The sequence below is a fragment of the Orcinus orca genome, chromosome 10 (assembly GCF_937001465.1).
Source record: "Orcinus orca chromosome 10, mOrcOrc1.1, whole genome shotgun sequence".
In the NCBI taxonomy this organism is placed as follows: Eukaryota; Metazoa; Chordata; class Mammalia; order Artiodactyla; family Delphinidae; genus Orcinus; species Orcinus orca.
The window spans coordinates 46,190,851-46,262,939 of record NC_064568.1 but is presented as its reverse complement, the minus strand read 5'-3'; the positions used below and the strand labels follow the sequence as shown (position 1 = coordinate 46,262,939).

The 72,089-nt window shown below is 41.4% G+C and overlaps 1 protein-coding gene and 1 pseudogene across 5 annotated transcripts; both read right to left on the bottom strand.

Annotated features, from left to right (window-relative positions):
* Positions 1-8,114: 8,114 nt before the first annotated feature.
* On the bottom strand, positions 8,115-8,227 carry LOC117195883 (uncharacterized; annotated as a pseudogene).
* An 18,594-nt stretch (positions 8,228-26,821) lies between these two features.
* ABHD5 (abhydrolase domain containing 5, lysophosphatidic acid acyltransferase) lies at positions 26,822-71,833 on the bottom strand. Of its 5 annotated transcripts, XM_033402072.2 has the most exons (8): positions 71,571-71,833; positions 65,578-65,628; positions 45,803-45,888; positions 42,387-42,759; positions 35,011-35,165; positions 32,172-32,283; positions 27,771-27,957; positions 26,822-27,181 (listed from the first exon to the last, which is right to left on the bottom strand). In XM_033402072.2, the coding sequence occupies exons 1-8, from the start codon at positions 71,816-71,818 to the stop codon at positions 27,092-27,094; spliced, it is 1,302 nt and encodes a 433-aa protein (XP_033257963.2). In that variant the 5' UTR covers positions 71,819-71,833; the 3' UTR covers positions 26,822-27,091. The 5 variants fall into 5 exon arrangements, with proteins under 5 accessions (XP_033257963.2, XP_033257964.2, XP_004277938.3 ...); XM_033402073.2 differs by lacking the exon at positions 27,771-27,957; XM_004277890.4 differs by lacking the exon at positions 65,578-65,628.
* Between the last annotated feature and the right edge of the window lie 256 nt (positions 71,834-72,089).

Here is a 72,089-nt window from a genome sequence, read left to right as displayed (position 1 = left end):
TCCACTCTACAAAAAGCCCATCAAAGACATTCTTTATTTCTGTTAGTATTTTTTAGTCTAGTGCTTCTTTTACGGTTCTTTCTTAGGATTTCTCTGCTTCCATTGCTCATCTGCTCTTGTGTGCTATTTTACCTGTTAGAGCCCTTACTATATTAATCCTAGTTGTTTTAAACTTTAACATCACTGCCATGTCTGATTCTGATGCTTATTCTTTCTTTTCAAACTGTTGTCTTTTGGTATGCCTTGTATTTTTACTTCATAACCAGACATGATGTACTGGGTAAAAGGAACTGCTATATTCCGTTAAAAAAAAAAAAAAGGAACTGCTATAAATAGGCCTTTAGCAATATAGTGGGGAGGGGCAGTGTTCTATAGTCCTGTGATTAGGTCTCAGTCTTTCAGTGAGCCTGTGCTCCTGGTCTGTGAACTTCACAAGAGTTTTTTTCTTTTCCTCTTCGGTGGGACAGGATGGCTTGAGTGGGCTGGAGTTGGGTATTTCTCTTTCCCTGGGTTACTCAGGCTCTGATAACTCCCCAGCAGGCAGGTTAGGCTCTGGTTAACTAGTTTCTCCTGGGGGCAGCCTTGTTAAGGCATATTGCAGAGTGGTATTTTCCCCTCCACCTGCCAGCCTCCTGAGTAGGTTTTTCTCAGATATTTATTGTGGGAATACTGGTAGAACTCCTAGAGGTAAATCTCACAGTGTCATGGAGTCTTTTACCCCTAGACTTTTGGGGTTCCCCTGGAGTTTTTTAACTCTGAGTTGTCCACAATGAGCTCTCAATTACCTTGAGATTTTCCTACCCAGGCACTGGTTCCCGCACTGGTTTCCACTCATGAGTCTCTGCTCAGCTAAGCCAGCACTCCCTGTATTCACCTGTCTGCCGCTGCCATCTTGGGGGGCAGTGGTTTGACGGTGTCCTCCTCTCTTATGGATCCAGGAGGAGTTATTAAGTCTGTTCAGCTTTTTATGTATTGTTAGAACAGAACGGTGACTTCCAAGCTCCTTACATGTGAAGCTGAATCACTAAAATCTCTGCATACATAGAGAGAGAATTTCTGAAAAACAAAGTATTCAGGGATTGACATAGAAAAATGATTTGGGCTGGTATTCACATCCCTATTGTTACGTGGTCCTTGTAGCTTTCTGAGGCTTCACTCATGGCTGCTTGAGCCCTGTTCCACCCCTTCCATTCTCACCAGAAGCTACCGTGCTGATGTGGATAAAGTGCCCTCTTTTTTCCCAGACGTCGGAGGCAGGAGCCAGAAGGAAGTTGTGATGAGTGGGGACAAATGGCTCCCCCTGCCCTTTGAATGGGTAAGGTCAGCTTCCCTCTCAGACTGTGAATCAGGTGATAATGTGGTGCCCCTGCCCAGCGCTGAATTCATTCTGTTGCCTGCAAGCAGCTGGGGGCAGGAAGATGAGATGTATAGCCAGGCAGAGGCATGAGTATGACTTGGCCAGGGCAGGAGGATGCTAGTTCCCCAGGAATCCACCGTCCAAGAGCTCTGCTTCTCCCTTATCAAGACACATGTGCAAGCACCCACTCCTCACCTTCAAAAGAAAGAACAAAAACCAAAACAAGCATTAAAGATGGGGAGGCCCCTGACTCATTTTTCTGTGCTGAAAACAAAAGCAGCCTGGAGTAAAATACTACCTAGAATGCAAAGCTGGGCTCCCTCAGCCCCTAGTTGCAGCATTTCTGTCTCCAAGGTCTGTCTTTGCCGTCCAAAGACTTGTTCTGGTCTGGCAAAGGGTTCTGCAGCAAGGATCGCCTGGCAGCATCCACATTTGACCCACATGGCCAGGCTTTTATGCCCCTGGCTGGCTCAGGTGCCGCATGTGCTGGCGTCCCACCTTGGGTGAGGCAGATGTGAAGATGCTCACGGCTTGCATCCTGCAGCTGGACAAGTTCTTCCCCAACGGGACTCTGGACCGCTCAGTTCCACGGGTGCTGCACAAACCTGTAACATGCTGACGCCATGTGCGGGTCTGCAGCTCTCAGCAGGGCTTTACCTTCCCAAACTGACAAGGGTTTGGTTATTCCCTTCACCACTTCCAGCTGTGCGGCCTGAGCACAATTACCCATGAGTGAATACATTGTTGGTATTATGTTGAGCAAATGTATCTTTTTGATCCATTTATAAGAAAACTAAAAGTTTTTTACTTTACCTTTACTTATTCCTTCTTTGATGCTCTTCCTTACTCTATGTTGACCTAAGTTTCTGACCTATATTATTTTCCTTCTTAGAGAAAAATGTCTTTTAGCATTTTCTTGCAAGGCAGATCTACTGGCAACAAATACCCTCCACTTTCGTTTGTCTGAGAAAGCCTTGATTTCTCTTTCACTTTTGAAAAATAGTTTCACAAAGCACAGAATTCTAGGTTGGTGGTTTCTTTCAACACTTTAAATACTTCACTCCACGCTCTTCTTGCTTGCATGGTTTCTGAGAAGTTGGATGTAATTCTTAACTTTGTTCTTTCCTAGGTAAAGTGCTTTATCCCTCACTCTAAGCCTCTGATTCCTTTTTCATAAAATGAAGTGTCCAGCTCCCCAGATCCCAGGATCAAGGCCTTTTAAGAGAAAAATCCATCAAGTCCCCTCCCTCGGCGATTCCCTGTTCCCCGACTTAGGCCTCAATGGTGTCCCGGAACCTCCAGGGGTGTTAGCTTCCTATTGCTGCTGTGCAGATGACTACAACGTTAGTGGCTTCAAACAACACACAAATTCACTGTCTTCTAGTTTTGGAGTTCAGAAGTCCAAAATGGATCTCTCTGGACCAAGATCAAGATGTCCATAAGGTTATGCTCCTTCCCAGAGGCTCAAGGGGAGGATTCATTTCCTCGCCTTTCCAGCTTCTGGAGGCTGCTGTTCTCCTTGGCTGGAAGCCCTGTCCTCTGCCTTCAAAGCCAGCGGTAGCTAGTTGAGTCTTCTTTACATCACTGTGATGCTGACTCACCTGCCTCCCTCTTCCACATTTAAAGACCTCAGTGATTACATAGGGCCCACGTGGGTCATGCAGGCCACTCTCCCTATTTTAAGGTCAGCTGATTAGCAACTTAATTCCATCTGCCACTCAATTCCCCCTGACCATGTAACAGTACATCCACAGGTTTCAGGGATTAAGACATGGCCTTTTTTTAATGATTTTTAAAAATTTATTTTATTGAAGTATAATTGATTTACAATGTTGTGTTAATTTCTGCTGTATAGCAAAGTGATTCAGTTATACATATACATACATTCTTTTTTTTAAACTTTTTATTTTATATTGGAGTATAGTTGATTAAAAATGTGTTAGTTTCAGGTGTACAGCAAAGTGATTCAGTTATACATATGTATGTGTCTATTCTTTTTCAAATTCTTTTCCCATTTAGGTTGTTACATAACATTGAGTAGAGTTTCCTGTTATACAGTAGGTCTTTGTTGGTTATCCATTTTAAATATAGTAGTGTGTACATGTCAATCCCAAACTCCCTATCCCTCCCCCCGACCCTTCCCCCAGTAAACCATAAGTTCGTTCTCTAAGTCCGGAAGTCTGTTTCTGTTTTGTAAATAAGTTCATTTGTGTCCGTTTTTTAGATTCTGCATATAAACGATACCATGTGATATTTGTCTTTCTCTAAGACATGACTATCTTTGGGGGAGCCCTTATTCTCCATCACACAGGGTAAGGTCAGAATACCCTCCCCAGGGTCATCTCCATACAATATAGCCAGAGGGGACTTAGTCAAAAATAAGTCAGTCAGTCATCCTCTGTTTACACATCTCCACTGATAGTAAGAAAAATATCTTTTAACCAAATCCCTAGGCCTGGACTGTCTGGCCCCAGCCTCCCCCTTTGACCTCATCTCAGGCCACTCTCTCCTCCTGACCTATCAGGCTTCAGACAGTTCATCACCCCCGCAGCCCCCGCCCCAGCCTCATCCTGCTGCCTGGCCTCCGCAGGGGCTGTTCCCTCTGCAAATGTTCAATATACCTCAGCCTCCCAGTCTTGGTGTAAGTGTCGCTTCCTTGGGGAGGGCTCTGACCTCCCTGCTGAGGCTCTCCACCTCTCCTCCCTCTGAATTTGCTATGACTTAACAACTAATCACAAGTGAAAACTGCCACGGGGACAGTGTGGTAGGTAGATTGATTCCCCCCACTTCAAGCTGTCCACATCTAAATTCCAGGACCTGTGAATATGTTACCTTAGTGGCAAAGGGGCTTTGCATGTGTGATCAAGTTAAGGCTCTTGAGATGGGGCGATTAGCCCGGATTATCGGTGGCGGGGTGGGGGGCAATGTAATCCCAAGGCTCCTCATAAAAGAGAGGCAGGAGAGTCCGAGATCAGAAAAAGGAGATGGGAAGACAGATCAGAGGTTGGAGTAACGGGTTACACTTTGAAGATGGAGGATGGGGCCACAAGCCAAGGAATGCGGGTGGCCTCTAGAAGATGGAAAAGGCTAATAACAGATTCTCCCCTGAGGCCTTGAGAAGGAACCAGCCCTGCCCACACCTTGATTTTAGACTTCCCACCTTCAGAATCATAAGGCAGTACGTTTGTGTTGTTTTAAACCACAAGTTTGCAGTAATTTATTACAGCAGGAAGAGGCAGCTCATCAAGACAGAAGCTGAATCTGTGTCTGCCCAAGCCTGGGACAGTGCTTCCTATAGAGCAGCGGCTCAATAAATCTTTGATGAGTGAACCCGGCAGCTGCTAGTGAATAAAGCACCCTGCGGACAGACGATAACAGCCCCCAGCTCTTCACTGCCCTCCACGTGTCCTCTTCCTCCACCATCACAGTTCCCAAAGGATGAAATGTGGGTAACACTTCTCAGAGTCAGCATAGGAAAGACAAAAAAGGAAGGCTAGAAAAACAGGCTGCGATGTGGGGAGGGACCCAGAGATGCTGCCTAGCTTCCTACTCTCGAGCCTGAAGGGATCACAAATCACAGCCCGGATGCCTCTGGTACCAAGGAAGAGGCTGTCTTACAGTGAAGACTTTCTCAGGTCACACAGCCCATGGGGCTGAGCAGGGAGAGTGTCCAGGGCCTCTGACTGGGAGGGGGGTGCCCTTTGAGGGACATGGTCACAGGCTCACAGCAGGGAGTCACCTGGCCAGGTTATGGTGGGGGAAACCTCTGCTGTACTGGATGCACAAATAAATGAAGTTCATGGCTACAATTTTGACAACTGCTTCTCTCATAGGATAGGAAAGCAGCAAATCAACAGCTGTGAGTGTGACAAGAGGTGGGTGGGATGGAGAGAATGAACTGGAGGGGGCAGGGTTTTCAGGAGGGAATTCAAATGTATCCACAACGTTTATTTCCTTAAAAATAAAAGAATCTGGGGACTTCCCTGGTGGCGCAGTGGTTAAGAATCCACCTGCCAATGCAGGGGACACGGGTGCGAGTCCTGGTCCAGGAAGATCCCACATGCCGCAGAGCAACTAAGCCCGTGAGCCACAACTACTGAGTCCGTGCTCTAGAGCCCACGAGCCACAATTGCTGAAGCCCGTGCGCCTAGAACCCGTGCTCTGCAACAAGAGAAGCCACCGGAACGAGAAGTCCGCGCACCGCAACTAAGAGTAGCCCCCGTTTGCCGCAACTAGAGAAAGCCTGTGCACAGCAATGAAGACCCAACGCAGCCATAAATAAATATATTAAAAATAAATTAATTAAAAAAAAATAAAAGAATCTGAACGTAGCAAAATGCTAACGTGTTGAATCTAGGAGTGGGTTATATTATTCTGTCCTTTCTGTGTTTAAAATATTTTTAAAGGGATAGAAAAATGGAGAAAGAACTGCTCTCCGATGTGATTTCATAAATGAATCACACAAACCCTCCATCACACACACACTGGTTTTGACAGAGGCTCATGGTCCATCCCCCTCTCCCTTTCCTCCTATCACTAAAATAATTTTCTCTGTTATGTACAATTTATATAATCACAGTAGTCAGGGCTTTTAGAAAATTCCATGAGTTTTCTTATCAATTTAATTATTTCAGCACATTGTTCCTTAATTAACTTTCATTGAGTTGATGTACTTTTATAGTCCAAAAAAGGTTTTTAAGCTCAACAAAAAAGATTTGTAGAAGTCTTGAACATAAAATTGCTTGTTTATATTGAAATTCTAGTTTTAAGAATATTTATCTCTATTTTCCAATCTCCCTGCCAGCTCTCAGCCAGACATAAACTCTTTTAATATTTTGTATGTTTCCTTTCGACTGCTTTAAGTGCAGGTGAAAATATGTGATTTATACAAATTTGTATTCTTCGTTCCCCTTTAGACAGCACCATAAGCATTTTATCCTATCATCAAGAACGTTTTCTAAGTGTAATTTTAGTGGATTCTCCACATTCATTTTAATAGATACCATGAATTGTTTACACACCCGCTCCTTGCCAGCATTTTGCATATTCTGGCATTTCCTTATCACTGTAGTGTGAGGCAAACATGTTTGGGTGTCAGCCTTTGACCCCAACTGTTTTTCTCATGGCAGTTTCCTAGAATTGGAGTTCCTAGGCAAAAGGGTACACAGTGTTTTAAGGTTCTTGACATCAGCTGCTAAACTGCCTTCCGGAAAGGATGCAACAGTGTGATATGGCCACCAGAGAGAGTCTTTGCTCCAGCCAGCTTGGAGAGAATTTAGGAAACCTATCTCAGGGGTTTAATTTGCTTTTCTTTCATCGTTAGTGAACTTGAACTTATTCCCACAACTGTTTTGAGCACTTTTATGTCTCCTCTTGCCTATCCATAGTCTTTGCTCACTTTCTCTCTGGGGTCTGCATGTTCTCCCCATCACGGGTATCAGCCCTTTATCTGCTAAAGACAGTATCCTTTTGTCTATTCTATCTTTGAAGACCATTTGCCCCAGTTCACCATTTGCTTCTGCCCCAGGTAAACAGATCTGGGCTGTGATTCTCTGGATTTGCCTGTCTCTCCAGGTTCTGAGTGGCTGTTTGCCCTGTGACCTCAGTTCTGTGATGGGTCCAAGAAAAGTCACCGACTTTCAGTTTTTTAAAGCTTTTTCTTCAGGATGGGAGTAATGACTTCCAGATTCTTTACATGTCAGAGCTGAAACCAGAAGAGATTTATTTTTTCAGGAAATTTTAAACTCTGAATTCAATTTCTCTAATGGTTAGAGGACCATTCAACCATTAAAGAAGTTGAATTTGTAACCACAAAGCTCCCCACAAAGATCTCCAGGCCTCTGCATTTCACTGGAGGAGTCTACCAAACATGAGGAGTCTGATAACTTTGATTTGCTTAAAAAAAATGCTGTCTGGATGATTTTCTAGATCTTAATCCTCTTTACATTAGCACAAATTTTCATTTTAACGTAAAATGTATTTCTAGTTTGTGTGTCTAGTTATGTATTTGCATCTTCAGTACTGACCACTAGAATATGGGCGCAGTTATTCTGACTTTGCGTCCTTAATCACCATATTCATTCTGTGTATTTTAGCGTATTTTCTTATTCTTCTGTTAGAAGCTTTAATTCCCTTTCCTTTCTCTTTTCTATATGCTTTATGACTTTGCTGATGGAATTTTAAACATGTGCAGATAGAAGTGAATGATCCCTTGTACCAACTGCCTTTGAGAGTGGCCTGACATGGCTCCTTTGGATTTTCACCAACATCAATGAAAATCAAAACAAAACAAACACCACCACCACCAAAACAGCAAGACGACTCTTCTTTTTAATTTTTTGACAGGAAAGTAGGATTTATTGGTAGGCACGAGTAATGAGGGGACAGCACCAAGGCTCTCGTGAGCGCAGGGCCCGTCATCTGTCCAGAGGGCCACGATTAGGGATGTATATGACCCCACAGCCATCCGGGATGAGCCGCTTTTCTGCCACCATGTTTTCAAATTCACCTGCATTAAACTTAGTAAATCCCCACTTCTTGGAGATGTGGATCTTCTGGCCGCCAGGTAACTTGACCTTGGCCCTGTGGAGGGCCTCAATCACATGCTCCTTGTTCTGCAGCTTGGTGAGGATGGACTTTATGACTTGGCCAATGTGGACTCTGGCCACTGTGCCCTGGGGCTTTCCAAAGGCACCTCGCATACCCGTCTGGAGCCTAGACTGGGGACAGCGTGCCAGTCATGACGTCCACTGGAAAGGGCTGTCTCCAAGGTCCCTTAGGGCAACAGGCTGAATACACTATTGAGGAGGCTGCTGTTTGCAGCCATTGCACACTGGGAAGACAACTCTTAATCACTTTCCTGCTTTGCCATAGTTACTCCATTCAAGGGCTGGATTCCCTAACTTTGTATCTGCCTGGGGAGGGGCATGTAGCTGGTGCCATGTTTAAACATTGCACTGGGGGCTTCTGGAGGCAGGTCCTAACCAAGCGCTCCTGGTTTCCCTCTTCTGGACTGTAGCACAGTCAGACACCCAGGACAGGAGCAGAGGGGCAGCGTGGGCAGCTTGGGGCAGTCATTGCAGCTCTGCTCTGGGGACAGTAATGATCTCTGGAGGTCCCCTATGCTTGGATTTCCAAACCAGCCTGTATGTTTAAAGCACCCAGGAAACTTGTCGGATCCAGATTTTTGGCCTCCCTGCCAAGAGAATCTGATTCCATAGTCTGGGCCTCAGAACTTTTAACAAGACCCTGAGGTCGTTCTGCTACATTACCAGTTTCAAAAACCCTCAATCCAGTGCATTCATTGATCTCCAGGAAGCAACCCACCTATACAGGTCTCAGAACCTGTTAGTGGTCTTCTTTCTCTGGAGATCTTTTTTAGAAAACTACTTCTGGTTACTCATCCTGGTGTTATTCAATCCATAAACTTTCCTGAGCAACTCATTCAACCCCTGAGTACACAGCCAGCTCCGGAGCAGGACACCCATGGGGACCTGAGTCAAAGCAAGAGCTGAGAAGTTTGAGCTGATTTTCTGGGTGAGCCATGTGAATGCTATTGTCGCACAATGGATCCCCAGCTCCACAGCCTAGATCAGGATTCTAAAAGCAGCTGGTGGAGATGCTGCTGTTTCCACCAGAGCCAGGCCTGTGTTTTTCCTTTGTTAGGTGATGCCCATGGTCCTGCCAAGCAGGCCAGACCCTGGCAAAGCAGTGGTCTTCCCCATCTCCCACCAGGACCTCCCTTGCTCTAACATCTCCTTTTCTGGCTCCAAGTCCATTTCTCCAGCCTTGCCTCATTTATCCCCCGACTCCTGAGCACGGCTCCCTTGTCCCAGCATTTGCTGGGCAAACTCCCCTGTCCAGAGAACTTCTCGTGATGGTCTTTGCCAACAGCCTGGACCTTGTCAGATGAATGAGTTTTGCATCTTTCTTACCCAGCCTTAGTCAAACCCGCTGAAAGCAGCAACCACTTTAATCTCTCTCCTGTACTTTGTCCTGCTCCTGACCTGCTGGAGCAGATGCTATCAGGAGTGGCCAAAGTTTACCTTGGCTTTACTGCACAACTGTGTGTCCAACTGGCCCAGGAGCCCAGGAACGGAGTTCCAGGGAAGTGAGAACGATGACCTTCTTAGTCCTTTCTGAGATGCATGATTCTGCCTCACGAGGGTTTTCCTTCTGTACTGCTGACCCTGCTTCCATGGTGGAACAGAGCTGGACAGGCCCTACAAAGCAGGGAGGCCAAATTCCATGAGACCAGGTCACCGGGTGGGTCTGCCTTCGTCATCCTCTGGGAAGTAATACATTGCATGATCCTGACAACTGCTGAGAACCTGATATTCTTGGAAGTGCATTACCTTTCAGCAAGTGAGTGGCCCCACCCCACCCCTACTTTCTTTTTCCAAGGCCCTTTCACAATCTGTCATTCCCACCCCACCAAGGAACAGGGTGCTGTCTAGGGCCTTAGCACTTAGCCATTCCTAGGGTAGGACAGTCTAGATTGGAAGGTTTGTTTTCTTTTAATCTTACCCTCAGGACTATCATGTACAGTTGTAGAGTCTGTGCACTGCACAACTCCGTGGGATGCCATTTACACAGCCTGAGGTGAATGAGGCAATGCCCTGCTAACCCTAATCCTTCACACTTCCTGTCTCACCCTGACCCCTCCTGATTCCCCTATGTCATATGACTCTAAATCAGGGGTTGGCAAACTATGGCCCACAGAGGACTTAGAAGTTCTACTGGGAGGATATTTTGGTGTTTTGTCCTGTTTATTTCCTTTTTTTTCTTGGCTGCGCCACGCGGCTTACAGGATCTTGGTTCCCCAACCAGGGACTGAATCCGGGGCCATGGCAGTTGAAAGCACCAAGTCCTAACCACTGGACCGCCAGGGAATTCCCCTTTTTTTTTTTTAATTAATTTTTCTTTTTTCCAGAAAGAGCTCGCAGGTGGTAAGCTTTCTAGGTCCAGGGGATTGTCATGGTCACATGAACCTGGGTAGTTGCCTGGGGCCCTGCATTCAGAAAGCCTCACACTTGGTTTAATGTTCTGATATTGTCATCTTAAAATTCTTAACATTTTTAAACAAGGGGACCCACATTTTCATTTTGCACTGTGTCCCACAAACAGTCCAGTCTGGCATTTTGCATGTTCAAGGACATTGTTATTTTGTTCTCACACTTAATGATAGTAAACTGGGCACAGAATTCTAGGCTCAGAATCATTTTCCTTCCGAATTTTGTAGATAGCTCCCACTTTGAGGACGGGCAATCAGATGCCAGTCTATTTGTTGAAACTTCACGTGTATGTCTCCCTCTAGAAACTTGTAGGATTTTCTCTTTATCCTTAGCCAAGGATCTTTGGCGTCTTTAAGAGGTTGAAACTTCTCTGGGTGATGTCTGTGTGTGACTTTTTCCCCCGTTATTGCTTCTCAGAACCTGGGGGCACCTCAAAGCAATTCACTTAAACAAAACAAAACAGACCAAACAAAAAACCCCACCATTTTCTATTCCTTATTAAAATAAAAAAATTTTAAAGTCTCTCTTTCTGGAATATTTATTAGATGGAAGATAGATCCGGGAACTCCAATATTCATACCTCTCATCAGCTTGTTTTTTTCCTATTTCTTATCTCTGTCAGATTCCCTTGACTTTGCCTTCCAGATTACATCTCCAGGCAAGGCTTCTTCTGTCAGCCACCAGTAGTCCTCAATAGTAAGGTCAGGGTGAACCAGCTGACAGCCATGCCAGTAGAAGCTGACTCACCAAAAGCCACATGGGCACTGGCATCGGTAGCATCTGCTCTAACAAGGTACATCTGTGAAATAACTGTACATTTCCCCAGAGTTAAATAAAACAGTGTTATCAGGCTTAAATAAAACAATGTTGCAAAGCTTCGAGCACACTATTAGTGTTCCATAAACGTTAGCTCTTATGAAAGATGAATAGTATTTAAACACTGGCTTCTTAACACCAGCTTCTTATGCCACCTCCCTTTTCCAGTTTTCTGATCCCCCCAGGCCAGATGCAATCCCTCTCCCTTTGCAACAATGCAATATGTTTATCTTACAGTAAGTTAACGAAAGTACACAGAAGAATGATAAGCAGAAATAGAAGGAGCTTATGACCCAGTAGGAGAGGGTGTACACCTTACTCATTGTCCTGAATGTGGCCTGTACTGTTATAACGTTTGTTTGGGCACCTTCTATCATAGAGAAGTGTGTAATCATTCTGAAAATAACCTACGTGCTTCTGCGTCACTCGGGTGCTGGCAGTTTTGTGAGATCTAGATCAAAACTCAGCTCATCAAATGACCTTTGTCCTGTCTTTAGTTTTCTGTAAAGATCTTGCCCACTCGAACACACGGCAGGGCAAACCTGCACATTATTTATCATATTTGGCAACATTATGCAGAAGGAAGTCCAAATGAAAAAACTCTAAAGGGAATGAGACTATTTTGGTTCCAATGTCCTGGCTGACCACTCTTTAGCTGTATGACTTTGGGCAAGTCATTTAACCTCTCTGAGCTTCATTTTCCTCCTTTTAAAAATGGAGATACCTTTCAAATGTACCCGGTTCCATCCTCCACCTTCCCCATATACTTCCACATCTATATATTGTCCTTAGAATGAAATCCAAAATCTTATGCGGTACCCAGAACAGATAGTTAGGATGAGGTAAGGTACTTGTGGCACCTTTATAAAAGTGCTGTGCTTTCCCCATTCTCATCCACAGGACCCCATATTCCTCCACTCCTCTGAGATGACCATCTTTCCATTCCTCAAAGTCACCAGGTTCCCAATTGTATATTCTCTGCCAAGCTCATCACGATGTCACCACCACTGAACATTCTTTTAACTCCTCATTTACAGGGAGGGGACCTACTGCTTTTCCAAGAGAGTGGATCTCTTGGGAGCTCCATCCAAGGCCATGATGGTTAGAGCTGCCATGAAAACATAAAAAGCTTGTATTTTAAAATGAACCAACTTATTCTTTGCTGTTCAGACCCTCTCCCAGAAAACAGGCTAGGAAACAAGAAATCCTTGCTTTTATGTGGATTAAAGCCACACATCAGATTAAAAAAGAGCCATTTGGAAGTGTGGTGAGAATGCCAGCTGCTTGAATGCTGAGGGAGGGTCTCTGCATCTTCGGACATCCAGGGCTTTATGTGCAAGTCTTGGTGGTGTCCATTTTGAGCCCTCAGGCCTGATTCCTCTTCCTTGGCTCTCAGCTGTGTCTCTGATAGTGGAGGCTGCTCAATAGGTATGTGTGTGACAGCTGCCTTAATGGCTGGCTGGCTCCTGTCCCCACAAGCCAAAGATGAATGAAGGACGAGCTGGATGTCAGAGCTCCAATTCACAGGTCACAGGACTGTGATTCACAGAACTCCATATTATATTAGTACATAAATTCCATTATTTTAGTAAACAAACCCCTTAGTAGAGCCAGCTTATTATTTCCAGATTCCTTCTTTACCAGGATCAAGAAGTGGAGATATGGAGGGAATGTGTCAGGAGCATTACTTCTTAGGGTTGTTACAGGTTAGTTTAGGGAATTATGAATCGTTTCCATCAGCAATGCATAAGTTTAAAAGCATTCATCCCTCAAGATTTTTGCTGACTTCCAGACTAAAAAGATTTCACTAATCTCATTCTACAGCTGATGCCATGGGGTTCTGGGCAATGCAGAATACTGGGGTACTTTACTATCTGAAGTTGTCGGAACCTTCCTGATTTATGAGAATTTGGCATTTCTTACGAATTTAAGCACTTTGGTTTTGTTGGCTTAGTAGAAATGTACAGCACTATGGCTATTAGATGACAGTGAACCAGCATGGCTCCAACCATACGTATGAGAAATATAATTCTAGAGAGGGCAAAGGACTCAGAAATAATGGGCCAACAAAACACTGCAAGCTCTGGAGCCACTGGTGGGCATGGTAAGCAAGGCCTATGAGGACAGCAAAAGCTAAAGATAGAAAGGTTTAAAACGAAGCTGCTTTAGGGAGATGAGGTAGAAATGGCAGTTTCCAGACGGGATACTGACTGCAAACTATATTTGGTTTTCATCTCAGCTAGTTTTGGGCCAAACTCTCTAAAAGCAGTACAAATACCACACCACATTTCCTGCTTTGGCTAATCCTTGTTGACATTTCTACAGTAAAGTGAACTCTCCACATATTGCTAAGTACAGAAATAAGATGCAATTTTGTCTTTCAGTGATACAAGCCTCTTCCTAGCCAGGTCTCAAGCCTGTACAAGAGAAACACTAGACAACGGTGATCTCAACGTCTGATCCAAGAGTTCCACTTCCAGAAGAGCTGGGGAAGATCCTACTGGGGACCAATAAACCCACCTATAACAACTATAAACTGGACAAGACCAAGAAATAATACTCTGAAAGCACTAGAGAATGATCAAAGGCAAGCAGAGTAAGGAAGGAACTTGATATTTGGAATAGAGAACGGCATTTTCACAGCTCTTAGCCTGAGGGAATGTCACAACCCACGACCCAGAACTCTGGGAGACAACCAGCAGTCTTTCTGGCTTCAAGAACCAGAGAGTTCAGGGCAAGCAAGGTCACTGCAAAATGACGGGGAGTCCTGGAAGGGGGAGAAACAGAGAAGGGAACCTCAAAGTCTGGATATAATCTCTGCCCAAATTTCCAGCTGACTGTAAGGGCCAGACTGTAGCTAAGGATACAGTGACTGAACTGAGATTTCAGCTGCCACCAAGAAACAGCGTTTGTAGCAGTTTGAGTCCAATCAAATTAACTGCCTGATAAACCAAACAAAAAACCAACACTCCTCTGTCAGATGTATTGGGGGTGGGGGTGAGGATGTCAAAGTGTAAATTCCCAGGCCACACCCACAGATCTGCGGCATCAGCATCCCCTGGGGGTAAGGCCTCAACTCTGCACTGTCAAAAGTGACAAAGTAAGAGAGTGGCACGGACATATATACACTACCAAACGTAAAATAGATATTTAGTGGAAAGCAGCCGCATAGCACAGGGAGATCAGCTCGGTGCTTTGTGACCACCTAGAGGGGTGGGATAGGGAGGGTGGGAGGGAGACGCAAGAGGGAAGAGATATGGGAACGTATGTACATGTATAACTGAGTCACTTTGTTATAAAGCAGAAACTAACACACCATTGTAAAGCAATTATACTCCAATAAAGATGTAAAAAACAAAACAAAACAAACAAAAAAAACCAGGAGCTTCAATGACTCGAGCAGAGTTGGAGCCTCGCTGCTCTGAGAGCTGATGTAGTCCACACCGCATGCTCAGATGTCAGCTGAAACAGGCTGCACTTGAAGAGACGGTGTCTGTCTGCCAAGGAAGATGTGTCAGCTGCCCACATCTTTGATGCTGGCCACGGGAAGCTGAGAAGTCACTTGGAGACACAGAGGAGATACTTCCCTTCTTAAGATCATCACTGAAAACTTTTAGGATATGTCCCGTCACACAGAGACAGGACACCGGTCCCTCGGTAGTCTCCTGCACGTCAGCACAAGGCCTCCCTCTGCCATCTTTTCCTCTCCATATCCCCCGAAGCCCGCCGCCCCACCCCATGGAAAGCAGCATTTTCAAGACTTGAATAGATGTAGGTTAAAGATCTGTTGGAGTTTTTGCAAAGCTGCAGAAATATGGCAAGCTGGTTGGCACAGGAAGGTGAAATACCAATCATTCGTGTCTGGCATCTTAGTCTCAACATTGTTTCCATTGCTGTAACTTCCAATTATAAAAACACTCACAGGTAAAAACTAGGAAATAGCTCATACTGAACACAACAAACATAGCAGTAATGTCTGTAATGCACTTAATCCCCCCACCCTGGTCACTGTGACCAATACGTCTAATTTTACCAAGGAGGACATGGGCCCAGTCATTTAGCTTTTCATACCTGTCTTCATAACAAGTGTCCCAAGTCATACAGTGTGACAAACCCGATTTATAACTCTCAGCCCTCACATCTGTTGGCTAAGTCACCCTTCTCCCAAAATGGATTCAATGTTTAATGAGGAAAAAGGCTTGGGTTATTCTAAATTTTCAAACAATTAATAATGGCCACTTCATGGAAACACTCTAAGCCTTAAGTGAGTATACAGAAATTTTTTTAAGGATTAAACTATATGGTTGAATAAAATTCCTTACCCATTTATTTAGTAAACTACTTGATAAGAGTGTTTTTCAATTTTAAATCTGGGAGCTAATCTAATTAAGTAATCCTAAAAGCCAGACTACAGAAAAAAAAGATATTCTAGTTCTAATTTAGTATAATGTTACAAAATTTTTTCTAAAGATTGGTTTTAGAGGAAATAGCAAGAGAAATACAGGAGTGCATATGAGATGGGGAGAGACAGAAATAGAGGTAGAGCTTCATAGATACGGAGATATTCTTTTTTTTTTTTAATCTCATATTGGTATCTTTTAATAAAAAAAAATTAAAAATCAAAGAAAAATATCTGGCCAGGGCTGGGATGAGACAAACAGGAACACTTCAGAATCCAAGGCAAAGGGAAGGTTGTTTGCCCCTGTAGAGAACTGTAGGGGTGTGAAAAGGGAGAGACAGCTCATGCACAAAAGTACTTATAAATTACACACCCAACTCCCACCCCCTCAATAAAAAAGAGAAGAAAAAGCCCCATCACTTAATACCAAATAGCAACATTATCAATAAACCCTTTCTCTGCTGCCCATCAGGACTTATTTGAAAGAGGAGGCCTGTGAGGAAAGGTGAAAAGAGTAAGGGTTAGAGGGAAGACCTGCACTTAAGTCTGGTTTCCAGCTGGGAGATAGATATTCTAATTCAGGTCACCCTTTCAACAAGTTTAAGCAAAAGAGAGCAAATGAAGAGGGCAGTTTCAAGTTGGGACTGTGTTTCTATCTTAGGTCAAACAAAGACCAGTTATAACTTTATAGCTCGATTTTCAACAATATAAATTACTGAGACTTACAGCCTTCCATACACTGAACACCTGTCCCTCTCCCCCCAGTCTGGGTCTACACATCCACACAGAACACTGAGCCAGTAAGCCCCTTCAGTTATTTTCTTACCTATTTCATATGTAAACAAGATTTTTTCTATATTTTATAGGGATTTTATTAAAATATAAAGAATGTGCAAGGATCCAAACTTTATAAAAGCATATACAACAGAACTCTCCTCTTCAAAGCTAATCACTATTAACAAACTCATGTACATGTTTACCCTCCTCAAAATGTCTATATATATGAGTACACGGTAAGTGTATTCTGTATACATATATTTATATGTCTGTGTATGTATACATATATATATATATATATATATATGAAATACTATTCTGAATTTTGGGGGGGTTTCCCCTTTGTTTTTTTCCATTAAAGATATTCTGGAAAATTTCCATATTGTCACTTATAGATAGACCTATCTCATACATTCCATTTATTGCAATCTTATTGACATATAACATGAGTAAGTTTAAAGTGTACAACATGATGATTTGATACATGTATATATTGAGATCCACCTCATTTTTAAGGCTGCATAATATTCCAGTGTGGAATTTAATCAGTCATATATCAGGTTCCAGATTTTTAATCTTACAGTGCTGCAGTGAACAGCTTGTAGCTGTCTTGGCACACTGGTGCTGGGGTATTTGTGGGACTGAATACTGGAAACGAAAGTGCCGTGTCAAGTAGTATGGGGCACATATAGCTTTACAACATATTGTAAATTATTTTTCAAAGTGGTGATTACCTATTTACAGTCCCACCAGCAGCGTGTGGGAGTTCCTAGTTGCCCTTAGCCTTGCTAATACATCACCGCAACCATTCTCTCCTGCACGATCATTTTCCCCCTCTCTGCCAAGTTAATCATAAGGTTCCCCCTCTAGCTATTACATACTTTTCTGCTCTTTCTTTACTCCTAAAAAAAAAAAAAGAAAGTTGTCTATACTGGCAACTTCCAATCTCCCCCATTCTCCCATTCTCTTTTATTCTTTAAATTTCTATCATGGAAATTGTCAAGCATGCATAAAAGTAAAGGAAATAGAATAATAAACTCCTGTGTATCTGTCACTCAGCTTCAACATAACATTCTGCTCATTTTCTCTATTTCCTGTCCCCTTTTTCTTCTTGGAATATTTTCAAGTAAATCCCAGTCATAATTTTAACCACAAATACTTAGTATGTAACTCTAACAAATAAGAGCTTTAAAAAAAAACAACACATAGTCACTATACCATTATTTCACCTAGTGAAATTAATAATTCCTTAATATCATCTGATACCCAATCCATCTTAAATTCTCCTCTAATTGTTCCCCAAAATGTCTTTTTAGGTTGGTTTTGTTCAAATCACGATCCAAACAAGTCCTTTAAGTTTCTCCAATCTTTATTTAAGTCCCACCACCACCATCTTTGTTTTACACATTCAATTTGTTGAATAAAGTGGATTATTTGTCCTGTGGACTTTCCCACATTCTGGATTAAGCCTGTTGTTTAACATGTTCCTCAGTATCCCGTGCTTTCACAAATTGATCGTTAGATGTATAAGGCTTGCTTAGATTCCGGTTCTATTTTGTTTGTTTTGGGCAATGATCCATCATGGCTGGTGTTGGGTTCCTGCTATTGCAAAACGTCAGAGGCATGTAACTTCTGGTTGTTCCTTTTTTAGTAATGCTAAGGTTGATCACTGGGTTCAGATGTTATCAACCTGAGCCATCCAATAAAACATTTCCCATACATTTTTTAAAAATTTATTTATTTTATTTATTTTTGGCTGCGTTGGGTCTTTGTTGCTGCGCACAGGCTTTCTCTAGTTTTCTCTAGTTGCGGCGAGTGGGGGCCACTCTTCGTTGCGGTGCATGAGCTTCTCACTGCGGTGGCTTCTCTTGCTGTGCAGCACGGGCTCTAGGTCGCAGGCTCAGCAGTTGTGGCACATGGGCTTAATTGCTCCGCAGCATGTGGGATCTTCCCGGACCAGGGCTCAATCCGGTGTCCCCTGCGTTGGCAGGCAGATTCCCAACCACTGTGCCACCAGAGAACCCCCTCCCATAAATTTTTTACCTAATACTTTCAGCAGCCTAGATCCATTATTTCACTACAGGTGACAAAAGGGTGATTTCCTCATCCTATCAATTCTCTGGCATTTAGTTATGATTCTTTTTTTTTAATTATTTAGTTTTTTGAATTTTATTTTACTTATTACACAGCAGGTTCTTATTAGTTATCCATTTTATATATCTTAGTGTATATATGTCAATCCCCATCTCCCAATTCATCCCACCGCTGCCACCCCCTCCCCACATTTTTCCCCCTTGGTGTCCATACGTTTGTTCTCTACATCTTTGTCTCTATTTCTGCCTTGCAAACAGTTCATCTGTACCATTTTTCTAGATTCCACATATATGCGTTAATATACAGTATTTGTTTTTCTCTTTCTGACTTACTTCACTCTGTATGACAGTCTCTAGGTCCAACCACGTCTCCAAAAGTGACCCAATTTTGTTCCTTTTTATGGCTATTTACCATTGTATATATGTGCCACATCTTCTCTATCCATTCGTCTGTTGATGAGCATTTAGGTTGCTTCCATGACCTGGCTATTGTAAATAGTGCTGCAATGAACATTGGGGTGCACGTGTCTTTTTGAATTATGGTTTTCTTTGAGTATATGCCCAGTAGTGGGATTGCTGGATCATATGGTAATTCTATTTTTAGTTTTTTAAGGAACCTCCATACTGTTCTCCATAGTGGCTGTATCAATTTACATTCCCACCAACAGTGCAAGAGGGTTCCCTTTTCTCCACTCTCTCTCCAGCATTTGTTGTTTGTAGATTTTCTGATGATGCCCATTCTAACTGGTGTGAGGTGACACCTCATTGTAGTTTTGATTTGCACTTCTCTAATAATTAGTGATGTTGAGCAGATTTTCATATGCCTGTTGGCCATCTGTATGTCTTCTTTGGAAAAATGTCTATTAAATGGTCTTCTGCCCATTTTTTGATTGGGTTGTTTTTTCAATATTGAGCTGCATGAATTGTTTATATATTTTGGAGATTAATCCTTTGTCTGTTGATTCGTTTGCAAATATTTTCTTCCACTCTGAGGGTTGTCTTTTCGTCTTGTGTACAGTTTCCTTTGCTGTGCAAAAGCTTTTAAGTTTCATTAGGTCCCATTTGCTTATTTTTGTTTTTATTTCCATTACTCTAGGAGGTGGGTCAAAAAAGATCTTGCTCTTATGTTTTCCTCTAAGAGTTTTATAGTGTCCAGTCTTACATTTAGGTCTTTAATCCATTTTGAGTGTATTTTTGTGTATGGTGCTAGGGAGTGTTTGAATTTCATTCTTTTACATATAGCTGTACAGTTTTCCCAGCACCCCTTTTTTTTTTAATCTTTATTGGAGTATAATTGCTTTACAATGTTGTGTTAGTTTCTGCAGTATAACAAAGTGAATCAGCTATATGTATACATGTATCCCCATATCCCCTCCCTCTTGCGTCTCCCTCCCACCCTCCCTATCCCAACCCGTAGATGGACACAAAGCACCGAGCTGATGTCCCTGTGCTATGCGGCTGCTTCTCACTAGCTATCTATTTTACATTTGGTAGTGTATATATGTCCATGCCACTCTCTCACTTTGTCCCAGCTTACCCTTCCCCCTCCCCATGTCCTCAAGCCCATTCTCTACGTCTGCATCTTTATTCCTGTCCTGCCCCTAGTTTCTTCAGAACTTTTTTTTTTTTTAGATTCCATATATATGTTACGGTATTTGATTTTCCCTTTCTGACTTACTTCACTCTGTATGACAGACTCTAGGTCCATCCACCTCACTACAAATAACTCAATTTCATTTCTTCTTATGGCTGAGTAATATTCCATTGTATATATTAGCACCACTTATTGAAGAGACTGTCTTTTCTCCATTGTATAGCCTTCCCTCCTTTGTCACAGATTAGTTGACCATAGGTGCGTCAGTTTATCTCTGGGCTTTCTATCCTGTTCCATTGATCTATGTTTCTGTTTTTGTGCCAGTACCATGTTGTCTTGATTACTGTAGCTTTGTAGTATAGTCTGAAGTCAGGGAGTCTGATTCCTCCAGCTCTGTTTTTTCCCTCAAGATTGCTTTGGCTATTCGGGGTCTTTTGTGTCTCCAAATAAGTTTTAAGATTTTTTGTTCTAGTTCTGTACAAAATGCCATTGCTGATTTGATAGGGATTGCACTGAATCTGGAGATTGCTTTGGGTAGTATAGTCATTTTCACAATGTTGATTCCTTCAATCCAAGAACATGGTATATCTCTCCATCTGTTTGTGTCATCCTTGATTTCTTTCATCAGTGTCTTATAGTTTTCTAAGTACAGGTCTTTTACCTCCTTAGGTAGGTTTATTCTTAGGTACTTTATTCTTTTTGTTACAGTGGTGAATGGGATTGTTTCCTTAATTTCTCTTCCTGATCTTTTGTTGTTAGTGTATAGGAATGCCAGAGATTTCTGTGCATTAACTTTGTATCCTGCTACTTTACCAAATTCATTGATTAGCTCTAGTAGTTTTCCGGTGGCATTTTTAGGATTCTCTATGTATAGTATCATGTCATCTGCAAACAGTGACAGTTTTACTTCTTTTCCAATTTGTATTCCTTTTATTTCTTTTTCTTCTCTGATTGCCATGGCTAGGACTTCCAAAACGATGTTGAATGATACTGGTGAGAGTGGACATCCTTGTCTTGTTCCTGATCTTAGAGGAAATGGTTTCAGTTTTTCACCATTGAGAATGATGTTTGCTGAGGTCTGTTGTATATGGCCTTTATTATGTTGAGGTAGGTTCCTCTATGCCCACTTTCTGGAGAGTTTTTATCATAAATGGGTGTTGAATTTTGTCAAAAGCTTTTTCTGCATCTATTGAGATGATCATATGGTTTTTATTCTTCAATTTGTTAATATGGTGTATCGCATTGATTGATTTGCATATATTGAAGAATCCTTGCATCCCTGGGATAAATCCCACTTGATCATGGTGCATGATCCTTTTAATGTGTTGTTGGAGTTGTTGGATTCTGTTTGCTAGCATTTTATTGAGGATTTTTGCATCTATGTTCATCAGTGTTATTGGTCTGTCGTTTTCTTTTTTTTGTGACATCTTTGTCTGGATTTGGTATCACGGTGATGATGACCTCCGTAGAATGAGTTTGGGAGTGTTCCTTCCTCTGCAATGTTTTGGAAGAGTTTGAGAAGGATGGGTGTTAGCTCTTCTCTAAATGTTTGACAGAGTTCATCTGTGAAGCCATCTGGTCCTGTACTTTTGTTTGTTAGAAGATTTTTAATCACGGTTTCGATTTCATTACTTGTGACTGGTCTGTTCATATTTTCTATTTCTTCCTGGTTCAGTCTTGGAAGGTTATACCTTTCTAAGAACTTGTCTGCTTCTTCCAGGTTGTTCATTTTATTGGCATAGAGTTGCTTGTAGTAGTCCCTTATGATGCTTCGTATATCTGCGGTGTCTGTTGTAACTTCTCCTTTTTCATTTCTAATTTTATTGAGTCCTCTCCCTCTTTTTCTTGATGAGTTTGGCTAAAGGTTTATCAATTTTGTTTATCTTCTCAAAGAACCATCTTCTAGTTTTATTGATTTTTGCTATTGTTTTGTTTCTATTTCATTTATTTCTGCTCTGATCTTTATGATTTTTTTCTACGTACTTTGGGATTTGTTTGTTCTTTCGCTAGTTCCTTTAGGTGTAAGGTGAGATTGCTTGAGATTTTTCTTGTTTCTTGAGGTAGGACTGTACTGCTACAAACTTCCCTTTAGAACTGCTTTTGCTGCATCCCACAGGTTTTGGATCATCGTATTTTTGTTGTAATTTGTCTCTAGGTATTTTTTGATTTCCTCTTTGATTTCTTCAGTGATCTCTTGGTTATTTAGTAACGTATTGTTACTAAATAGGGTGATTTCCTAATCCTATCAATTCTCTGGCATTTAGTTATGATTCTTAAGTGAAAAACGTTCTCTTATCAGGTTAACCTGGTACACAAAGAAATCAGGATAAATACTTCATTTTTCCAGTTAATTTTCAAAATAGTAAGTTGGTGCCCTAATAATCTCCAAAGATGACTAATAGATTTTTTTTAAACTATCATTATGACCTCATAGATTTTTATATATTTCATGTCAATTGTTATTCTTTTTGATGTTCAAATTGTTCCATCTTTGGCCAATGGAAGCCCCTTCTAGTTGACTCCTGGGTCCTTTTGACATGACCTTACTCTGATTGCTTTCTTGCTTTCAGACACAAGATGGTCTAGCCTCATCTTGTCCCTTCCCTGCCCCCTCTAATGGGACAGTCTTGGTGCTAGGGTATGCCTTGCCACTGACTTCTGATTGCTTCTAGGCCTTTTCAGTAGATAAAGCTATGCAACATGTATTTTTTAGGAAAAATAAATCACTGTATTTTGCTGGTACTTCCAACTGAAATATACAATTACAGGGTTTTTACTTAATTTTATTCTTGTATCTCTTCTTTCTTGTACTAAAAATCTTGGCTCTTACTTCCTTTGACTTAATATTTGCTTTATCATATGTAAATACATAGAGTTTCAAAAGGACAACACCAATATCATTGTTAAAAATAAAAATACTAAATGCAGTTTAAGTTTTCATTGTAGTTCACAGGATATATTCCATTAGGAAAGTGCAGACAAATGCTGGGCTTTAAAGTCGCTTGAAGTAATTGTTCTGTGAGTGGTTACACCACCAATTTGATGGATAGTTAAGTTTTAGTTTTAAGAGTTGATTTTTTAATTATAGAAAACACTGACAGGGTCCCAAAGTAAAAAGTATAAAAGAAGATACAGATCTAGGTGCCATCTCTGGCCAGCTCCCTACCACCACCCCTAAGGGAACTGATTTATTAGTTATTGATGTAATTAATCCTTCCATTTTTTTTTTTTTTAACATAAGTAAATGCATGCTTGTTTTTTCATTTGTCCCCTCCTTTCTTACACAATCAGGTAGCACAACAAACCTGCTCTTCACTTTCACTTCCTATACTCTGAAGAGGACTCCAGGACAGCATTTTTTTGGGGGGGTGCGGAGGGGAAGGGGCAGGAGTTCAAGATTGTTTTTATTTTCAGAGCCTGCAACAGTTGGTTAGCAATGCCAGCTAAGCTGGTACAATCCGAAGGCCATCCCACCTCCCTTTTCAGGCATTCAACTGGCAGAATCCTCACAAACAAGATTAGAGACCAACTGAGATGTGTCTCCATGTGTGTGTGGTTCTGCAGCCTTCACCCTCTTCCCTCCTGTAGATGCTCCCTCATTTTTTTTTTTAACAGCTGTGCAGTATTCCACTGTATGTATGTGCCAGGTTTCTTCCATCAATCCCCTCTAGATGGAGATTTGGGTGGCTTCCACTCTTTGGCTGCTATAAATAGCACTGTAATGAAGATCTTTGTGCATACACCATCACATATTTTTACCAGTACACCTCAGATAGATTTTTAGAAGGGAGCCTGTTGGTTGAGGGATAAACTCATATTTAATTTTGATAGTTATTAACAAATTCCATCCACAGGAATCTGTACTTTCTGGAGTGCTTGTTTCCCCACTGTCTCACTAACAGAGTGCACTGTGTAACTTGGACTTTTCACAATCCAACAGGCAAGAAATGGTATCTCAGTAGTTTTAATTTGCATTTCTCTTTATTATGTGTATCCTCATATGTTTAAGAGCTATTTATTTGCAATTTATTTTCTATGAACTGTCCATATCTTATTTATTTATTTGGTTGTACTGGGTCTTAGTTGCAACAGACGGGCTCCCTTGTTGCGGCTTGCTGGCTACTTAATTGTGGCATGCGAACTCTCAGCTGTGGCATGCATATGGTCTAGTTCCCTGACCAGGGATCGAACCCGGGCCCCCTGCATTGGGAGCGCGGAGTCTTACCCACTGCGTCAGCAGGGAAGTCCCTGTCTGTATCTTTTTGCCCGTTCTTTCTGCTTCTTTTCAAAGTTTAGAAATTCTTCACATATTAGGGCTATATTATATTAGCCCTTTGTGATAAATGTTGCAAATATTTTTGCCAGTTTATTATTTACTTTTTAACTTTGCTTTTTTTGACTATCCAAAGCTCTTTCTTTCAGTTAGATATAAACTCTTCCTTTTATTGCTTCTGGATATTCAGTCATAGGAATGTTTTCCCCACTCTCAGATCATAAAGGAATTCACCTATGTTTTCTTCCAGTTATTTAGAAGGTTTCATTTTTACAGTTGGGTCTCTAATCCATTTGGATTTTATCCTTCTGTACAGTGTGAGAAATGGATTCAATTTTACTGTCTTCCAGGTGTTTAACCACATTTGTCTCCACACCGTTTTTTAAGTCTTTTTCTCCACCAGTAAGATGATTCCTTTATCATATACTAAATTCCTGGACTTTTTCTCAATTTTTTATAGTATGTTATAGTATCTAGTAGTGTTATCCCTCCTTCCTTTATTTTCTGTAAAATAAAGTACATTGTACATAATGTACTGTTGTGGCCTCTCCCGTTGCAGAGCACAGGCTCCGGACGCGCAGGCTCAGCAGCCATGGCTCACGGGCCTAGCCACTCCGCGGCATGTAGGATCTTCCTGGACCGGGGCATGAACCCGTGTCCCCTGCATCGGCAGGCAGACTCTCAACCACTGCGCCACCAGGGAAGCCCAGATTTTTTTTTTTTAAAGAAAACATTTAGGACCCACTCTATTTTCAGGAATTCAAGGATTGGGACTTTCTGTGTTAGCTCAATCTTCACAAAATTACATATACAATAGCCCAAGGTAAAATTCACTTTTTAAAAAGAATTATGGCAATATTTTTCAAAGAAACCAAAATTAGTTGTTAGGAAAATAAGTTCCACTTGACACCTGGGTACATCTTTTCCCTGAATCACTTGGCACATCTATGGCTAGAAGCCCCATCTAAGTGAAACTAGTAACCATCTAAGTGAAACTAGTAACTTCCCCCATCTAAGTGAAACTAGTAACTTCCCTCTAAGTTCTGAGACCACGTTTCCTGTGCAGAAACCCTCCTGTACGACTAAAAACTGTCATTCACCCAGCAAAGGAAAATTAAGAGAGACTGGAGAGTGTGTCAAATAAAAACACCAAAAATGACCCAAATTATCTGCACCACTTATAGGTTTGAATCTGGCCATCCAAGATACAAACTAAAAAAGTAAAGACTACTTTTATTCTCAAGGTAGAGAAATCTGACTTGGCTCTCCTGTTACCGTCTGGACTAACCTAGTCCATCCCACAACTGAGACAAATTGCTCACTGGGAAGCTACTTGTCATGCTTCAGTGAAATGTGCCTATTTTTGGGGCAGGGGAGATACTGTTGAAAACAGAACATTCGTCTTCCTCACAGTTAATCAACAGTGATACAACCTTACATTTCCTAACAACTAAAGATTTCCTAATTAATCATTTTTTAAATGCAACAATCAGAACTATGAAGTCATTATTTGCTCTAGTTCACTGTTTTTATTTACATAACCACCTTTCTCCTAGACAAGCAACATTAAGCAAAACATAAGGCAAAGATGACTTGCTGGTGACCATCCTATTCAACTTTCTTTTGTGGAGGGTCTTCTCAGTAGTAGCCAGTTACCACATGGAGCTTTTTCTCAGTTTCAGAGAAATTTTCCTTGTATTAAAAACAGCAAGAAAGTGCTACACTTGATGGTAGTTACTGTCAAATAGTTCAATCAACCTTACAGAATTTTTGTAATAAAGTATGTAAGTTATTTAATCAACACAAAACTCTTAAAAAAACAAAACAAAAAAACCCCCAAGTACTAGCTAACTTCTGGTGCCATGAGATATAACAGCACCACCGATTTTTATATTTTAGTGGTAAAAATGTAATCCAGTTTTAGCACCCATCTACAAGAATTAGATGAAAATATATGATTTGGCTTACTGGAAGGTAACAGTCTTAATGGCCCCTCAGTGAGGAAATCTGTTCCTTCTGCTGCATGCAGGCTCAAAGAAAAGAATAACAGTATTAATGGGGGAAAATAGGATAGACTTTTAGTTAAGGCTTTTCCGTACTTGAAATACTTAAGGATGGATCACATTTAAAACAGTGAACATGGCTTTGCAGCCTTAAATAGAGAACAAAGGAAAATCAGAAAAATCAATGCTAGAAATCAACTCCCATTTTTTTAACCAAAACCCTGTCTCAACACTCCATTTCAAAAATGAAGTGGAGCACTCTAAGAAAGTGACAAATTTTTACATAAAAACACACCGAATTTTGTTTAACTCTATCAGTTATTAGACATGGTATATATAAGCAAGGAAAATAAGGTGCACCTTTACATTATATAAAATAATGAACCCAGAAATCACTTTTTAAAATTGGCAGTACAGACTGCAATATAAAAAATACTTGATATAGCAAAGTTAGATAGAAATAAAAATTTCAGTTGAAAAATTACAATATTTCAGTACAGCAGAGGGACAAATAACCTTTTATTAAAGCTACCAGATTTGGAGACTCTTGTACATGTTGATTTTGGAGAAAGGAAAGTCATTCTTCTAGAAGGCACTACCTGGTTTAAATGTGCTAGCAGCTTCATAAAGAAAACATGGGGAAAGTACAGTCAAGAAGACTGCCTGGTTCTCATGTGAGATTCCTTACTCTCTGCATCGCAGACTGCAAATTATTGCTGAGGAACTGTATTACCCATGTGCTTTTCCACGTCATCTGCAGTGTGCTCAGTCCACAGTGTCACAGATCTCCTTCACTTTCTGGTTAAAGTCTTCTGGTTGATCTGCATACACATAATGCCCTGCTCCGAGAATGGCCTAGGAAAGGAAAAGCAGTCAGATGGTCAGTGAGTAAAAGCATTTAATAAAACACAATGACACACACAAAGACACTTAGCAATGAAAGTGAGAACAGCTATATATAAAACATAAAAGAAAAAGCAATACTGATCTGTAGTAACTATTATATACTTCATTAAATAAAGGATCTGAGAATAAAGAGAAAATCCAGTGAACCTTACTAAAATTTTCATATGCAAAAATAACATTCTAAATTGACCTCTAACAATAGGGCCAACAGAAACACTGAACAAAGTAAGCATGTGCTGCCTTGGGAGGTGGTCGCAGTGCTATTGGACCTGTCTGTCCCTCTTTCAGTCTCTCCCACTGGGAGATGCTGTGGCTCTAGGACAGACAAGGGCCTAAGAATGGGGATTCGCTGTCTGGACATGAAGATTTGTATGGGTCAAACCCTGCCCCCGTCACAAGTGACAGCAGGTCTCTGACCAAAGCTGCAGGTATAGCTTAGATGTGAAAGCACAGGGATGACCTGAAATCTCACTGAAAGCAAAGATAATAGAACAGACTTCGCCTACAACTATAAGCCAAAAATAAACCACACACTTACTATAGTCTTCACATATGAATGTGGTCGTAATGACTGGATGCTGGTGCCAGAATTGCCATCTATGCAGGATCGGGCGCCATAGATGACCGAAACTGGAATGTCAGGGTGCATTTTACCAATTCGCTGCAGCATTGGTCTTTTTGCCCATCCATAAGGGACAGTCATATTTCTGAACGCAGTCTCACCACTGCGTTCAGAGGGAGAAAGGGAGAAAATCATATGTATGATTCTGGGGGATAAGTATGTATCACACTCCCACCTCTACCAAAACAGACTCATATTTAGCTTCTCCTCCTTTTAAGAAAAAACGCAGCTTACATAGAAAATAATTTACTAGGAAATGTAAGGAACAAACCCCACAGAAGTTATATGCTTTTGTTAGATAAACAAGGATGCTTTAAACTCTAAAAAAAACTCTTAAAAAAAATGATCATCTTCCGAATCAAAACATGCAACCCTAAGTCCCTATCATAAATCATCGAATTTCCCGTGGGGATGGCTGAAATATGCTTTTTCACGCTAACTTATTTACAAGGCAGCTTTTCCACATGTTCATCGCACCAGCATTTTACCTACAATGGCAAAACCAATACCAAGATAAGAACACATTCAGCTTAAGTATTCTTTGTGTATTGTTTATATTTAAAATTTTCTGCCTGTTATGATGTTTGCCATCTTTAAAAACCTTTCCGGCTGGGGAGAGACAGCCTCCTGGAGCTAGCCAATTCGTAGAGACAGCAAAGGACTCAACTGGGACTGCCTTTATATGCAAACTAACCAATCCAGAGCTGCACCTCTTCTGTCTGGCTTGCACACCCCCGGAGGCAATGTTCCTCTGCCTTAATCAGCCCAGGGCCAGGTGCCAGACAACTAGAAACCACCCCTATATCTTAGTGCCCACTGAAATTATTCAACTAGCAAATCCTACACTGCCTACCCTGCGCTGCCTTGCCTCTCCTGCAGAACCCAGTAAAGGCTCCTGCCTGGACTTTCCCTCACTCCTGTCTTCTGCCACCTGACCAATATCTGGTGCATCCCCCCTGACCCTTCAAAGCATTCAGTGACCCCCTCTCTAAGACCTGTGAGTATACTAAACTTTGTTTTCTTGAGCCTGTCCTATGTCTTCTCTCATGGCCACAGCTGACTGACCGCCACATAAAATACAGAACATTTGGCAAACTCCTAGGACAGATCCATTCTGCCGTCATTTCTCTTCTTTCCTTGTACTAGGTGTGCTTCTGAACGGCCGTTTATGAATTCAAGTTCCACCACAAGAAAGGCAACAAACTAGGATTACACAGGCACACGTAATCATGAAATGTGAGTAGGTGAAGAACAAACCACTAAGACCATGCAGGAAGACAGATGATGTCCCTGGAACAGGCCACTAAAAATTGTTGAAACAAGTCAATGAAGTGTGTAGACCTAAACCATCAGACCCAACTGCCTGGTGAGTCACAAAACATCAAACCCTTGGGGGACCCCCAAACCTCTCCAGCCTCCCTCACCTTTGGCAGAGAACCTCTAACCTACTTTATTAAAAAGACTGAGGCTACAGCTATACCTCAAGTGCTCTCAAGGCCTCAATTTTTTTAATAAAGTAGGTGTACATATTCTCTGACAGAAGTGAGAGAGGAACAACAAAAAAAGAGTGAAGGAGGCTGTCTCTGCATCTCACCTCTCAGCCTTTCACCCAAGTTTCAGTCTTAGAAAGGATGAGGTACCACTTTTATATTTTAAAGTATGGTCTGTGGCTAGAATCATCTGAAGCATTTGTTAAAGATGCAGCCCAGAACTGCTGAATTAGAGTCTTAGAGACAGAGTTCAGGTACCACTTTCTTTTTTTTTTTTAATATTCAATGGTCTTCACTACAATTATTATTTTTTTTACATCTTTATTGGAGTATAATTGCTTTACAATGTTGTGTTAATTTCTGCTGTACAACAAAGTGAATCAGCTATATGCATACATATATCCCCATATCCCCTCCTTCTTGTGTCTCCCTCCCACCCTCCCTATCCCACCTCTCTAGGTGGTCACAAAGCACCGAGCTGATCTCCCTGTGCTATGCAGCTGCTTCCCACTAGCTATCTATTTTACATTGGGTAGTGTATATAAGTCAACGCTACTCTCACTTCGTCCCAGCTTACCCCTCCCCCTCCCCGTGTCCTCAAGTCCATTCTCTATGTCTGTGTCTTTATTCCTGTCCTGCCCCTAGGTTCATCAGAACCATTTTTTTTAGATTCCATATATATGTGTTAGCATACAGTATTTGTTTTTCTCTTTCTGACTTACTTCACTCTGTATGACAGACTCTAGGTCCATCCACCTCACTACAAATAACTCAATTTCATTTCTTTTTATGGCTGACGTAATATTCCACTGTATATATGTGCCACATCTTCTTTATCCATTCATCTGCCGATGGACACTTAGGTTGCTTCCATGTCCCGGCTATTATAAATAGTGCTGCAGTGAACATTGTGGTACATGTCTCTTTTTGAATTATGGTTTTCTCAGGGTATATGTCCAGTAGTGAGATTGCTGGGTCATATGGTAGTTCTATTTTTGGTTTTTTAAGGAACCTCCATACTGTTCTCCAAAGTGGCTGTATCAATTTACATTCCCACCAACAGTGCAAGAGGGTTCCCTTTTCTCCACACCCTCTCCAGCATTTATTGTTTGTAGATTTTTTGATGATGGCCATTCTGACTGTTGTGAGGTGATACCCTCAGTGTAGTTTTGATTTGCATTTCTCTAATGATTAGTGATGCTGAGCATCCTTTCATGTGTTTGTGGGCAATCTGTATATCTTCTTTGGAGAAATGTCTATTTAGGTCTTCTGCCCAGTTTTGGATTGGGTTGTTTTTTCTGATATTGAGCTGCATGAGCTTCTTGTATATTTTGGAGATTACTCCTGTGTCCATTGATTCGTTTGCAAATATTTTCTCCCATTCTGAGGGTTGCCTTTTCATCTTGTTTATGGTTTCCTTTGCTGAGGCACCACATTTTTGACAAACTCCTCTAATAATTCTGGTACAGAACTCAGCACAAGAACTGGAGCTCTCATCATCATACTCCATTCTTGATCCTCTCCCTAATGACTGTAGGCTCTGTCTTCCAGGATCCTCCCAGCTCGTCAAGACTTTCAGGCTCTGTTTTCTCTACCGGTGCCTTGTACACAACATCCACAAGTAATTTTAAAAAAAAAGAAAAAGAAATACCTTTGCTTGGCCCTCTTGCTCCCTCTACTATGCTCTCTCTCATAATCACTGTCAAAATTCACGCAGACTCCCCTTCCCCTCGACCCTCACTTACTCCTCACCGCTGCAGCAGTGTTTCTCATGCTGACACACAGACTTGAAGAAGTGCTGAGTAAAAGAAGGGTGCAATCAGCAAATGAACTCGAAAATGCTGCCTAGTATCTCCCACGCACCTGGGAGATTCAAAACCCTTCGGCTTGGGCTTTCCTGGTGGCGCAGTGGTTGAGAATCCGCCTGCCAATGCAGGGGACACAGGTTCTAGCTCTGGTCTGGGAAGATCCCACATGCCGCGGAGCAACTAAGCCCATGTGCCACAACTACTGAGCCTGCGCTCTAGAGCCCACAAGCTACAGCTACTGAAGCCCACGAGCCTAGAGCCCGTGCTCCACAACAAGAGAGGCTGCCGCAATGAGAGGCCCACGCACCACAACGAGGAGTAGTCCCCGCTTGCAACTAGAGAAAGCCCGCATGCAGCAATGAAGACCCAACACAACTGAAAATAAAAAACAAACCAACAACAACAAAAAACCTTTGGCTTAAAAAACGGTTCTAAGAAGATCCATGGTACAGAAAACCATTCTTGTTTAACCCAGAACTCCTTTTTTGTAGAACATTCATACTCATTTGGGAATGCTGCTTTATTTGAAATTCTTCTTTCTCTCTCAACTCTGACCACCTTAACAAGATGCCCAAGACCAAGACTTCCCTCAACTATCCACAGGCACCTTAGGGGAAGAAAGTATGTCTGGCTTTTGTTTTTGTTTTTGTTTTGCGGTACGCGGGCCTCTCACTGTTGTGGCCTCTCCCGTTGCGGAGCACAGGCTCCAGACACGCAGGCTCCGTGGCATGTGGGATCTTCCCCGACCGGGGCACGAACCCGTGTTCCCTGCATCGGCAGGCAGATTCTCAACCACTGTGCCCTGTCTGGCTTTTTAATCTCTCATCAGAATCCAGTACAATGTTGTACATAGTAGGTGCTCCATGAATCGATGAGTAAATTAAAGTGTTAGTCATTTAACTACTTGTCCTTTTAAATTTAGTCATTTACATACTGATAAAAATCTCCTGGACTATTCATATATTTTCAAAAAAATAGAAGTCTAAAACACAAACACAGTAAATTTAGATAAACCTTACCTCGGAGTCTGGACATTACAGTGGTAAATGTATTCTGTCACAGTATCATCTGCAAACATTGAAGAATACTTCCGTTTGAAATCAGGCCTTAAACGCTGTACTAGACTTAAACCTATTTAATAGAAAACAAACATTTTAAATTACATGTATGTTTTAAATTATAATTTAATTTATATACAAATATAGAAGAGTTTAGTGTTTGCTTCTATGAGCACTACATGCTACATTACACATGTATTCAAATATGTATTTTAAGTGGAAAAAAGCACAGATCCTAGAAACTGCTCTCCTCAAGTTCCCTAAGGAAAGATTAAAATAAGAATAAAAGTCTGTCATATGTTGACTTACTAATATGCTTTAGGAGCTCAAAAACAGTTGCCTAAGACTTGTTTTCGTAGGAAAATAAATTGTATTAAACAAGGGAGGTGAATAGGACAGCTCATACATAAAATTAACTTAATAATTTGTATTTCTTCCACAATTACAACACATTAGCATCTATATGAAGTGAATTGGTATATAAATATTTCTTGGGAAAATTAATTCAGAGTTTCTGCTTGGGACACTAGCAGAAGTCCCCGCTAAGTCCATCCAAAGTGGCTCTCACAGTCCCACCCCTGAGGTGAGAGGCAGGGGCAAGGCCCCCAAAGCAAAGAGGATGAAGAGCAGGAACTTTTATCTGCCTACTGTTTTCCCTCGGGGACCCAGGGACTGGCCGGTTTCCCTCTCTGCTATCACTGCCCAATACTCTAGCAAGATCTTACTTCTTCACTGGCCCTGCCTTCCCATCTCTGAAGGAATTACACAGCTCCACCAAGAATTCTCATGATGCAGTGGACAATCTGCATCACCCTCACCACCATGTGCAAACAACAATGGGAGGCAGAGGACATGGCTTTAAAGGGCCCCTCCTAGGCTTCCTCCCTCCCCCATCATTATCTCCTAACTTCTTTTTATGCTTTACTTTTCCCATAATTGCTACCTGTGTAACTGTGATCAAGCAAAATCCACTTACATGTCAGGACTATAAAGCTCTTAAGCAGCTCATCAAAGGAGGACCAGGCACCTAAGAAGGCGTGGCTCTATGGGGGGGGCGGTGAAAAGAGGCTACCTACACGAGTACTGAGGGCATGTAGTGTGGTCACCAATTCAGCCCCTGCGCCCTCTTCTCATTGCTGCAGTCCCGCTGCTCTCCCAAAGGGATGGCACTCAGGCAAGGGCGGGGGCAGGCCTGGACAGGGGGCAGCAGAATCTACAGTCACCTATGCAGCAGGTATTGCCTCACCCTCACCCACCCGCCACACCGCTATTCTTTTCTTGCTAAGAGAACCTGACTTTTGTGTATCATTTAGGCAGCAACGTTCCCAGGAAAGCAGGCCCCTCGCTCCAGCCCCTGGGAACAAATGATGATTGATCAGTCATAGAAATTTCTTCTTCTTTGCTAATGGAAGAACTAGGGGTGGGCAGAGACATAAGGAGAAGTCTGCTGGGGCTCCCAGGGAAGACATCCTTCCCTGACAAAGAGCATCATGCTTTCCTTTCTTCTTGTTCGGAGAGCCTGTGAGATCATGCTTCCTGTCCTAGCAACCACTGAGGTAAAAGGTCAAGAGAATCACATACACAGACCCAAACCCTAACATCAAGGAGCTAGCTTTGGGAACAAATGCTAAAACCACCTGCTTCCAGACTGCTTGTTAAGGAAATAATAAAAGGCCTTCTGGTTTAAACCGCTGAGGTCTTCAGTCCCTTTCAGCCAAAAGCCCTCTTAACTAACACAAGCTGTAAGAGGGAAAGGCAGAGGTCCAGACCATCACCATCTGTGACAACGAGGGAAGGAAATTCCCTTGGCTGTGAGGCTGAGACAGAAGAGCTGAGGGTCAAATAACTTAAATCAGAGACTAAACTCAAAATATGACCAGAAACACAAATCAGGAGTCCCCCAAATCTTTGTGAGAAAGGATGACTTTTATCTTCTTAACACTCTGACATTACAGGGCAAGAAAGGAATCTGAGTAATGATACCTGTTATCCCACGTTTATCGGTCAGGTCAGGCTTTGTGACCTGTCAGCTGGACATCACTAACTGGCCAAAGGCTCCTCAACAGGTCACTGGGGCTAGCAGATAAACTCCCATGCCTGGGGCTAGCAGGTAAACTTCCCCAAGACACTACTTGCTTGGCTTTTTTCAGAATGTTCAAGGTCACCTAACCTCATCCTTAGCATTTCCCACCTCTTCTGCTTGCTAATTATCTGTAATGTTTACAATATAAAGACCCTTTTTAAAAAAAATAAATTTATTTATTTTATTTTTGGCTGCGTTGGGTCTTCATTGCTGCGCACGGGCTTTTCTCTAGTTGCGGTGAGCGGGGGCTACTCTTCGTTGCGGTGTGCAGGCTTCTCACTGTGGCGGCTTCTCTTGTTGCGGAGCACGGGCTCTAGGCGCACAGGCTTCAGTAGTTGTGGCACGCAGGTTCAGCAGTTGTGGCTCATGGGCTCTGGAGCGCAGCCTCCGTAGTTGTGGAGCACAGGCTCAGTTGCTGTGGCATGTGGGATCTTTCTGGACCAGGGCTCGAACCTGTGTGCCCTGCATTGGCAGGCATATTCTTAACCACTGCACCACCAGGGAAGCCCTGAAGACTCCTTTTTAAGGAGAGGAGCCTGGTTTCATTCACCTTTATGCATGGACTGGTACTTTTTAGAGGAGGAGGAGAAAAAGTAAGGTTCAGTTTTTTTGTTTGTTTTTAAGATTTTAACTAACAATGGTGATCAGCAAATATTCCTCTATTGCTATGTATAAACATTTTGCTTTCCTAGGATACAGATACAAGCAAGCACTCACCAAAGGGTCCTGCAATCCTGAGGCTGGCTAAAGGGTTAAAGGGAGTCAATGCTGCTCCCAAGGCTCTGATCCAAATTGGAATTGGTCTCTCTTCATCAGCAAGGTGTGGTCGCTCAGGAAAACCCCAAGGCTCCACTAAAATGAGATGACTAACCCTGCATGGGAAAGAACAGACTTCAGATCATTTGGCAAATTCACCCTAGGACTATAAAGAAATTACACGATTTATAAAGTAAAAATAGAATGAACTTCCTTCGAAAACCTTGCATTAAAGAAAAAACTAATGACTGAACAGGTTACATCATGCTCTTATTATGCATAAATTGATGAGATTTGGTAGGATTTGAGAGTTGTTATGGTAGAAAGAGGGCGTCATTTTTAATCTTTCTAAATGTGGAAAGTAACGGATGTGTGAAAGGGTATATGATAACTGTGGTTATTCTTGAGAAACAAGAAAAGACAGCATTTGTTGTTGTTTAAGCTACACTCTGGCAGGTGATATAGATCACTGACCATTCAGAAAAATCCAATGGTTCCACGTATCTCATGGTTGACACTGCAGAAATGACTGGAGATTAATATTACACTCATAAAATGGCTTTGGACACCAACAATAGTTATCTCCTATGAACCAAATCATTCTAAAAATTTATGAGGCATTAGCACTTTAGGTGGATTCAAAAGGACTTTGAATGAACGTTTGACAAACATGAAGATAATGTAACAAGATGGGCTGAAATTATACCCTTAGTTTGGGATTTCAGTTTGGTGAACAGGAACACATTTACCCTATGCATAACATCATGATATACTGGCATTAGATTCTGTTCCTAATCCTTTCCTAATTTTCTTCTTTACTTCAAAGAGACAGAAAAGCTTCATTCCAAACTCATATAAAAATTGTTTCATGTCACTAATAGTTTTAATTTTTCCATCTTAGGAAGCATCTTTCTGATGAGGGAAAACCAGAACCATGTCCTTGTGACTGTATCACGGTATAAGACATCATAAAGATCTTCAACAAAACATAAATGTCCTGACGCAAAACGATATTCAACTGTAGCCAAAACAGTCAACAAATGGCAGCAAAAATCTCCCAAGGGTGAACCGACACTGATTCTGTGTCGGTCATAATCGAAATAGAAAGGTAAAAAAAACAGAACATGGGAACAGACAGCTATTATTTTCCCAATATAAGAAGTTTTCTTATTTTTGTCAGTACAGATAAGGATGAGTTAGTAATGAATCCTTTGCTCTGACTGCATTTTCTCAAACAGAAAGCTTCAGAGCACAGACCCAGAGCATAGAGCTCCAAGGACCCTTGGAGAATACTCAGCCCAATCTTTCATCTCATCAGATGAGAAGAAAGCTGAGATGTACTATGTGACTCACTCCAGAACCTCAAGCTAGTCAATGCAAAACTAGGGCTATGATCCTTATTTCCCAACCCCAGTGTACTAACAGATGCCAACAAGCCATCAGGCAGAAGGCTCTCTTTCCTAAGAATAGGCCAAGCAACATAAGCTAAACAGATTAGTAAAGGTAGGGCTTAACTCTTACCCACTCTAGGCCAGTCCTAACACTATACTCTAAATCTCATAGCATCCAGAAGATCTGTAGAATGTAACTATGAATCTGTGTGAAGATATGTCAAATGTGAGATTTCCATATACTTAGAGTGACATCACTGCTTAAAAGTTTTATGAGACTATTTTCTAATAGTGTACGGAAATGGAGGTGAAAGTGAATTTTTTTTAAAAAAAGTTATCTCTCATATTCTGACTGCCTCCTAAATTCCTATGACAGCCCACAGTGAGATTTGAGGGTTGGGGAGGGGGACACATGCCAGAGGTATGAGTGGAATTAGTGAAACAGCCACCTAGTTGAAAGCAGCAAAGATTCATTTCGGGGAAATAGCTGGTATTATTCACTACTGACTTACCTAAAGAGAAAAACGAACTCTTTATTAAAACATACTCTACAGGAAAAGATGATTAAATTTTCTTACAAACTTGTTATGGGATTTTGCCCAGTCTGCTCTGAGCTCTTACTGACCTGCTAACCCAAGAAGGGGCAGGACAAAGGAAACTTGAGGGAGGAAAGTCTCACCTATCTCTAGTTAACTGATGGTATTGTTTTTGCCTTAGTTTTGGCTTGCCTTGTTTAGTATGGATCTATGAGATTTTAACAGGTTACACAGAGTATATATACAGGAGCAGATAACATTTTTTTTCTTTTTGAAATGGAGTAAATTGCCCCAACTGTTGTTTGATCCTATGCCTTCAGCCTAGCACATGGTAGATGCTCAGTAAACATTTGGAATATTGTGCTTTTCCAGTTTCCTTTTGATCCTTATCTATAATGATGTACAAATTTTATAAAGTATAATCAGAGTAAGCATAGGAGTTAGTCCAGTCTGAATTTTTCTGGTCCCCTGGATGACATTAGAACATCACTGTTATTTCTCATATTAATCTTGCAGGTCATTACTCATTAGTGGGTAGTAAAATCCACTTACAGAGTCAGAGCCAGTCTGTTTTTTAATAAAATTGTATAATTTGGAATAGAAAAATGTATCATATAACAAAACTTTTGTTTCAGACACACATATAATCATTATTGAGGGTTGTAGTCAAAAAAGTTGGAAAACAATTTTTTAAAAGCTCTGCAACAACGTCTAAACTGTAGTTATATATCATCTGCCTCCACTTGTAAAAAACCTCAGAAAATAACTGTCGCTTATTTTTGGTTGTAAGGATTTTAAATGAGAGACCATGCAAAGCACTTAGGCTGGCAGCTCTCAAATAACAAATACCCAGTAAATGCTAGCTAGTTATAGTAGCAAATACAGAAAGATTACTAGAGAATAATTCATTCTAGAAGCATGGGAAGACAGTGGCTGGGACCATGTAAGGAATGAGTAATTTAACTTTTTTTATTCTTCAGAAAAGCTTTATCACAGGCTTTGGCTCACACTCCTTATAATCCTGCACCAGACCAAGTTCCCAGGCTATCTTCTCACCTGCTTCTCTAGTAAGAAGATTATCTCCTCATTTGCTAGGCGTTATTTAGTTTTAATGTATATCCAAACTCATATACTAATCCAGACTCGACCCTCTAATATCCCATAGAGGATAGCCTGATGGGATTGTTAGTTCACATCTAGGCTTAAGGAACGGGTCTAGCCAGACAGTATGTGAGTCATCCTATCAGACATCTTTATCTAGAATCAGAGGCTAGGGACCTCCCTGGTGATGCAGTGGTTAAGAATCCACCTGCCAATGCAGGGGACACAGGTTCAAGCCCTGGAAGCCCAGGAAGATTCCACATGCCACGGAACAACTGAGCCTGTGCACCACAACTACTGAGTCTGCACTCTAGAGCCCGCGAGCCCCAACTACTGAGCCCTCATGCCCCAACTACTGAAGCCCATGTGCCTAGAGCCCGTGCTCCACAGCAAGAGAAGCCACTGCAATGAGAAGCCCGCGCACCACAATGAAGAGTAGCCCCCACTCTCCACTAGAGAAAGCCTGTGCACAGCAACGAAGACCCCCTCCCCTAAAAAAAAGCAAGAGAAAAAAAAAAGAATCAGAGGCTAATGCAAACTACAGGAAAAACAAAGAACCAGCAAAGCAGGAACACAAGAAGAGCTCATCAGTATAGAAACATAATGAAGCATTCTTCTCCAGGTTAGTCATTACAGTAGGTCTTGAGTTTGAAGATGGTGAGCAGATTACAGCCTACAGGGCAAAGAAGTAGGTAACACCTGCTCCAACATTCTGGGACAGCTGAGTCTAAATGCTAACAAGTCTATGGAAACCTGACTTTCACAAGACTTAAAGTCAGCTACCAGCCAGAAATAATACAACAGGAATGACCAGACCCAGAACCAAAATGTACAAAGGAGTTTACAGGACCTACTAAGGAACAAGGAAAAGGACCAGAAAGAACTCGAGTCAGTGCACAAATGAGGCATTCTCAAAAAGAAGTTAGCCCCAGATAGTTCCCATTGGTTCCAAGCCACTGAGGGGAGGATGGGGCACAGAACAATAAACTTAAATACCTCTAACTTCGAGTCAAGTAGAACAGTCTTTCTTCTGTTGACAGGTTGATAAGAAATGCTCAGCCCAGCTCCACATAGTCTGGAGACAGGAGACAGAGCCAGGCAAGGTCAAAAGCAAGATGATCTGAAAACCTTTTAGTGGAGAGACCAGTTGTAACCTATACTGTTGTGACTTGGAATGGATCTCTTTGCTAAACACTTCCTAAGTTAATAAAAGTTTTCACAGTGTCCTTTTCCTTAGTTTATAACAAATACCTATAAAATACAGATAGTCTCTGTATGGGATCCTGAACAGCAGGGGCCAGAATGAAAAGGAAAATGAAACGGAAACACTGAGTACACAGATGAAAGAAAGGAGACGGTATCTTTGGCTATTGTTGCTGGTTTCCTCTATTCCCTTTGTTCCCCCCTTAAGGTGATCAGACACTGCTTGATGAAGAAGATTTTACAGAGTGGCAGCCCAAGACACCTCACACAGTGGTCCTGTTTAATTAATGCAGCACATTAATCTACAAGTAAAATTATAGAAAACATCTCTAATTATCACACATCACGGTAAGAGAACGGAGATGAACTAAGGTCATTTTAGCGGAAGGAACGTGAGGTTTGTGCCTCCATTTGGAGTTATCCATTAATCAGTTCATAACTTCTCTGCCCACCAACCACACAGCCTTTCCAGAATGGCCCAGATGTCCCCCTAGAACAGGGCCTTTGCAATTTTTGTCCCTACTACCTAGAATGCTCTCCTGCTACATCCCTTTGAGACCTCCGCCTCAGCTCGAATTACACTTCTTTAGGATACCATAATGGACCTGAGACTGGGTCAGATATTCATCAAGATTTCTCACAGCTGTCATGCTACTCATGTGGTTATTTGTGTCTTTTCCCCCAATGCACTGTAAGCCTTACAAGCACACAAAGTCACTCAACATTATTTAAACAGAACCAACCTGTTTATTTCAATGAAGGACTCATCCAGGTACTTTTACATAAAGAATCACAATTGCTGAATACTCAGTTTTTAATCAATATCAAGAATCTGGGGAAAATATGGGATCACTGCCACAAGTTAGGCTATAGAACAACTTTTATGGACAGAGGCACTCTGCTGCTCATAGAGATGAAGCACACAGGTTGACCTAATGTACCAAAAATTGGAAAAAATTAGTTTTTATTTATTTTCTATTATTAGAATCATTCCTAAACAAGTACATTAAACTAGGCATTTTCACGCTTCTCCTCAAACTGTCCTATAAAAATAAACAAAGAATGAAAGAATGGGGCTGCCCATAAAAGATTAAGGGCAGAAATAGGTATGGATTGGGACATAAGTCCCAACAAGTAAAAAAAAGTGTTGTCTTTGTGGTTTTTTCCTCCATGCATAGAAATAATAGAAATTAAAGAGCTGTGGTTTTACTTAGGAGAAAAAAAAAGTACAGATTGTATCTATCATACCTGAGGAGGCAAAGAAAAAAGTCATATTCTCAAAGTCCACTTGAGAAAAAAGAGAGAAGAGATAAGAAAAGAAGCACAGTGAGTGAAGGAAATTAACTGAACCTCATCTGGTCTCTATTAGACCATTTCTTCCCGTCCTCTCACCCCACCCCACCAAAATCTTTCTGAAACTCAAAGATTTAATCTCATGACAGCATAATAAAAATGGTCCTTGTAGGGGAGGCTATGCATGTGTAGGAACAAGGATTACATGGGAAATCTCTGTACCTCCCTCTCAAACAGCTCTAAAAAAAGTTTTTTAAAAAGGTACCTGGATCAAGTTAAAGTTGGATAAGTGACATTTAGAGTAGGTAGTTACTTACAGTATAAAACAGACCACTCCGCTGCACCAGAGAAAATATGTGTATGCCACCAAGCAGCTTTTCTGGCTCAGGTAAAACCTCTCAGACCACACAGATGGCGACCCTGACAACCACCCAACTGCTTAGTAGGAGTGCAACTTGAAGAAACAGCTAATGCTAAATCTCACTTACTATGAGGCTTGCTATAATTATGAACACTTACACTGGTAGCAGTCAATTGTGTTTAACTACATTTGGATCTGTTGAGTTTGCTGAACTGTTCTATTACCCATAACATCTGATCTTCTATGGAAATTTAGATGAATTTGCTTAGTCAGGATCAAGCAGAAAAAGTTTCTGTAAGGTAAGAAATTAACACAAATGGGGACCATTACGGAGCAGTGAGGACGTCTGCAGCAAAGGAAATGATGTCTCTATAAGAACAGAGACATTCTTATTCATTGATCTCTTTCTTCTCCGGTAAAAGAGAAGTGCTCCAAGGAAAGCCATCCCAAAAAGCAACATAGGAAAAAAGCTAGGGGGAAGGAGAACCCTAGAGGTTAACTGCCACCTTCCTATACTGTGTGCTACACTGCGGTATCATCTGGTCTATACTTACTAATCATACAAAATATGATTTTGTGACCGCCCCCCAGATTAGCAACATAAATAATAGGAAATAGCATAAGAAAATAAGGTAAAGAAAGGAAGAGAGGGCTTCCCTGGTGGCGCAGTGGTTGAGAGTCCGCCTGCCAATGCAGGGGACACAGGTTCGTGCCCTGGTCTGGGAAGATCCCACATGCCGCGGAGCGGCTGGGCCCGTGAGCCATGGCCGCTGAGCCTGTGCGTCCGGAGCCTGTGCTCCGCAACGGGAGAGGCCACAGCAGTGAGAGGCCCGCGTACCGCAAAAAAAAGAAAAAAAAGGAAGAGATGTTACAAAGATTCTGAAGTAAACACTCATTAATTCAATGACTCAGAAAAAAATTCTATAGCAATAAAGGTTAGGGCACAGTATAATAATAAAAAAAGCTAAAAGATATTCTATGCAGGTGTATTTTCTGTAGCTTAGAGATGTGGAAACTAAAATTTAGAGATTAAGTGATTTGCTCTAAGCCATAAAGACAGCACTAGCACCTACGTCTTCTAATTTCTAACCTCTGGTTTTCTATTGCAGCTTACTAAAACCTGGAAAAGGTTAGGAAAAGCCTGCTGGATCCATAGGTCTAATGATAATAATAACTGTAAACAATAACAACAGTTTTTACTCGTGGCTTAAATTGTGTACATTCTAACAAATAGAAAGTCCTTTCATAAGCCTCCTACCAATGTGTAGCATATGTAATAGGAAAACCTGACAACACTATTTCTGCTACTAAATTGGCCATCAGTTGTGGCTATTCAGTCTACAGGGTCCTTTAAGACAATGTCTGTCTTATAAGGTTCAGACACCAAAAACCACCAAAGAGGGGAACTGGAAACCAGCGCTTGGGTGCCTCTCTTTTGTCACCATCACTTACCTTGATGGGTACTTCAGTGAGTAGGCAGCACCCAGGAACCCACCCAGGTTGTGTCCAAGCAAAATCATTTTGTCCAATCCTAATGCACATCTCCACTCTTCAATGGATTCCACAAACTGATTCTCTACTTCTTCTGCATCACTGTCAAATCTGGGTCTGCTACTTCGTCCAAAGCCCAGCAGGTCAAAAGCATAGACAGGTCTATTGGTGCAAAGATCTCCAAAATTCAGTGCCCAGAGTCCAAGACCTCCTCCAAAACCATGGAGGAGGACAAGTGGAGTCTTATTTGAAATGTTATGAGAAAGCTTCAGTGTCCATATTTTATTTCCATTAGATATACGAACAGGTCCTTTTTTGTATGTGCAGGGGACACCTAATGGAAACATAAAAGAGAAATTCTGCTTAGTGTCACTACTTCTGAGAAGGTGAGTATTCTCAGAGCAATCAGAAATTAATAATCTAGAAACCATCTGGTATTCATTTATATGAGTTTAGCCTTTATTATATCAGCCCTAAAAAAAAAGTGCACATTTTATTGAAGCAATTCTTTTTTTCTTTAATTTTATTTATTTATTTGTTTGTTTGTTTACTTCTTCATTGTGGTGCACAGGCTTCTCATTGCAGTGGCTTCTCTTGCTGCAGAGCACGGGCTCTAGGTGAGCGGGCTTCAGTAGTTGTGGCATGCAGGCTCAGTAGTTGTGGCTCGCAGGCTCTAGGGTGCAGGCTCAGTAGTTGTGGTGCACACACTTAGTTGCTCCACAGCACATGGGAGCTTCCCGGACCAGGACTCAAACCCACGTCCCCTGCACTGGCAGGCGGATTCTTAACCACTGCACCACCAGGGAAGTCCCAAAGCAAGTATTTCTTAATTACCATATTTTACATCTTGGTGGTAAGATCTATCTCAGACAAGTCTCAAGCAACTGTGGCCTAGGTTTTCTGGCAAGTCATGTCAGCTCTTTGGACTTCTTTCCATATCTGTCAGTTGAGGGTACTGGAGTGGAACTTAGTGGCTGCTGAATCCATTATTTTAAAGTCTCTAGCTTTACAGACAATAGAATACTACCTTGTATGTGTAGGACACTTGAAGATTAAGCATTGAACATTGAACTCAGACTCAAAAGAAACATTTTTTCCCTAAAACATCATCATGAATTTAGGGAAGAATTAACATGTATTAAACACATAACTGAAATCTTAAGTCATCATAATGTTTAGTAGAAAAAGATGGCAGGAACTCCTCAGCATGAGGTGCCAGGTAGTCTGAGTTTGTATCCAACAATCTCTCTAGAGAAAGCAAATAATCACAATTTTGTAGATAAAAAATCTTTCCTGCCCTCAATGCTACAGGACTAAATACTTTAAATCTCCCCCAAAACTGACTGAAGATGAAACTAATTTGAAATTCTTTTACATTAAATTATCAACTGAATAGCTACACTTTAGATATATCTTAATTATTTGTGCATATACATCTGCAGTGGACAAACACGGAGAACCGGGAGTTTCTGCCCTTTAACTAAATAATCTCCAGTTTTGTACCCACATAGTGGCAGAGGGGAAACCCAGCATTTGTTCAGAATATTAACAGAGCCCAGAGTGAGTGGAAATGACACCAGTTTAGAAAAGGAGGTGATCCGGTACTAGTGCCAAGCCAAACCACATTCTGAACATAGATGTCTGCGCATTCCCATAAAAACGATCTGTGACCTCTATGAGAGAGCTCACCCCACTGTATTAGCTGCTTGCTTCTATGTCTGATATTAAAGCAGGGGCCAATTCTCACTCCTATTTGCATCCCTAGAACCCAGCAGTAGGAAATCAGTATGTCTGTTAAACACATGAATTGAGTATCTAGCCCCCCTTTTTTTTTATCTCTTGACAAGAATTTTTTCTTTTAGTAAATCACAATGACAACTTTGCCAGCTTTGTAGAGAACAAGATTACCCAACCATACAGAGCAGAAATCCATTTGCATGTTAAAAATCCATATAAGATGGCTAATTGTCCCCTTCTTTGGATATATCCCGTTATGGTCACTTACTCCTGAATCATTCAAATGCACAAACAAAATTCATTTGTGGCAGAGAGTATGAAAAACAGGTGTGGACAAGTATATGCACAAATATACATAATAATCATGTATGTGCACTGCACCACTTAAGCTCTTCCTCTAAACAAAATTTCACAGTAAACACCATTACTTGAACGTATACCCACAGATATCTGGGAACACTCTGACAGTACAAGTGTGGGTAAATTTCAGTGCTCACAAGAAACAAAAAAGATAAAGGTTTCCACACTACTATAAATGTAGACATAAAGAATCCTAGAATACTAGACTAAGGATCACCCCGCCCACTCCTCTTATGGGCAAAAACTAGGAAGGTGAGAAAAGGAACTTGCCCGAGACGCTGTAACCCCTGGACTGCAGTCCTGGGCCTAGAACAGGTTACCTGGATGTAGTCCAGTATGTGTTCTACTAGACAAGGCTACTTGCTCTGCGATACCTACAGCCTGCTCTCAGAGCAGTCTGCGGACCTCTGGTGAGCCACAGATCCTTTCAGGAGGTCTCACGAGGTCAAAACTATTTTCATAACAATCTAAGACTTTATTTGCCTTTTTCACTCTCATTCTCTGATGGGTATACAGTGGCGTTTTCCAGAGGTCACATGATAAGTGACTACCAACAGTCTGAATGCAGAAGCAGATATGAGAATCCAGCTGCCTTACATTAAGCCAGATATTAAAGAGGTGTAAACTTGTAAACAATGTTACTCTTTTCACTACATTTGTTTAGAAAGCAGTTATTTTTAGAAAACATGTTATTTATTTTAACCTGCAATGGGTTTATTACTATTGTTTTAAAATAAATTAATAAGTTGACATATTTTGAATTATTCAGCTTTAATTTTTTTTTTTTTTTTTTTTTTTGGCGGTATGCGGGCCTCTCACTGTTGCGGCCTCTCCCGTTACGGAGCATAGGCTCCGGACGCGCAGGCCCAGCGGCCATGGCTCACGGGCCCAGCCGCTCCGCGGCATGTGGGATCCTCCCTGACCGGGGCACAAACCCGTGTCCCCTGCATCGGCAGGCGGACTCCCAACCACTGCACCACCAGGGAAGCCCTCAGTTTTAATTTTTAATACAGTAAATATTGATAGCTATAACCTCTAAACAAAGTTCCTTGGGGTATTTCCTAATTTAAGAGTATAAAAGGGACTCAAGACCAAAAAGTTTGAGAACCCTTGACTTCTTCCCACATTTACGTACTTACTGATGACATGTAAAAGGAAAAAAAAGTTCTTTTGCCAGCAACTAACACGCAACAGGATCTGATCTTCAGTTTCAAGGCGATGCTTTATATTGGACCTATTTTAGTAAATGGCTCAGTTAACTTATAAGAAGAAAACCTTACATTTTAAAATTTTCTCTTCAGCTTCTTTAAGGTGTGATGTTGACGAAGGACACCATGTGGGAAGCCAACCAGTTAGCCATCCTGACCTGGAGCATCAAAAACAAAATACAAATAAGTGAGTTAATGCTCTTCTCAACTCCCAACTGTTACATAGGGAGAAGAAAAGCAGAACAGAAAGTATACTGTCCGTGTGATGAGGAAGCTCTCTGTATGTGACAAATTCACCTAATAGGTACAAAGCATTGTGATAAAGTACTGGGATACAGATACCTTCAACCTGAGAACCTACAAGTAGATCTCCAAGTCCATCTTACCTTCATGGATAGTCAGATTCCACATAATCAAGCAGAGACTAAAAATGGGCAGAACAAGAAAAGACAAAAAAGGCATTCCACCACCCCACTGCAAGACAGTTTCTTATCAGGGTGGAAGTACAAAAAAGTTAAAGACCATGAGTACGATCATTTCAATGGCAGGTTCACAGCAAGTACAAAATATACCTACTGTGAGGGCTGAGAGAACAGACATCTTATTAAAATATGAAATTTTTTTTAAAGCTTCAAATCTCATGGTTAAGTGTAGAACACACCCCTAATACAAATGCAGAGGATGGGCCCATGTCCAATCTACCTAGCATGAACGGTTAACTTTTAAAAGCTTTGGATTCCAGCAAACAGTAGATGATAAGAAGGCCGCAGGCATCTGGCAGAAGACAGCGAAACAAAGAGAACAAGGAAGCAGGCCTTGCGCAAGAGGAGACAAAAGGCATGGGGAGGCTGGAACTTACACACTTTGCTCTTAGCCAACCAAGGAGAGGGTGAGCCTTCAACTACTGGTCTAGCAGCAGACCCCAGGCATATCCTAACAATCTGAGATAATGCAGGGCATTAGCAGTCATCTGACAGTTAGCAAGCGCTCAGCATATGGCCAGTATCACTTAAAGTGAGAACTTTCTCATCAAAGAGAAAATGAATTAAAGAAGAAGAGAAACCAACTACTGCAGAGTCCAGATGAGAGGTAAGAGCCAGAACGAAGGCTTTGGCAACAGGAATGGAGACAAGAAGATGAGGAATATTTAAAATTAAACAGGGGGCTTCCCTGGTGGCGTAGTGGTTGAGAGTCCGCCTGCCAATGCAGGGGACACAGGTTCGTGCCCCAGTCCAGGAAGATCCCACGTGCCGCGGAGTGGCTGGGCCCGTGAGCCATGGCCGCTGAGCCTGCGCGTTCAGAGCCTGTGCTCCGCAACGGGAGAGGCCACAGCAGTGAGAGGCCCGCGTACCGCAAAAAAAAAAAAAAAAAAAAAAAAGAATAGCTGTGAATAGAGAAATGTGCTAAGTGCTAAATGCGTTGATACAGCATCTACCTTTTCTAAGCTTTGTAGGCTCATCCTACTGCATTTCCCTTCCCTGTAAAATTTCTCTGGGCATTATGTATAACAGGCGCTCAATAAATAATGTTTGCTGAATGATTAAGTCACTCACAAACCAAGGTACTCTCAGTCCAAGCTACACCCATTTCACAGATGTGAACACTGAGGTTCAGAAATGCAGGCCCAAGAGTATTCAGCTAGTAAGTGACATAAGCAGAGATGTGACCTGAATTCTGAGTGACTTCAAAACACTTTTTATCTCAGGTGACTACCTTCCTTAAAATGTCTGAGGAGTTGTCAGAATAAAATCACATTCCTTAAATCTGCACAGAAGATGCTTTACAATCCATCCACAGGTTACTTCGCCCCATCTTGTCTTTTCACATTGTACTTTTTTTTTTTTTGCGGTACGCGGGCCTCTCACTGTTGTGGCCTCTCCCATTGTGGAGCACAGGCTCCGGACGCGCAGGCTCAGCGGCCATGGCTCACGGGCCCAGCCACTCTGCGGCATGTGGGATCTTCCCGGACCGGGGCATGAACCCGCGTCCTCTGCATCGGCAGGCGGACTCCCAACCACTGCGCCACCAGGAAAGCCCCACATTGTACTTTTTCAATACCTCATAACTCCCAAAATTTCATGTTATTTTATGCCTCTATGGCTTTTCCCCCTGCCCAGAATACCTTGCCTTTTCTGAGATACTGTCCCTGATCCTGATGCCAAGAGCACAGGTGATTAGTCAGTCCTCTGGCCCTTGTTACAGGTATAGTTACTATTGCTGTGGTTACTTGTCTACTATTTATCTGCCCTACTGCACTCTGAGCACAATGAATACTAAACCCACGTTAAAAGTCATTCGTATATTGCCAGTGCCAAACACACTAACCGGCTTGTGGCCACGTGAGTGCCTGGTAACTGTGTGTGTGAAATGAAGGCCTTGGTCAAATGAAATACAAGAAGCGGATGGAGGAAGGCAAATGAGGTTCATTTCTATAGGCAGAGAGCACTTACAGTTCCACTAGTTCTTTATTAGGTGACAGGATATGGGCAAGATGTGGGCCTGAAACCCCCCCAAAACAAAACAAACAAATGTCAACGCAAAAAGATCAGTCAAGAAAAGGGTAATCAACAGAATGAACAATTTAGAAAGGTGATGAAAAGCACTGTAACTCACATTTTTTCTCATATATATAAATTTTTCCTTTTTATCTGCTAGTCAACTTTCTTCTTGTCTCTTTATCTTCAGATGTAAAAACTTCCTAGTAAGGTCCGTAAGTAAGCATGTATATATGTATGTATGTATGCATGTACACACAAACACAGGATTAAAGGACAGGACTATAAGCAGATGTATTTGGTCAAGTTTTCATGGCATGTGGGTTATACTATGGAGATATTATGTGAATAAAAGAATGTCAGGGTTCCAGTTCAAGATGGAAGATCCTGATCTCACCTCCTCCACACTCACACTGAAATCTACAGCTACACATTCAACAATTTCCTCTGACAATAACCTAAAAACTGGCAGAGCAAGGCCCTCCACATCACCCAAACCAGAGAGAAACCACATCGAAGCAGGTGGGAAAGGCTGAGACACAATCTCACGATAAACCCCACCCTGGTGCAGCGACCCACAGTCGGGAGGGAACTCAAAACCCAGAGCTTCTCCCTGAGGAGCAAAGGGCTCATAACCCACATTGGGCACCCCAATTTTTAAGACTGGCAGCTGAAAGATGAGCCCCCAAAATGTCTGGCTTTGAAGACCAATGGGGCTCAAGCCCATGAAACACATGGGGTGTGGCAAATCGAGGAATGGCTCTTAAAGGGCTTGTGTGCAGACTCACCTGCACCAGGGCCCAGCACAGAAGCAGCCTTTTGAAATCACTCGGGCTTTACGTGAAAGAGACTAATTTCCTAATTTTAAAGCAATGGCCGAAGCAGCAGGGGCCTGCTGGGATGCTCTCCAGGGATGGAGACTGGTGGTCACCATCTTCCTGCTCCCCCTCTGCCATTTTATGTTTGGTGACCCAGTTTTTATGTTTGCTACACAGAGGACACCCCTTGATCACCTGGCTCTGGCAGTCAGAGGGGCTTGTGTTCCTGGGTCCCATGGGACTGTAACAATCAGACAGTTCTTGGCAGACTGCCACTCTCAGGACACCACACAGACAGTTGACAGAAACACTTCCCTAGTCTCTCTGAGAAAGTGGCCTATTTGTTTGTCCAGGAGTTTTGGCCTTAGAAGCAGGTTTCTGGTTTGGCACACATTAACGACTACAGAGGTGCTTTCATGGAACAGAGGCTGGGAGATGCCATTTTGCACTCACCCTCTGCCTTGCTATAGCTCACCAATATCTCCCAGAAAGGAGCTTGTGTACTCCTGGAGCCCTGATTTGTGTGACTGCTACCCAAGCGACGCATCCAAACCTGGAGGCCAGCAAGGCTTACGGTTGTGGTCCCACAGCAATATATATATATATATACATATTTGCATTACTTAAAAACTGATACCTAAGGTTTTGGCTTCCATTCAGCCTGAATCTAGGTGCTGACTGAGATACTCCCCTTTGGGACACTGGCCTTGGCACATCCTCAACTACTGGGAACCAGTAAAAATAAAATAAGCTTCTTGGACAATCACAAAGGTTTGAAAGACACGAAGAGCTAGGGCAGGGTTAAACAATAAGGTTTATCTCCTATGGTCAACCCTTTAAGACTGGGAGAAGTGGTTGTTTTTCATCTATTGCACAGAAACCAACAGAGAATCAAGCAAAATGAAGAAACAGAGGAATGTGTTCCAAACAAAAGAACATGATAAAACCCCAGGAAAAAAGAAAAAAAATGCTAATGAAACAAAGATAAGTAATTTACCTGATAAAGAGTTCAAAGTAATGGTCGTAAAGATGCTCACTGAACTTGGGAGAATAAACATGGTGAGAATTTTGACACAGAGACAGAAAATACAAGAGAGTTCCACACAGAAATCACAGAACTGAAAAATACGAACTAAAAAATACACTAGATGTGGGAATTCCCTGGCAGTTCAGTGGTTAGGACTTGGCACTCTCACTGCAGGGGCCCGGGTTCAATCCCTGTGCAGGGAACTAAGATCCCAAAAGCCACACAATGTAGCCAAACAAACAAACAAACAAACAAACAAAACAAAACACTAGGTGAGTTCAATATCAGACTAGATAAAGCAGAGAAAAAAGGATCAATGAACCCAAGACAGGGCAGAGGAAATCACCCAAACAGAGCAGGAAAAAGAAAAAAGAATGATAAAAAAAAATAAAGATACCATAAGGGACTTATAAGAAAACATCAAGCTGAGTAATATTCACACTTTAGGGGTCCCAGGAAAAGAAGAGAGAGAGAAAAGGGCAGAAAACTTATTTTAAGAAGTAAGGGCTGAAAACTTGCCTAACCTGGGAAAAGAAAAAGACATCCAGATCCAGGAAGCCCAGAGAGTTCCAAATAAGATGAACCTAAAGAGACCCACACAAAGCACATTATAATTAAAATGCCAGAAGTTAAAAACAAGGAGAGAATCTTAAAAGCAGAAAAAGAAAAATAATTTTTTATACATAAGGTACCTCATAAGTCTCTCGGTTGATTTTTCAGCAGAAACTGCAGGACAGAAGGGAGTGGCATGATATATTCAAAGTCATGAAAGAAAAAAATTTTCGAACCAATAACACTTTAACCAGCAAAGTTATTCAGAACTAAATAAGAGGTAGAGTTTTCCATACAAGCAAAAGCTAAAGGAGTTATCACTACTAAACCAGCCTTACAAGAAATGTTAAAGGGATTTCTTTAAGCTGAAAAAAAACAGCACTAATTACTAAGCAGAAAACATATCAAAGTATAAATCTCACTGGTAAAGGTAAATATACATAAAGGTAGTGCACTAACCACTACTAAAACTAGTATGAAGATTAAAACACAAGGGACTTCCCTGGTGGGACAGTGGTTAAGAATCCACCTGCCAATGCAGGGAACACGGGTTCGAGCCCTGGTCCAGGAAGATCCCAAATGCCACGGAGCAAATAAGCCCGTGCGCCACATCTACTGAGCCTGCACTCTACAACCCGCGAGCCACAACTACTGAGACCATGTGCCACAGCTACTGTAGCCCGCACACCTACAGCCCCATGCTCCACAACAAGAGAAGCCACCGCAATGAGAAGCCCATGCACCACAATGAAAAGCCCACGCACCGCAACGAAGAGTATCCCCCACTCACCGCAACTAGAGGAAGCCCGCATGCAGCAACAAAGACTCAACACAGCCAAAAATAAATTTTTAAAAAACCAACAAATAAATTTATTTTAAAAAAAAGATTAAAAGGCAAAAGTAGCTAAATCAAGTAAACAACCTAACTTTATACCTCAAGAAAAATCTCAAGTAAACAACATAACTGTACACCTCAAGGAACTAGAAAAGGAAGAAACAAGGCCCAAAGTTAGTAGAAGGAAGGAAATAACAGAGAAAAAATAAGTGAAACAGAGACTAAAACGACAATAGAAAAGATGAGTGAAACCAAGATTTGGTTCTTTGAAAAGATAAAACTGACAAACCTTTAGCTAGACTCACTCAAAATCAAAAATGAAAAAGGAAGCATTACAACTGACAGCACAGAAATACAAAGAATAATAAGAGAGCTACTATGAAAAATTATATGCCAACAAATTGGACAACTGAGAAGAAATGGATAAATTCCTAGAAACATACAACCTTCCAAGACTGAATCATGAAGAAACAGAAAATTTAAACAGAATGATGACTAGTAAAGAGATTGAACCAGTAGTTTTAAAACTCCCTACAAAGAAAAGTAAGAGACCAGACAACTTCACTGGTGAATTCTACCAAACATTCAAAGAAGAATTAATACCAATCCCTCTCAAACTATGCCAAATAACAGAAAAGGAGCAACACTTCCAAACTCATTTTACAAGGCCAGCATTTCTCAATACCAAAATAGACAAGGACACCACACAAAAAAGAAAATTACAGGTCAATATCACTGATGAACACAGATGTAAAAATCCTCAACAAAATGTAAGCCAACTGGATTCAACAATACGTATATTAAAAGGATCACATACCACGATCAAGTGGAGTTTATTCCAAAGATACAAGAATGGTTCAACAATCGCAAATCAATGTGATATACCACATGAATAAAATGAAGGATAAAAATCATATGATCAAGAGAGACCTTCAAGAAGGTGGAGGAGTAAGACATGGAGATCACCTTCCTCCCCACAAATACATCAAAAATACACCTACATGTGGAACAACTCCTACAGAACACCTACTGAGCGCTGGCAGAAGACTTCAGACTTCCCAAAAGGCAAGAAAATCCCCATTTACCTGAGTAGTGCAAAAGAAAAAAGAAAAAACAGAGACAAAAGAATAGGGACGGACCTGCACCTCTGGGAAGGAGCTGTGAAGGAGGAAAAGTTTCCACACACTAGGAAGCCCCTTCACTGGCAGAGATGGGGGGTGGGTGGGGGGGAAGCTTCGGAGTCACAGAGGAGAGTGCAGCAACAGGGGTGCAGAGGGCAAAGTGGAGAGATTCCCACAGAGAGGATCAGTGCCGACCAGCACTCACCAACCTGAGACGCTTGTCTGCTTACCCTCCAGGGCAAGTGGGGGCTGGGAGCTGAGGCTTGGGCTTTGGAGGTCCGATCCCAGGGAGAGGACTGGTGTTGGCTGCGTGAACACAGCCTGAAGGGGGCTAGGGTGCCACAGCTAGACAGGAGAGAGTCTGGGGGAAAGTCTGGACCTGCCAAGGAGGGAAGAGACCACTGTTTTGGGGGTGTGTGAGGAGAGGGGATTCCTTCCCCATGTGCCCACAGAAGGCAGAGCACTGCCTAAATGAGCTCCTGAGATGGGCGCCAGCCACAGCTATCTGCTCATATCCCAGATACAGGCATGAAACGCTAATGCTGCTGCTGCCACCAAAAATCCTGTGTGCCAGCGCAGGTCACTACCCACACACCCCCGGGAGCCTGTGCAGCACACCACTGCCAGGGTCCCAAGATCCAGGGACAACTTCCCCAGGAGAACACACGGTGCACCTCAGGCTGTTGCAATGTCATGCTAGCCTCTGCCGCCACAGGCTCGCCCCACATTCCAATTATGACTACCGTACCCCTCCCTCTCCCTGATCTGAGTGAGCAAGAGAGCCCTAATCAGCCGCTACTTTAACCCCCTCCAGTCTGGGCAGGGAACAGATGCCTGAGGGCGACCTACACACAGAGGCACGGTGAAAACCAAAGCTGACCCCAGAAGCTGAGCAAAAAAGAAGAGAAAGGGTAATTTCTCCTGTGCAGCCTCAGGGTTAGCAGATAAAACCCCACAATCAACTTGATGAACCCTGCAGCTGTGGAATATCTGAATAGACAACGAATATTCCTAAAACGGAGGTGGTGGACTTTGGGAGCAACTGTAGACTTGGGGTTTGCTTTCTGCAACTGATTTGTTTCTGATTTTTATGTTTATCTTGGTTTAAGTTTTAGTGCTTGTTATCATTGGTGGATTTGTTTATTGGTTTGGTTGCTGTCTCTTATTTTTTTATTTTACTGTTTATTTTCTTTCTTTTTTCTTTTTTTTCTTCCTTTCCTTCTGAGCTGTGTGGCTGGCAGGGTCTTGGTGCTTCACCCAGATGTCAGGCATGAGCCTCCAAGGTGGGAGAGCTGAGTCCAGAAGACCACCAGAGATCTCCCGGCCCCACATAATATCAATCAGCGAGAGCTCTCCCAGAGACTCTGTCTCAACGCTAAGACCCAGCTCCACCCAACGGCCAGCAATCTCCAGTGCTGGACACCCCATGCCAAACAACTAGCAAAACAGGAACACAACACCACACAGCAGAGAGACTGCCTAAAGTCATACTAAGTTCGCAGACACCCCAAAACACACCACCAGACATGGCCCCGCCCACCAGAAAGACAAGATCCAGCCCCAACCACCAAAACACAGGCACCAGTCCCCTCCCCCAGGAAGCCTACACAAGCCACTGAACCAACCTCACCCACTGTGGACAGACACCAAAAACAATGGGAACTACGAACCTGTAGGCCTTGAAAAGGAGACCCCAAACACAATAAGTTAAACAAAATGAGAAGAAAGAGAAATATGCAGCAGATGAAGGAGCAAGGCAAAAACTCACCAGACCAAACAAATGAAGAGGAAATAGGCAGTCTACCTGAAAAAGAATTCAGAGTAAGGACAGTAAAGATGATCCAACATCTTGGAAAGAAAATGGAGCAAATACAAGAAACGTTTAACAAGCACCTAGAAGAACTAAACAGCAAACAAACAATGATGAACAACACAATAAATGAAATTAAAAATTCTCTAGAAGGAATTAATAGCAGAATAACTGAGGCAGAAAACAGAGAAGTGACCTGGAAGATAAAACAGTGGAAATAACTGCTGCAGAGCAGAATAAAGGAAAAAGAATGAAAAGAATTGAAGACAGTCATAGAGACCTCTAGGACAACATTAAACACACCAACATTCAAATTAGAGGGGTTGCAGAAGAAGAAGAGAAAAAGGAAGGGCTTGAGAAAATATTTGATGAGATTACAGTTGAAAACTTCCCTAACATGGGAAAGGAAATGGTCAATCAAGTCCAGGAAGCATAGAGAGTCCCATACAGGATAAATCCAAGAAGAAACACGCCAAGACACATATTAATCAAACTATCAAAAATTAAACACAAAGAAAAAATATTAAAAGCAGCAAGGGAAAAGCAACAAATAACATACAAGGGAATCCCCATAAGGTTAACAGCTGATCTTTCAGCAGAAACTCTGCAAGCCAGAAGGGACTGGCAGGACATATTTAAAGTGATGAAAGGGAAAAACCTACAACCCAGATTACTCTACCCAGCACAGATCTCATTCAGATTCGATGGAGAAATCAAAACCTTTACAGACAAGCAAAAGTTAAGGTAATTCAGCACCACCAAACCAGCTTTACAACAAATGCTAAAGGAACTTCTCTAGGCAGGAAACACAAGAAGGAAAAGACCTACAAAAACAAGCCCAAAACAATTAAGAAAATGGTAACAGGAACATACATATCGATAATGACCTTAAACGTAAATGGACTAAGTGCTCCAACCAAAAGACACAGACTGGCTGAATGGATGCAAAAACAAGACCCATATATATGCTGTCTAAAAGAGACCCACTTCAGACCTAGGGACACATACAGACTGAAAGTGAGGGGATGGAGAAAGATACTCCATGCAAATGGAAATCAAAAGAAAGCTGGAGTAGCAATTCTCATATCAGACAAAATAGACTTTAAAATAAAGACTATTACAAGAGACAAAGAAGAACACTATGTAATGATCAAGGGGTCAATCCAAGAAGAAGATATAACAATTGTAAATATGTATGCACCCAAGATACGAGCACCTCAAGACGTATGGCAAATGCTAACAGCCATAAAAGGGGAAATCAACAGTAACACAACCACAGTAACACAATAACAGCCATAAAAGGGGATATCGACTTTAACACCCCACTTCCACCAATGGACAAATCATCCAAAATGAAAATAGACAAACACAAGCTTCAAATGACACATTAGACCAGATGGACTTAATTGGTATTTATAGGACATTCCACCCCAAAACAATAAAATACACTTTCTACTCAAGTGCTCATGGAACATTCTCCAGGATAGATCATATGTTGGGTCACAAATCAAGCCTCGGTAAATTTAAGAAAACTGAAATCATATCAAGTATATTTTCTGACCACAATGCTATGAGACTAGATATTATGAGAAAAAAACTGTAAAAAGTAAAAACACATGGAGGTTAAACAATATGCCACTAAATAACCAAGAGGTCACAGAAGAAATCAGAGGAAATCAAAAAATACCTGGAAACAAATGACAACAAAAACATGACGACCCAAAACCTATGGGATGCAGCAAAAGCAGTTCTACGAGGAAAGATTATGCAATACAATCCTACCTCAAGAAACAAGAAAAATCTCAAATAAACAACCTAACCTTAAACCTAAAGCAATCGGAGAAGGAAGAACAAAAAAACCCCAAAGTTAACAGAAGGAAGGAAATCATAAAGATCAGATCAGAAATAAATGAAAAAGACATGAAGAAAACAATAGCAAAGATCAATAAAACTAAAAGCTGGTTCTTTGAGAAGATAAACAAAATAGATAAACCATTAGCCAGACTCATCAAGAAAAAAACGGAAAGACTCAAATCAGCAGAATTAGTAATGAAAAAGGAGAAGTAACAATTGACACTGCAGAAATAAAGGAACATGAGAGATTACTACAAGCAACTATATGCCAATAAAATGGACAACCTAGAAAAAATGGACAAATTCTTAAAAAAGCACAAACTTCCGAGACTAAACCAGGAAGAAATAGAAAATATGAACAGACCAATCACAAGCACTGAAATTGAAACTGTGATTAAAAATCTTCCAACAAACCAAAGCCCAGGAGCAGATGGCTTCACAGGTGAATTCTATCAAACATTTAGAGAAGAGCTAACACCCATCCTTCTCAAACTCTTCCAAAATATAGCAGAGGGAGGAACACTCCCAAACTCATTCTACGAGGCCACCATCACCCTGATACCAAAACCAGACAAGGATGTCACAAAAAAAGAAAACTACAGGCCAATAAGACTGATGAAATTCGATGCAAAAATCCTCAACAAAATACTAGCAAACAGAATCCAACAGCACATTAAAAGGATGATACACCATGATCAAGTGGCATTTATCCCAGGAATGCAAAGACTCTTCAATATATGCAAATCAATCAATGAAATACACCATATTAACAAACTGAAGGATAAAAACCATATGATCATCTCAATAGATGCAGAAAAAGCTTTCAACAAAATCCAACACCCATGTATGATAAAAACTCTCCAGAAAGTAGGCACAGGCGGAACTTACCTCAACATAATAAAGCCCATATATGACAAACCCACAGCCAACATCATTCTCAATGGTGAAAAACTGAAACCATTTCCTCTCAGATCAGGAATAAGACAAGGGTGCCCACTCTCATCAGTACTATTCAACATAGTTTTCAAAGTTTTAACCACAGCAATCAGAGAAGAAAAAGAAATAAAAGAAATCCAAATTGGAAAAGAAGAAGCAAAACTGTCACTATTTGCAGATGACATGATACTATACCTAGTAAATCCTAAAGATGCCACTAGAAAACTACTAGAGCTAATCAATGAATTTGGTAAAGTAGCAGGATACAAAGTTAATGCACAGAAATCCCTGGCATTCCTATACACTAACAACAAAAGATCAGAAAGAGAAATTAAGGAAACTATCCCATTCACCAATGTAACAAAAAGAACAAAACACCCAGGAATAAACCTACCTAAGGAGGTAAAAGACCTGTATGCAGAAAACTATAAAACACTGATGAAAGAAATTAAAAATGATACAAACAGATAGAGAGATATACTGTGGCCTTGGATTGGAAGAATCAACATTGTGAAAATGACTCTACTACCCAAAGCAATCTACAGATTCAATGCAATCTCTATCAAACTACCAATGGCATTTTTCACAGAACTAGAACAAAAAATTTTACAATTTGTATGGAAATACAAAAGACCCCGAATAGCCAAAGCAATATTGAGAAAGAAAAACGGAGCTGGAGGAATCAGACTCCCTGACTTCAGACTATACTACAAAGCTACAGTAATCAAGACAGTATAGTACTGGCACAAAAACAAAAATACAGATCAATGGAACAGGATAGAAAGCCCAGAGATAAACCCACACACATATGGTCACCTTATCTTTGATAAAGGTGGCAAGAATATACAATGGAGAAAAGACAGCCTCTTCAATAAGTGGTGCTGGGAAAACTGGACAGCTACATGTAAAAGAATGAAATTAGACACTTCCTAACACTATACACAAAAATACACTCAAAATGGATTAAAGACCTAAATGTAAGGCCAGATACTATAAAACTCTTAGAGGAAAACATAGGAAGAACACTTTATGACATATATCACAGCACGATCCTTTTTGACCCACCTCCTAGAGAAATGGAAATAAAAACAAAAATAAATAATTGGGACCTAATGAAACTTAAAAGCTTCTACACAGCAAGGGAAACCATAAACAAGACAAAAAGTCAACCCTCAGAATGGGAGAAAATATTTGCAAACGAAGCAACTGACAAAGGATTAATCCAAAATATACAAGCAGCTCATGCACCTCAATATTAAAAAAACAAACAACCCAATCCAAAAATGGGCAGAAAACCTAAACAGACATTTCCCCTAAAAAGATATACAGATTGCCAATAAACACATAAAAGGATGCTCAACATCACTAATCATTAGAGAAATGCAAATCAAAACCTTAGTGAGGTATCACCTCACCCCAGTCAGAATAGCTATCATCAAAAAATCTACAAACAATAAATGCTGGAGAGGGTGTGGAGAAAAGGGAACCCTCTTGCACTGTTGGTGCAAATGTAAATTGATACAGCCACTATGGAGAACAGTATGGAGGTTCCTTAAAAAACTAAAAATAGAACTACCATATGACCCAGCAATCTCACTATTGGGCATATACCCTAAGAAAACCATAATTCAAAAAGAGACATATACCACAATGTTCACTGCAGCACTATTTACAATAGCCAGGACATGGAAGCAACCTAAGTATCCACTGGCAGATGAATGGATAAAGAAGATGTGTCACATATATACAGCGGAATATTACTCAGCCATAAGAAGAAACGAAATTGAGTTATTTGTAGTGAGGTGGATGGACCTAGAGTCTGTCATACAGAGTGAAGTAAGTCAGAAAGAGAAAAACAAATACCGTATGCTAACACATATATATGGAATCTAAAAAAAATGGTTCTGAAGAACCTAGGGGCAGGACAGGAATAAAGACACAGACGTAGACAATGGACTTGAGGACACGGGGAGGGGGAAGGGTAAGCTGGCAAAAAAAAAGTGAGAGAGTGGTATGGACATATACAGACTACCAAATGTAAAATAGATAGCTAGTGGGAAGCAGTTGCATAGTACAGGGAGATCAGCTCGGTGCTTTGTGACCACCTAGCGGGGTGGGATGGGGAGGGTGGGAGGGAGACGCAAGAGGGAGGGCATACATGTATATATGTATACATATAGCTGATTCACTTTGTTATACAACAGAAACTAACACAACATTGTAAAGTAATTATACTCCAATAAAGATGTTTTAAAAAATCATAGGATCACCTCAATAGATACAGAAAAGGCATCTGACAAAATTCATCATCCATTTATGATAAAAAAAAAAGTCTCAACTAAGTTGGTACAGAGGGAACATACCTCAACATAACAAAGACCATATATGACAAGCCCACAGCCAACATCACAGTTAATGGCGAAAACCTGAAAGCATTTCCTCTAAGATTAGGAGGCAGGCAAGGATGCCCACTATTGCCACTTCTATTCAACATAGTATTAGAAGTCCTAGCCAGCACAATTAGGCAAAAAAAGAAATAAAAGGCAGCCAAATTGGAAAAGAAGAACTGCCACTATTTGCAGATGACATGGTGTAATATATAGGAAACAATAAAGACTTCATCAAAAAACAAAAAACTGTTATAACTAATAAACAAATTCAGCAAAGTTGCAGGATACAAAAATCAATATACAGAAATCTGTTACATTTCTATACACTAATAATGAAGTATCAGAAAGAGAAATTAAGAAAACAATCCCATTTACAAGTGCATCAATAAGAATAAAATAACTAGGAATAAAGTTAACTAAGGAGGTTAAAAGTCCTATACACTGAAAACTGTAAGACACTGATGAAAGAAATGGAAGAAGGCACAAAGAAATGGTAAGATATTTCATGCTCATGGATTGTTAGAATATTGTGAAAATGTCCATATTAACCAAAGCAATCTACAGATTCAATGCAATCCCTATCAAAATTCCAATGCCATTTTTTCACAGGAATAGAACAAACAATTCTAAAATTTGTATGGTACCACAGAAGACTCCAAATAACCAAAGCAGTCTTAAAGAAGAACAAACCTGGAGGATTAACACTCCCTGATTTCAAACTATATTGCAAAGCTATAGCAATTGAAATAGTAATAGTGCTGGCATAAAAACACAAACACAGATCAATGCAACAGAACAAAGAGCTCAGAAATAAACCCACACATATATAAATTAACTTATAACAAAGGAGCCAGGACTATTCAATGGGGAAAGGATGGTCTCTTTCATCAATGTTGTTGGGAAAAGTGGAGAGCAACATGAAAAAGAATGAAACTCAACCACTATTTTATATCATACACTCAAGATGGATTACAGACTTGAATCTAAGACCTGAAAGCATAAAACTCCTAGAAGAAAACAGTAAGCTACTTGACAATGGTCTTGAGGATATTTTGAATCTGACACCAAATGCAAAGACAACAAAAGCAAAAATAAATAAGTGGGACTACATCAAATTAAAAAGCTTCTAGGGCTTCCCTGGTGGCGCGGTGGTTGGGAGTCCACCTGGCGATGCAGGGGACGCGGGTTCGTGCCCCGGTCCGGGAGGATCCTGCGTGCTGTGGAGCGGCTGGGCCCGTGGGCCGTGGCTGCTGGGCCTGCACGTCCGGAGCCTGTGCTCCGCAGCGGGAGAGGCCACAGCAGTGAGAGGCCCGCGTACTGCAAAAAAAAAAAAGCTTCTACACGGCAAAGGAAACCATCAACAAAATGAAAAGGCAACCTACTGAATGGGAGGAAATATTTGCAAATCATAAATTTGATGAGAGGTTAATATCCAAAATATATGGGCTTCCCTGGTGGCGCAATGGTTAAGAATCTGCCTGCCAATGCAGGGGACATGGGTTCGAGCCCTGGTGTGAGAAGATCCCACATGCTGCACAGCAACTAAGCCCGTGTGCCACAACTACTGAGCCTGCGCTCTAGAGCCCGTGGGCCACAACTAACTGAAGCCCGCGCACCTAGACCCTGTGATCTGCAACAAGAGAAGCCACAGCAATGAGAAGCCCGCACACCGCAACAAAGAGTAGTCCCCGCTCACCACAACTAGAGAAAGCCAGCGTGCAGCAACGAAGACCCAACGCAACCAAAAATAAATTAATTAAAAAAAATATATATATATGTAAAGAATTCATACAACTCAATAGCAAAAAAACAGTCCAATTAAAAAATGGACAGAGGATTTGAATAGACTTTTTGCCAAAGACGACATACAAGACAAGATGGCCAACAGACATTAAAAGATGCTCAACATCGGTAACATCAGGGAAATGTAAATTAAAACCACAATGAGATATTCCCTTACACTGGTTAGAATGGCTATTACCAAAAAGATGAGAAATAACAAGTGATAGAGAGGATATGGAGAAAAGGGAACCCTTGCACACTGTTGCTGCTGGAAATGTATAATGGTGCAGTCATTATAGAAAACAGTATGAAGGTGCCTCAAAAAATAAAACTACCATAGGATCCAGCGATTCCACTTCTGGGTATTTAACTGAAGAAAACAAAAAAAGTAACCTGAAAAGATATATGCACCCCCCATGTTCACTGAAGCATTATTTACAATGGCCAAGATATGGGGAAAATAACCTAAGTGTCCATCAACAAATAAATGGATAAAGAAAATGTGTATAATACACAAAATATATACATAATGGAATAGTATTCAACCATAAAAAAAGAATGAAATATTACCATTTGCACAACATGGATGAACCTAGAGGGTATTATGCTAAGTGAAATAAGCAGAGAAAGACAAATTCGTATGATCTCACTTATATGTGGAATCTTTCAACAACAATAAACTCAGAGATAAAACAAACTGGTGGTTGCCAGAGGTGGAAAATGGGTAAAATGGGTGAAGGGAGTCAAAAAGTAAAAGCTTCCAGTTACAAATAAAGTAAGTTATGGGGATGTAATGTACAGCATGGTGACTATAGTTGATACTGTACTGCATATCTGAAAGTTGCTAAGAGAATAAATCTGAAAAGTTCTCATCACAAGAAAAAAATTCTGTAACTATGCATGGTTAACTAGACTTACTGGGATGATCATTTTGCAATATATAAAAATATCAAATCATTATATTATACCCCTGAAACAAATATATGGTATATGTCAATTATGTCTCAATAATAAAAAAAGAATGATAGAACAGAAGATCCATAATAGCCTACATTATAATAAGGCTCTAGTCTAATGTTCTCTGCTGCCAGTTTCAAATCTTCTGAATTAACAGGAGATAAGACCTCTAGGCATCTCTGACAAATGCTACCTGTAACTTATTATCAAGGTATCAAGATAATAGAAAACATTACTACTATTAGTTTATTGTAAATATATAAACTATTTACAAATTATCAAGGAAAAACAACTCAAGGCTTCAGCAACGAAATTTTCAATTTATTCAACAATTTTTTCAATTGTTGAAAACAGCAGTTTAACAGGCAACTAAAAGGAAAGAATCTCATGATCTTTGGAGCTTAAAATAAAAAAAGTCCTTGACAACATGGTCATCAATGTCTATGTTCGGCCACAAATATATGAACTAGTACCTACAGGAAGTTACTTACAACTCAATCTCATCAATTTTTTTCAAAAAATATCCCTCAAATAATAGCACAGTTCTTGGCCAAAGAGAATCAGAGATCAGTACAACAACAAATAAAAGTGAAATGAACTATAACCTACTACTGTTCCCACTTACATCATAGACATGTTGGGGCAGAGAAAACACAAATGCAATCTTTGTTTCAGTCTTCAAAAAAAATAATATTAAAAAAAAACTCAGTCTCTGAATACCTACTATGCACAAGGCACTAGAGTTTAAAATGTGATATATCAGCCGGTAATACAAGACTCATGCCTACCTCTACCTATTTACCACTCATCACAAAACCAACTTTCAAAGGATAGGATTGTCTTGTCTATGCATTTTTCCTCCTAGTGATTGGCGTAACTCAAAGAGAAGGGGCAAAACAATGCTTTTATGTTTGCAAGGCTACTGTATTACATTAAAAATTAGGGCTCTTCAACCACAAGAGGCACCAATACTCTCCAAGTTTTTACAGCAGCTTTTTCATCAAAGTAGATAATTTTTTTTTTAAGTGGAGCTTTTCTAAAGTATATTTAAACTGAAAAATCTATATTTAACAAAACATAGTAATATTTTATTTTCACTGTTAACGGGACTGTAAAGATACCTCTCCCCTAAGCCACGATAATGTTTCTATCTAATCGGTTTTTGCCTTAACCAGATGACAATGTTTTATATAAACTGCCTTTACTTCTTTCTTAGAGTTATTATTCTACAGGACTGAGTGTTAGCACATAGTAGGTTCAAAGGAACATTTTTAAAGAGTGAAAAGCAAGGGTCTATCTTTTCCACCCTTTAGGTTATCACCCTTTGTTCACTGAGTTCCCACACCTTAGCTTGCAACCTCTATTGCTTCAACCCTCTGAAACAGCAGTCCCCAACCTTTTTGGCACCAGGGACCAGTTTCGTGGAAGACAATTTTTCCATGGACCGGGTGGTGGGGGGGCTGTTCAGGCGGTAATGTGAGCAATGAGGAGCGGCAGATGAAACTTCGCTCACTGGTCCACCGCTCACCTCCTGCTGTGCGGTACCGGTCCACAGCCCGGGTGTTGGGGACCCCTGCTCTAAAACACCCATCCAACCTCACTTCCTGCCTTTGGGGTAAATTGACCTCATCTTCAAAGAAACCCTCTGCCTCTTCCACAAAATCTCCTATGCCATTCAGTGTTGTTCTGCATTTCTAGGCTTAGTGTGTGGAAGACTGGAACTAAGGACATGAGATTGGAAATAAAGACACAGACTGAAGTTTGTCAGATATCCAGCCATACTTCTGAGGTCACAAAAACCAAAGTAAAAATTAAATTTACCAAGGCCATAATACAGTGAACAAGATACAGGGCTGCCTCCTCAGAACTTTGGAAAATACACAGAAAAGCAAAAATTAACTTCTCTAATTTATTTAAGCAGATCAATAAACACCATCATACATTGCTGAGGCCCTAACTTCAGAAGAGAAGAAAAGTGTCAATTGCAATGTAAAGATAAGCCATTCACTACAGGAACTATATCTATCTATGGCATCAGGAAGGCTTACCAATGTGCACCAAAAGGTTTTCTACGCTGTCCATTTGTTGAGAACTGACCTCATTAGGAAGGCTGACGATCTAAGCCCTAAAGCATCTTATCAAAAAACTAAATAATCTTGCTTTATAACCTATAACAGATAGAAGGAATCTTTTTAGTGAGCAGACTTCTGAGTAAGAAAAGCTTTAAAACACTACACTAAAGGTGGCAACTGTAAGGAAGCCAAACAGGATGTGCTTAGCATACTAACAGAGTTTATTAACTTAAGAATGTGATTTTAAGTATCCCGAGTTTGAGAGATAAAACTGAATATTTTTTCCCTTAACTTTTTTTAAAAATTAATTTATTTTTGGCTGTGCTGGGTCTTTGTTGCTGCACGCAGGCTTTCTCTAGTTGCAGCAAGCAGGGGCTACTCTTTGTTGCGATGCACTGGCTTCTCATTGCGGTGGCTTCTCTTGTTGCGGAGCACAGGCTGTAGGCGCACGGGCTTCAGCAGTTATGGCTCTAGGCGCACGGGCTTCAGCAGTTGTGGCACGCGGGCTCTAGAGTGCAGGCTCAGTAGTTGTGGTGCATGGGCTTAGCTGCTCCATGGCATGTGGGATCTTCCCGGACCAGGGATCGAACCCATGTCCCCTGCATTGGCAGGCGGATTCTTAAACACTATGCCACCAGGGAAGTCCTCTCTTAACTCTCTATGTAATCTTTTGTTAAAAAAAAATATCTTTAACATTGCACTTGTATCCTAGGACATCAACATGTAAATTGGCTAGTAATTCCTGTTTTGTTCTCTAAGGCATCTGACTATCTATAGTATTACTAAATCTGATTTGCACAATCTGTAAATATTGTGAAACAGTGAAAGAGGTTTCAAAGTATTCTGAAGAAAATATACAGAAGTCTGGTCAATTTCCACACACTCTTGGCCACTTAAATAACATTTCTAATTAGGTTATAAGTAAAGAGGATTTCATTATATTACAGTTTTGTTTTAAATGGCCTCCCTCCCTATACTGGTACTGTCAAGAGAGAAAAACTATGTTTATTACTGCTCTCTATATAAGCTATTCTAAGCACTCTATGCACAGTAGTCTATCTCATTTAGAGAAACTATGAGGTTTTGATTTTATTATAAATATCCAAATTTATTAGACATATGAATATACACATTCCTCTGAAATAATTCCTCAACCAATGAATGACTGAAAACTTGCAAGCTGAAAATGATAACACACTTGGGCAAATAAAGACCTTCTTTCCTGGGAAATGACTTCTTAAATCCTATCCTGGAAAAGAGGAAGAAAAAAAAAATAGAGTATGTCTCACACAATCATAATTTAAGTGACTAATATGCCATTTTATTTTAAATAAATAATGCTAGTGATTCAAATTATCACAACCATTAGACCAATGACAACACAGGCCCTCTAGTATATTTTAACACGTTAATTAGCATTCTTTTAACTATTTTTCATTTCTAACCTGTAACTTTTACTTTTTTTACTATTATTTTTTTCTATTTTTTAAGAAACTTTTATACAATTTTTAAACATTACTGTCCTAACCTGTGACTTTTAAAGACCTAGAGTTGGAGAATTGGTGTTTTAGACATAGCCATGTGCTGGTAATATCTTCCCCCATTTGTTTCCTACCTTCTCACACACAGTAAACAAGCCATTCTAGAATCAGACACATCATCATCCAACATACATAATTAAAGAAACTACATGTGTACTTTTAGATTTACATTGTTTAATAAATCCAAGTGACATTTTGTGTTAATTCCAAAATAAGTTCGTCCACTAGATAAAGAAAATAAAAACTAAAAATCCTAAGTCTCAAACTGAATAATAAGTTTTAATAAAATCATCTTTCTATACAATTTTTTTTTATGATTCACGATCAGGAGTGAGAGATTATAGAACTGTGGAATCAGACTAAATATCTAACTATACAATGTTTCTGAATGGCTATTATAAACAATACAGACTTTAAGGACTCATTCAGAGACACATTTGATTCTGAAATGTATTATTCAGTGTTGTTTTTACTACGTGTACCATCCATGGGACTTTTTTTTTTGCGGTACACGGGCCCCTCACTGTTGTGGCTTCTCCCGTTGGGGAGCACAGGCTCTAGACGCGCAGGCTCACCAGCCATGGCTCATGGGCCCTGCTGCTCCGCGGCATGTGGGATCTTCCCGGACCAGGGCACGAACCCGTGTCACCTGCATCGGCAGGTGGACTCTCAACCACTGCGCCACCAGGGAAGCCCCTACAATCTTTTGTTAATTTCTTTGTCGTAGGATGAAATCTGCATTTGCTGGTCTGTAATTGGCATTTTGGAGAACAGGCAAAACAGTGAAGCATGGTTCCCTGTTGGTTCATCCAAGGTCAAGGAAAAGAATCATATTCCCAACCCCTCCAATATAATTTAAGTTCATGATCCTAATGGCTCAAACTCGTCCTAGTCAAGTTCAAACTTTGAATTTCTTATGAATATATCTATTGATGTCCTTTGGATATTTTAGGATTAAAAAATTTAAATCACAAACTGCAAAATGAATAATCAAGTACTAGGTTTTTGATCTTAATATTTGTTTCAGCCTAAGTTTACAACAGTTGAAGTGTTTGATTCTTAAAAATGTATTGAAGCTTTCTATTTGTAAAGCCTCTTTAGGTTCTATCAGACATTTGAATAAGACAAAAGCTTTGTCCTCAATGAGCTGACAAAACAAATATAGAAAAACTATACTACAAGACATGGTGGAGATGCCATGAAGAAAGTTTTGGAAAATACCATGGACCTTTAGAGAAGGAAGATCACAATCTGTTTTGGGTCAGAGAAAACAACTTGAACCAAGTCATGTGGAAAAGGGAAGTGAGCAAGAAACATGTTCAGGAAACAATGAAAGACACAGCTTGGCCAGAGCCCAGTGCACAGGGAGGAAATAAGATTCCAAAGACAAGAGCCATGCTGCCTGTAAAGGGCTCTGAAGTCAGGCTGAGGACATATAATAAAGTCACTGTGTGTGGCTGTGCTACAAGCAAGACTGTGCCTCTTGGGGGTGTGAAAGTAACGAATAAATTACACTGAAAGCACAGGGACAGAACATATCACTAAAGCCGGCAATAAATCAGAAAAGGGAGTAACGGGGATCTGAACCAGGTGGCCCCCAGGTGACAGTGGGAATGGAAAGGTGATGTTGCACTTAAAATCTACTGCACGTGGTAAAGGAGTTGGTATTTGGAGCAATGAAGGCAGGGGAGGGCGAGTGGGAAGCCGGTGCCACAGTTCTTAATCTGGATGACCAGAAGAAACTAAATACCTAAGTGCCCTAACAAAAATAGGAAGTCAAGGGGAAGAACTGAGATTTTTGTATTGTTAGTTCAGGGGAAGGCGGTGCAAATGAGATTCTGGTCTGGACTTCTTACATTTGAGGAATCAGTTGCAAACATCTGGCACACAGAAACATCACTGAGTACTGAAGAAGGCTCCATCCTGAGGAGATTTCAGCCCTCTCCACAGACAGGATAGTTAAAAGGAGTGTGAGTAAGCAAGGCAAAAATGAAAACATAGATGGAGGCAGATTGGAGAATGACTCCATTTAGAGAATGGGGGGGCAAATAAAACTAACTACTGATCTCAGGTAAGACAAGAAGCAAAATGTCGGAAGATGGCTCTTATCATTCGCTAGAATGTGTCAGACACTAAAAAGGACCCAAGAAATATAAGTATTGAGAAAAATAAAAGTCCACTGGGATGTGGCACTGAGAAGTTCTGTGATGTTTAATAACTCAGGAGGTAACGACTTGGAAAGGGGAGATGGTAACAGAGAGGAGTCACTTATCTTAGAAGTCTTTTAAAAGATAGGAGAGTGGACTTCTGTCTCTTATTTCCAAGGCAAAGAAATACAGTAAAACTCTAATGAAATCCTGTAGTGCAAACCCACTGGAGGGGAAAAAAAATCCCTTATTTATTACTATTTGATGATTTCCATGGTGTAAGTACTACCACCATGGCTGATTTCAAGATGCCAATGGTTGGCAAAATTCCTGAAAATTTAGTAATAACTCTGGACCACCACTGCAAACTGCTACTCTGTGGTCTACTCTGCAACTCAGCAATTCCGTGACAGCCTTCCTCTAAACTCACCTGATACTTAATTATTCTCTGGGACAACCTTGCAGCAATTCACAGAAATCTACCCAGCTCTTGTTACATATTGCTTTCTCAACTGTATTACAACTGAAAAGGGTTAGATGTTGAAAGCCAAATGGCTCCCAGGCATGCATGTCTTCACTAAGAAGGAAACAACAAGAATTACATACTCCAAAAAGCCTTCAGGTGACCTTTTTTATAATTGTTTCCTTTGTTAATGTCATTGTCCCTTATAAATCTGAGATGTCTTGAGAATAGGGAACTTGATTCAGACTTCAGTTTTCCCACAATCCACTTGGCTCTTGGGATAGTTCTATTGTTGATCAACCAATTAAAAAAATTTTTAAAGTGAGCTCTGTATCAATGAAGGAATAAGTAACGAAGTATCAGTGGAATAAGCAAAAGAAACATGAACCAAACATCCTAGTAGGCCCAATCGTGGTGAGAGGCAGCAGAGATATGTGACAGCTCCTTAGACTAAATCCAGATACCTAGCGGGCTCCAATCCATCCCTGCTACTTGCTGGTGGGATGCTAGCAGCAGTCCCAGTTGCAGTTCCACCTGAAAAATGGGAACAGTAATACCTAGCACACAGGGTCGACCTTAAGGTTTAACATGAACACATTAGGGAACACCCAGCAGGAACAGGTACTTGCTTGTTACAGTTCACAATGCCATACCAGTTTGTACACTGGACACTGATCAAGTGTATCACCAAGAGCACCAAGGAGGCCCACCTCTAACAAGGGACTGCGGCTGGTTAGCTGCTAAGGATAGTTTATAGTCTGTCCCCAGTGACCTCCTGCTATCACCCAAAACCACAAATTCCTTTCATGGCTGTGCCCTGGACTCCCAAGTCCCACAACAACATGGAGGCCAAAGAGTCCTCCTAAAAGCAATCTGAGAGCCAAAAATGTTGTGACAAAGGAGAGGGTAACAAGCTAACAGGTTCTGACTTGTATTCACACGGCCTGCAGCATCTTACCTCAACAAGGAAGTTCATCAACAAACCAAAATAATGGACCTATTCATCATATAAACAAAACTCAAGAGAAGAACCTAGTTTCTAATATTTCACAACTCTTCCCCTCTGTCATCTTTCCAAATACCCCTGTCTGTCATGATACTTTATATTCCCTTCTGTCATTAATTTTTCATATGCTAATTTCTCCCGACATCTGAAATAGAATTGTTGTCAAAATATTAAACATATATGGGGGGTAGCATAGAAGTTTATTTACTTTCCAATCTGAATGACTGGCCGTGAGAAATAGGGCAATAATGTTCATAGCAATTTAATTTTTCTACTAATTAACTGCTATTCATCTACTGCCAAGTGCATGAAGTTACAGGTAGAAAAGAATAATACAAACAGTATATTCGTATATCAAAAAGTTTCCCATTAGAACCCTCCTAAACTGTTGATGGGAATGTAAATTGGTGCAGCCACTATGGAAAATAGTACGGAGATTCCTTAAAAAGCTAAAAATAGAGCTACCATATGACCCAGCAATCCCACTCCTGGGCATATATCCAGAAAAGATGAAAACTCGAATTTGAAATGATACATGCACCCCGATGTTCACAGCAGCACTATTTACAAGTGCTGGAAGACATGGAAGCAACCTAAGCGTCCATCAAGAGATGAATGGATAAAGAAAATGTGGTATATATATACATTGTGTGTGTGTGTATATACACACACACACACAATGGAATATTAGCCATAAAAACTAATGAAATACGACCGTTTGCAGCAACATGGATGGACCTAGAGATTATCACACTAAGTGAACTAAATCAGAGGAAAACAACTATCACATGATACCACTTACACGTGGAATCTAAAAGAAAATGATACAGATGAACTTATTTACAAAACAGAAGCAGATTCAGACATAGAAGACAAACTTATTACCAAAAGGGAAGGGGGGAGGGATAAATTAGGAGTTTAGGATTACCAACTACACACCACTATATATAAAATAGATACACAACAGGACCTACTGTATGGCACAAGGAACTATATTCAATATCTTGTAATAACCTATAATGGAAAAAAACCTGAAAAGAATATGTGAATATATATATATATATATATACATATATACACACTGAATCACTTTGCTATACACCTGAAACTAACACTACATAGTAAATCAACTGCACTTCAATAAAATAAAAATTTTTTAAAAAGCTTCCCGTTAGACATCTGTCCCACCACTTCCATAAAGTTTCCTACACATAGTGTGTCTTCTGAGAAGCAAACGCACACATCTCTCCAGTAACGCCAGAACACTTGGAAGCAAAGGAAGATCTCCATTTGAGAGATTACTGACTCTGAATTTGCTACCCATATCGTGTTAATTTTCTTTCTATACAGCATCTGTAAATTAAACGTCCTCTGAAAGCTCAAGCCACAGACTCACTCCCCCAGCCCCTTTCCCCCATTCTGGGCTCCTCCTTCCCCCGACACTCCCTTCCCTCCCGCGGCTTCTGGGGTGAACGTGGGCTCGCCATCCAACACTGTCCCGAAGAAGCGCCGCCCCTTCCTCAGGCTCCCGAGACGCTCGGCCGGGTGGCACTTTCGTTCTCGCCCCGGGATGGACCGAGCACAGCGCGAACCTGAGGTCCGAAGCCGCGCTCGGAAGTGGACAGAGTGACTCAGCCGTTTCCCATAACTCGAGTCAGGTGCAGGGACGCCGGTCAGCACTCGCGGGCCGCGCTGGGGGCAGGGCTGGGTCCGCAGCCGTCTCTGCCCGGAAGGAGACCTCAGCGGACGACCAGCCCGGACTGAGTGCCGGGTCACCCCCGCCGCCCGCCCCGCCGAGCCGCTGACACGACCCCGCGGCGGCCCCTCCGCGCGGGGGTCAAGCGGCCTCCCGGCGCTGCCTGGGTCACACTCAGACCCGAAGGGCGCCCACCGGGGGCAGAGCGAGGCCAGGGCTTCTCCTCCCGGCGCCGCGCGGATTCGCGCCGGGGCCGGACGACAGAGCCGCCGGGCGAGTTAAAGAGTCCTCGGCGCTGCCCGCGCGCCCGAACCTGACGTAGCCCCCGCCACACTTACTTCTCATTAGCGTCCACAGAGTCCACCTCCACCTCCTCAGCCGCCATGGCCGCCGTCGCCGCGCGAGCTTCCGGCTGTACTTCCAAGCCGGCTGACAGGCCGACTGGGAGGCCGGGACCCGCCACCGCCCTTAAGGCCGCCGCCAGCGTAGGCGTCGGCCGCCCCATCGCGTGACCGGGCGGTGCGGCCGCGCGCTTGCGCGTGCCGGGCCATCCTGACCCCCCCGCCTTCATCCACCAGTCACGCATGCGTCCTCCCGTCCGACGCGCTCGGGTGTGGGCGCTAGGCTGGGCAGTCAACCTGGGGGAAACGAGACTCGCCCGGCAGAGTTAGGTGGTAACTAACTTCAGTCATAACCGTATTAATGCATCATCCGCTGATATTGATTGTCAGGTGCTGGGCACTGGACAGGCACCTAGCAGTTCCCTGGGGAATGAGGCGCGACCTTGCCCTGAAAGAGTCCATCTAGTATTCGATAGATGCTGCAATAGCGAATGGAAATGCTGTAATGGAGGAGCT

What these genes read in the sequence shown, in the direction of transcription:
- ABHD5 (XM_033402072.2), bottom strand. Translation starts at nt 71,818, where the DNA reads ATGCGTGACTGGTGGATGAAGGCGGGGGGGTCAGGATGGCCCGGCACG. An exon ending in TCTGTGGACGCTAATGAGAA is followed by an intron (nt 65,629 to 71,570) that starts GTAAGTGTGGCG and finishes CCTCTTTTCCAG; the next exon opens with GATAGGATTTAAGAAGTCAT. An exon ending in TCACTGAAGTACCCATCAAG is followed by an intron (nt 35,166 to 42,386) that starts GTAAGTGATGGT and finishes TTTCCCATGCAG; the next exon opens with GGTTAGTCATCTCATTTTAG.